Below are 72089 nucleotides of genomic sequence, written 5' to 3' on the forward strand. Positions count from 1 at the left end.
GGACGGAGAGAGGAGAGAAAAAATAATGTTTTTTTTTCTTACCTGATGAACAGTTGCTAGGTAAAAGTGCTGAAGCACTGTTCACAAATTCATTTTAGCTCTTTGTTTACCTAATCTAGTGTAGGACTACTTTTCCTCTTTTGATGAGTTAAAATGGCTATAAAATTTTAGCTTTGCTGGTAAAGTTGCTCTAAGGGGTCTCCAAATTAAATAGGAACTTTTAGAAAATGAATGTAATTTTAAACTCAAAAATTATGTGTTTACATAAATAATTTTTCTACCAATATGAATCTTGTTTGATAAATTTCATTGAAATATTTTAAACGGTGTAAAAAATTAAAAAATTATTTTTCATTTTTATTATATTTGAGTTTGAAATTAACTTCTTTTTGAAAAAGAAGGTTTAAAAAGAAAGCGGAATGGGGCCTAAAACCTAGCCGCCGCTCCACTTCTTTCCCTCTCCTCCCTCCCTTAGGGTTTCAACCCTAAGGGGGGCTTGGGGCTTTCCCTTCCTCTCCTCGTGGACTTTCTTTCCGTTGGTTTGATCGGAGATTTATCTCCTCCTTTTACTGTCCTCCACTCTCGTCCTACCCCTATGCCTCCAGCCACCTAGACCCTCTCGTCTTTTCTACCGTAGCACCTCTTCCGTCATCTCCGTTATGTAGTTGTCGGTGTTCCGTCGTTGAAGTGTGTCTCGGGTTTGTGAATTAGCTTGTGGATGTGGTTGCCGGAGTCCGTTCATGTGCGCGCTTGGTTCACCGAAGTAGGAGTGCTAGATTGGTTGGGTGTTGTTTGTGAAGTTTTATTTTTGCTGCTTTTCGATTTGTTTAATTTCTTGTGTTTTTTTGTTTTTCTCTCCAGTTTCTTGCCGTGAGTCTTTCTCAAGGCTGGATTTCCTCCAGCTCGGTGATTTTGTTGGAGTTTCATTTGTTGGTTTTGGGATACAGTTGTTAGAAGCTGGCTGATGATCGAGGGATTGTCGTATTGGTTTGTGAGATTCTGGAGTTATTGTCTCTGTTTGGGATAATTAACCCTCTTTGGTTGTATGTTTATCCTGTATATCAATGAAATCTCTTATCATTTTGGCAAAAAAAAAAAAAAACACGCACATAATGTAAAGTAATGATCATTTGACAGATCTAATGATAACAGTGACGGAACTAGGATTTTGACCCAAGGAGGGCCGGCTTAATAGATATATATATATATATATTTTTCTTGAATCATATATTTATTATATCATAAAGTTTTTATTTTTCAATACATTATATTTGTACATTGAAATGATTCCAACCTAACGTGGTTAAAAGTATACTAATTATTTATATTTTTTATTTAGGCTACAACATGCTAGCACGTGCCTTTTTTTTTTTTTTGAAGGCTTCTTGCTTGCCCAAGTAAAGGAAATTTCAAAAACAAAAGAATAAAACATACAATTGGAAAAAATACAACTTGTATTTTAAAATCCGTCCTCAAATAATACAGTGCTTATTTTCCCTCCTAAGCGGAGGGTGAACAAAACTTAACTCATTTTTTTAAAGGCTTCTAATGATAAGCGGAACTAGGATTTTGACCCGAGGAGAGCCGGCTTAATAGATATATATATATTTTTATTGAATCATATATTTATTATATCATAAAGATTTTATTTTTCAATACATTATATTTGTACATTGAAATGATTCCAACCTAACGTAGTTAAAATATACTAATTATTTATATTTTTTATTTAGTCTACTTCATGCTAATCACGTGCCTTTTTTTGTTTTTTGTTTTTGAAGGCTTCTTGCTTGCCCAAGTAAAGGAAATTTCAAAAACAAAAGAATAAAACATACAATTGGAAAAAATACTACTTGTACTTTAAAATCCATCCTCAAATAATACAGTGCTTATTTTTGCTCCTAAACAGAGGGTGAACAAAACTCAACTCATTTTTTTAAAGGCTTCTTGCTTATCCAAGTAAAGGAAATTTCAAAAACAAAAGAATAAAACATACAATTGAAAAAAATACTACTCCCAACACTTACAAATTCGTCCTCAAATAGACAAATAGTTATACAGAATCACTCGTTCTTTCTTTCGGGTGAGATCCATATATGTTCTATATAGTCACAACAACAACAACAAAACCCATATATGTTCTAGTAATACTGTAAAATGAATACGCTGGATTCTGAACTTTTTTCAAAATACATCACATTTTGATTTAAATTCCAAAAGAAGTAATCAACTTGGTTAAGCCAAAAGTGACCCCCATAGCTAACCACCCTCCAACCAAAACCCTAAGCGAAGGCTTCACCACCGGCGCCCTCCCCAACACCGCGCTCAACCCTCCAAAACCTAGCAACGCCAAGCTCACAGCCGCCACCACCACCCCCAACCTCACCTTATAATCACTGATAAATCCCGCTGCTAGCAGCGGCACAAATGCCCCAACGGAAAATGACAAGGCGGAGGCTGTTGCCGCCTGGAACGGGTTCGGCAACTTACCCTTCCTCTCCTCGATTTCGTTCTCCCGAATCACCTCTCTAACGACCTCAATACTACTCTCTCTTTCGATCTGAGCCATTCCTATATCGTATTGGGAATACACAGAGACGAACTCTCCGATGGCCATGCTACAAGCTCCGGCAACAAGTCCGGCAATCCCGGTTAGTACCATGGTCTTGACGTCTTTCCTGATAGCTCCGACTCCGACCATTAACGATGCAGTTGAGAGCAAGCCGTCGTTTGCGCCCAAAACAGCAGCTCTGAGCCACTGGGATCTAGTACTGCAGTAGTTGTCGATCACCTGATCAACTTTGAGCTCTTCGATGTGTTGTAGCTCGACGTCGACGTCAGCAGGAATGGAGGGTTTTGTTTGCTCAATAGATGCTTCCATGGAGGAAAATTAAGGAAGAAGGAGAATATTATTTTGAGGTGGAAATATGGAGTAGCTGATATAGGTATGCTTTGTGTTATTATATCATAGCTAGCAAAGGATTGTGGAGGACACAAGCTTCAATAAGGGGTATGTATAGGGAGGGAAACTTATTTCCGGAGCAGTTGCAAACAGTCTATTTACGGAGTCGTGCAATTTCAGTCATCCGTTTCGATAATTAATGGTCCGGATTTTAAAAAAACTATTCGCGCAAATAATTTTTTTAAAATCCGAAATTTTAGATGACCGAAATTGAGCTCCGTAAACATTTATTTACAATTGCTCTGTAAATAAGATTTTCTCTTGTATAAGAGAGCGGAAGTGCTATTGATGGATAAATTATCTTATGGTTCTGATAAGCAAGTTTTATAAATGCTATTTCCTCCGTCTCATTTTCTTTGTAATTTTTTTCTATATTCGTGCCAGTTTTCAATATCTTATATCTTCCAATATAAATTTCAAAAAATATGCAATATGGATCTTGTTTGATAGTTCTCAATTAGTGATATTATACGAAATTCTTAAAATTATGGAAAACATTATAGACCGGTAGTGAAAAAATTTATAAATTTTTATTTGTGGTTGAAAAGTTGTTAGGTATTTTCGGTAGTAAATAAGAGTGAATAAATTGTTGAGAAATGTTAAGTTATTTATGGTAGTGAATAAACTGTTGATGGGTATGTGAGTGAAAAAGTTATTGAGAAAAAATTGCTGATAAATTTTTTTTTTTAGTGGAAACGAGATGGTAAAATGATGAAACTTTTTTTGTTAGTGAAAATGAAATGATAAAATGCGTTAAGTTTTTAGTATTTTTTATTAGTAAAAACGAGGCTTGAGAGATTTAAGCATTTAAAGAATGACACGAAAAACGAAAAATAACAAACAAAATGAGACGGAGGGTATATTACAGTATTTTGCTTTCGTATATACAACTTGAAGATAAATAGGTATCCGTCATTTCATGCCTCGACCAATTTTATTTGGGGGAATTGCATTTCAGTGGAGAGTGGGGCAAAAAATGCCCAACTCATAGAGCATGTTTTTGGAATTGCTCAATCATGGGAAGAAAAACAATAATTCCCAAGACATGAAATTGAAGACAAAAATACCCCTCCCTTCTGTCATGAATCAGGGGCAACTTAGGTTCATACACGGGGCAATTTAAATTCATACACATGGCAACTTAGGTTTATACACGGGGTAACTTAGAGGGCAACTTAGGTTCATACATTGGGCAATTTAGATTCATACGCGGGGCAACTTAAAAGGCAACTTAGATTCATACATGGGGCAATTTAGATTCATACACGGGGCAACTTAGAGGACAATTTAGGTTCATACATAGGCAACTTAGGTTCATACATAGAGCAATTTAAATTCATACATGGAGCAACTTAAGCTTATACACGGGACAACTTAGATTCATACATAGGGCAATTTAGATTCATACACGAGGCAACTTAGAAGACAACTTAGGTTCATACACGAGGCAACTTAGAGGGCAATTTAAGTTCATACACGGAGCAACTTAGATTCATACATGGGGCAATTTAGATTCATACACAGGGCAACTTAGAGGACAACTTAGGTTCATATACGGGATAACTTAGATTCATACATGGGACAACTTAAATTAACACATCTTGATATCTTGATACAAGGTGCATCTTATTTTCATAACATCTTTGCACCAGCTCAAACGGATTGAAAATTGAAATACTTATTTTTTAACTATATTTTTTAATATGTATATAGGAAAAAAAGGAGAAAAAAAAACAGTCGGATTCATTAGAGGCAATACTTACATCTCATGCTTAGAGTGTTGATTCGTGTGCCAAAAATGTTATTTCTGGAGGCTATAAAAGGAGGACTTTGTGTTTCAACTATATTTTTTAACTAAAAAATTGAAATACATAATTTTTAAATATATTTTTAATATATAAATGGTATAAAAAAAATATTTCAAATTTCAATCCGTTTGAACTGGTACAAAGATATTATTTTTCTGACCATTTCATCCTAAATGGTCGTAGTAAATTTTTGACTTTAAGGCCTTTCAACGAACACCCTAAGATTCCTTATTTAATTGTAGAGTTCTTTTAGGGTGCACATTGAAAGGCCTTAGAGTGAAAATTTTATTACGACCATTTAGGATAAAATGATAAAAAAATAATATCTTTGCACCGGTTCAAACAGATTGAAAATTGAAATACTTATTTTTGTAACTATATTTTTTAATTTGTAAAGGACAAAAAAGGAAAAAAAAAATAGTCGGATAGAAAGAGAAAAAAGGAAATAAAGAGAAAAAAAACGAAAAAAAGAAGAATATTCAAATTGGAAAGAAAGAAAAGGAAATAAAGAGGAAAAAAAAAACAATCAAACTGAAAAGAGGAGGGAGGTTAAATGTGAAAATGGGGTTGTGGGGTCGGGGTGGGGCGTCAGGAAAAAAAACACAAAGTAAGAATAATACAACCACATGCTGGGTGTGGCTGCTGTGCCCTCCATGGCAGCAGAGCTTTGCGTCTGATTTGGAAGGGGGTATCTTAAGTCATTTAGCTTTCTGTTTTCATGTCTTAGAAATTATTTGTTCTCCTTTTCATTCCTAGAGTAATTACCCAAAAACGTGTCCATGAGTTGAGAAATAATTGCCCCACCGGCCTCTGAAATGTAATTCCCCCATTTTATTTCTATAATGTTTTTTTTTATCCTTTATTTCTAAAACTTCTCAATCAATAGAGTTACGTACCCCACTAGGGGTGTTTGGGAGCCAACTTTTTGACTTTTCATTTTCAACTTTTTGGCTTTTTGGCTTTTGGGATTATGATCAGAATATATTTTGTATTTGGAAGAGTGTTTGGATGATATGTGCAGAATGCATTTTGCAGTAAGAGTAGTGTTTGGAAGATATGGAATGAAAATGAATTATGGATTAATTTTTTACTATATATATTGCCCCCGATTATTAATAATAGTGTATAATGTATATAAATAATGTTTTAATCAATTTTTTAAATTTACTTCTGAAATTGGATGTACATGACCTAAAAGTGTCCCCCTTTTTTTAATTATATATTTTTTATTTCAATTATTGTTTGCTATTATGTGAAGAACTGGTGGGAGGTGAAGGAAAATCAGTTGAGAGATAACGTTCCAAAACGGACCTAGGGCTTTGCTGCCTCCATGGCACAACAACCCCTACCATGACTAAAAATGACAACGTTTTGGTTTTAAAAAAAATCCTTACCATCAATTTGCAATCCTATAGAGCAGAAATATGATTATGAGAGTTTTAGAGACAAAATTTGATTATGTCTCTTTAGAATAATATGATCAAAATAATAAGATCTTCACACCCGTTCAAACGGATTAAAAATTGGAGTATTTAATTTTTTAACCATATTTTTTAATATATAAACGGTCTAAAAAAATTAAGTGCTCAAATTTTCACTCCGTTTGAATCAGTGCAAAGATCTTGTTATTCTTATCATATTATTTTAAATGGTCATAATTAATTTTTATTTATAAGACTCTCATAATCACATTTTTCTCTACAGAGTCTTAAATAAAAAACATATACTTAATATGAGAGCCTAGAGATAAAAATGAATTACGACGCTTTAGAATAATACGATCAGAATAAACAAGATATTTTCACCGATTCAAACGGAGTGAAAATTTGAGCACTTAATTTTTTGAGACTGTTTATATATTAAAAAATATAATTAAAAAATTAAGTACTCCAATTTTTAATCCGTTTGAACGAGTGTGAAGATCTTATTATTCTAAAGAGACATAATCAAATTTTGTCTCTATGGCTCTCATAATCACGTTTCTGCTCCATAGGATTGCAAATTGATGGTAAAGTTTTTTTTTTTAACCAAAACGTTGCCCTTTTTAGTCCCCGGGTCCTTGAAAACCGAAGGCAAAGTGGAGATTATCCAAAAGGCAGAGGATATGGTTGTCTTTTTGGCATGGCTAGATTCCAAAATGGGAAAATGGGAATTGAAAAAGCTCCTATTATCAGATTCCGTCTTTTATTTTAGAAACAAGAAATCAAAAAATCTATTTTACCCAAAACCCATTTTCTCCTTTCCTGCCAAACACTCAAAACCCAAAAATGAGAATTTGAAAATGTAAAAAGTGGTCATCCAAACACCCCAAAGTCAAATTCGTGAGTCCGTCGCCGCCCGGCCCCACATGAATCTTTTACTACAGTATTATGGAGGTGATAACAGAGCACCATATCTTTCTTCCAGAGATGTGACCGTGGTGACCGTGTCATTTTTTTCTCATAAAAATGCTACATGCCCAAAAATAAAGAAACCCAGAGAGGTTGGCAATGCATTGGTTATGTATTTATATCATAAATGAAAATTGTTTGGTGAAAAAATATATACTCTATGACACAAACCACGTCGCCAAGGACATATTAGTCAGAATCTGAACGGACAAAATCAAAATAAATTAAAAATATACCCTCATTATTATTATTTTTTCGGTGCTTTGAAAATTCAGAACAACAAAGCCGAAATAGCTAACTAGACCACATCCATTATTTAGGGGTGTTTCCGGTAGTGAAAAATTTGTAGATTTTTATTTGTGGTTGAGAAGTTATTAAGTGTTTCCTGTAGTGAATAAGTTGTTGAGAAATGTCAAGTTGTTTCCGGTAGTGAATAAGTTGTTGATGAGTTTGTGAGTAGAATTACTATAACGAAAAGAGTTTTTGTTGACAATTTTTTTGTTAGTAGAAACGATATAGTAAAATGCTGAAAGTTTTTTGTTAGTGGAAACAAGATGGTAAAATGTGTTAAGTTTTTAGTGTTTTTTGTTAGTGAAAACACCCCTAAGTCAAGGAGACTCAAAACAGACGTAAACTACACATTAAAATTAATGACCAACACCTGACGCAATTTTTTTTGAATAAAGACGAAAAAAAGTGGCATTTGTTGTTGGCTAGTAAGAAAGAGTTGGCTTATTAGCTTATTTTTGTCTTTATTAAAAAAAAAGAGTTTCGATCATAATTTTTTGCTTTTTAGATTTTTTTTGTTATGACGAAGCAATAATTCACATAAAAATAAAAAAAACTAACAAATGCAAAAAATAAAAAATCAAATAAGGACAAAAAATAATTCAGAATAGATTATTTAGCCAAACAATGCCTTAGTCCAATCATGAGAAACTAGAGTACTTTCGTTCATGTGTTAAAAAAGAAACCTTACCAATCAAAATAACTTAATTGAGATCTTAAGATTGGTAAACTGATAAAAATTAGTACTACTAATATATATATAAAAGTGATCTAATTTCGTATAAGGTTGATGTCACTATTTTCAAAGGTGGACTGGTCAGTATGTGACATCGCTGGATTAATGAGTATATATATTTTATTTCAGCAGTTACATGACTCCCATCCAAATTATATAAACCCAAGAAATAAATTCAGATTTGAGTTTTTAATTTTCAAAATTCTACTAAACAAAACCCCAACCTTGAAACATATTCAAAGGTCAATCAGACCTGTCTTCCCAAATCTTTCCGAGATTTTATGTTGACCCTGAGCTCAAATCCGCTCTATGCGCTTTAAATCGTAGTATCGGTTTTCTCGTTCATTTTCAGCTATTGAATCATTAATTATATAGCCGAAAGTAAACATAAACATGACAAAATTAGATACAGAGGGTTCACCGCGAATCTAGATCACATCATCGATCGTTGGTAAATCGAACAGACAACTAATATTCGTCCCAATAGATTGACTAATTCGGAAAATCAATATCATTGTTCACTAGCGAGGCATCAATTAAAATCGGGGTAAAAGCCAACACAAGAAATGATAACACGCGGTTGAAAGGCTAACTTCAGACCAACACCATTTGAAGGTCCCTAGCTAATACCTTTCAAAGAATAGCGTAGAAAGAAAGCGAGAGAGGGAGAGAGAGTCTCTGGGTGAGGGCTACCTCTCCTCACCCCCAGCCGCCCCCCATTCCCCTTCTTCCCCACTTCTTTCTTCCCCTTTTTTTTTCTCTTCCTTCTTCCTCCCCCTCAATCCCTTTCTGCCCAGATTCCCTCTCTTCTCTCCTTGCCTCTGCTCTGCTCTCCTACCTCCATGGCTGTGAGATGGTTGAAACTCTCTTTTAAAGGACATGAGTCCTTCCACTCTCCCCATCATTTTTAAAGTCAAGGGCTTCTTGGAACCAGTTCAACAGAGACGGTGGCGGCATCTGCAGCGGCTTCAGTTTGCGGCGGGAATTAGCTCAAGATGGTACAGTGGGTCCATCTAGGAGAGTCTGCTCTGTGTCAATACCTGACTACTCCAGTCTTGGCCACTCCAACCCTCCTTCATGAGTGTGATTGACGAGTCCGATTCCGGCGTCTTGGCTCCAAGAGGCTTTTAGTTTGTTTTGTTTTGTTGTATTTCGCTTTTTGTTTTCTCTGTAATTTCGGACCTATAGTGTCCCCTTTAATTGTAATATTTTCTTATATATATTATCTGCATTTTTTGATTGGTAAAAAAAAGGGGGTCCCTAAGCTAATTGCTAAGTGTTACCATTGCGGCAACCCATCTGTTTATAGAATTCTTAACGTTAGGGAAACAAGAAAAGAATACAAGTATTGAGAAAGGGCATACCCTCCTAATAAAAAATATCCAAGGGAACTAAGGTTAAGTTTTGGCATAACTTAGTTATATCTTCTTATTTTAATCTTTACGAGCTTTTGCTGATTGTTCATAAAAAAAAGAATTTAAATTAAACATTCATCAAGAAAAAGGTTACTGTAAAAAGCATTTCAAATATTTCACCAGTGTTTTCAAATAAATTTTTTTTACCAATGATCCAGGAGATTTCTTGATGCCAAGAAAAAGAATTAGTTGAATTTATCAAGAGAGATGTGAAAAAACGAGAGTGATGAGCTAGGAAAATAGGGTTTCTTAACCCACTCTGATACATGTTGAATGAATTCGGATTGATTTTCTTCTATTGGAGGTTAATTTATGGGTGCTGATAATGCCAAAACCACTTTTGTTTATGTCAAAACTCATTCATTGCATGACATAATTATCCTCTACTACATCACTTGCTTTACAAAAATGCCCCTTGAAATCCATAGGATTATTTTATCATTCCTTTTTATTTTCTTGCACCCATAAGAAGCTTTAGAGCTTCTTCAACAGAGAGAAAAAGCGTACAAAGCTTGGCTTGGTTTGATACTCGATCTATTTCATCACTTTTCTTTTTAATTTTCAGATAGTGGTGAGGCCGAGGCACACGCGATGCGTGTGCAAGTCAAAATTTGGCGAAAATGGCAAAATGCTTCCCATTTATTATTTAATTAAATTTTGTTAAAATTTAACTTGCACACGCATCGCATGTGCCCAGACTCTAGCTAGTGTCGATAAATTTGCCCAATATTTGAGTTTTACTTTGGCAATTGACTTCAGTCTATAATTTTCCTGTCCTCTAACTACTTGTTTTTATTCTTTGGAACACTTGTAGCTATTTATTGTGTGGAGCAAAAAAGAAAAAGAAATAGTGTAATCATGTGTAATAAAAATATGAAACTGAACCGAACATACTACAAAAACTAAACCGAATCGGACTGAATTTTTTGGCCCTACTTTCTTGGTCAAAGGGAGGAGAACTCCATTCTCATACACGGCTATTTTCTTTTTAATTATCATTTGTTAATGGCTTTTCTAAAATTAGCTTGTGTTTGTTATGTGAGTTGCTCGTGAATTGATGAAAACGTGGAACTGGAAACAGTTATTGATGTATAATTTTTGTTTGCTCGTCTTCTAAATTAGCTCTTGTTTTGCTCATGAATTTGCATTTTTGCTTGAACTCGTGGAACTTGAAAACAATTGCCTTGCACTTATGGAATTTCAAGGGATATATATTTTTTCGTTAAGCAATTGGTGTGGTGAATGACAATTAAGTCATACAAACTACTTATCAAGTATCAACCAAGGAAACAAAATCTTGAAATAGGAAAATACACATAAATCAAATATACAGATTCATAAACTACCTACCTAAATATATTCCCTTCCTAATTTAAATATATATTGTATACAGCTAACAAAACTCAAACCCATGATACAAACCAATTGGGGCTAGTTCGAGGACTCTTGCATCTCATTAAGAGGTTAGGAGTTCGAGTTTTTCCATCTGCGTGTGAGTGTTGCTTCTTTTGTATTTGATGGGGTTATTTCTCCCCTTAATGGGGCTTGTAGTTGAGTTGGGCTTATGGTGGTTGTGGTCCTTTTGATAGGCTTATTTATCTCGTTGGTTCAGTTATTAGACTTGATTATCTCGTGGACTCTCACACAATGGATGTAGTGTTCCGTAATTTGTACTTTATACTTCATATATGATGTAATAATCTATCCTACCGATTGAAAAAAAAAATGATACATATCAGTAATCTAGTCACAGCCTCTGGTTGCCGTTTTAAGAACGAGACAACTGAAATCTCCTCGTGAAATAGGTGAGAAATGGGGTTTGTGAAGTGTGCACCACGTGAGTTAAAGGAAAAAAAAGGTGAGTGGGCAGTCCCTTTGGGGGTTGCCGGGTACACCGGCCGTGAAGTAAGAGGATAGTAGTAGATGTGAAGGAAAATAGAGATGTGAGGGTGAGTAAAAAATATTGTCTAGAGCCATGGTGTTCGGAGCTCGAGGATGATTTTTCATCTCACATTGTAATCTCATATTTGTCATATAGTGGAATCTCTCTCTTCTGTAAAGTAGTCATTAAGGCCGAACCAAATAAATATTGTGTGTTTTGTGCGTGTTTATTTTTGTTACGCTTCTATTGCGGGTGGGATGGAGCTAATCCCTGGTATTGTGGGGTGGCATTCAATCTCTGGATCTCTAGAGTCGGATATGGATTGCGGTCCTCCTTCCCAACCTAACTTTACAAGACAAAGCATCACGTTAGTATCTGACTAGCCAGAGACTCGTAAGGCACTCTGATTGGCTAAGTCCCAGTTCAGAAGGGAAGTACAGAGCTTGAATGAGTAAAAATGACCTTCTTAGGCCATCCACGATAGTATAATCAAAAGTCAATTATTTTTAAAGTTAATAATATTGATACAAAAAATGGTTCACAATAGTATAATCAAACTTAGCAACATCTTTAGAAATAATCAAATTTTGAGTTTTGGATAACCAAAACTAACAACCTTTTTCATTAATCAAAATTTGTGGACCTCACATCACATAAGTTAACTAGTTCCAAAATTTGTATACACGCGTGTTTCAACTGGTATTTTATTCTTCTTCTTCGTCTACTCTATATCTTCTTCACTTCACCCACAAACTATTTATCTTTTTTTCCCTCCAAAAGTGAAGCTCATATTTCTTGATTATCTACAATTGATCAACCCATCGTCGCCGGATTAAGGTATTTCACTCTTCTTTCCCGTTTCTATTCCCCCCCCCCCCCCAAAAAAAAAAAAAAACATAATAGGAGGGAATAAAGTTATCGATTTTTTTCTAAAATTAAAAGAGGGAATCGATATATTTTTGCCCAAAAAAATCGTAAATGGAGAAAAGTGAAATTGTAGTGGACTCCTTATTTTGGTTATGGACTAGAAGTGACCATTGTTAAGCTTTACAACTTCTTAAGTGAATAATCAAAAGTTGATGTGCCAACTTTTGGTTATCCATTTTTAATTATACCACTGTGGATGGCCTTAGAGTTGATTCCTCTACTTTATATAAGAGTTACCTGCTTTTGCCTCCAAGATAGCTCATGTCTCCAATGACGTCACGAATAATCGTTTCTTAGTTTGACGTCATGAGGATTGTCAAGTGCCACGTTTGGCGGTACATGAGCCATGTGGCCAAACCAATCTACTTGGCACTCTCATGTCTCCGCCTAAGAGCATCTCCAATCCAATACTCTATTTGAGAGTATCAAAATACTCTATTTTATTCATAAAGTGATTTTAGAGGAAATCACTATTCCTATTTACTCCAACCACAAACCCTCTATTTTTCCTTCTAAAATCACTTTACGAAAAAAAAACCTGTTTTTATACTCTCATAAGGATATGGTTGGTGTAAAAATTTAGTAAAAAAAGCTTATAAGGAAAAAATTGTCTTTTAAAGAGGTAAATAGTGTTATAGAGATGATCCTTTATATTTTCTCTTACCCTCTAAATATAGAGGATCAAAATCCAATACTCTCAAATGGAGGAGGGTTGAGAAGATGGGTTGGAATACTTTGATACTCTCAAATAGAGATATAGAGTATGGGTGGAAGATGCTCTAAGCTACAGCCTACACATGACCTTGTACGATCCAATCAGACACCTCAGCCCGCCCGTGAAGCTACAGGCCAAATGACCCGTATCGTCGTTTGGGGCATTGACTATTGGATCACCTGGGCCTTCAATGTTAGCACTTGTTTGAACTCGGAAGTTTCCAATGTGAGAATTCTGTATCCATTTCGCGTACAGTATTAGAATGAGTAGCTTGAAAGTATATCCATGTTTACTTCAGAAACTTTTAAGGCAGGCCTACCTAAAAAGCCTTAGATCCAGAATCCTTATCTATCAATTGAATTAAACTAGAGAGAGAAATACAGCAGAATAGATCCAAAACCAGTACAAAATCATTTCAACATATAAGCAAAAGAAAATGATACTGAAGGGTGCAAAGTTACACATTGAACGTCGGGAAAAGTAGGGACAAATGACAGAAACTCGGGCTTGGAATCGCAAAATCCTGGAATGGTAAATTCAATGAATGGAAAAGGACCAATCACCACACCAAATAATGAAACCTTGCTTGTGCAAGAGATCAAAACTATACACTAGACAGAACTGAGACGCTCCAATCCAAATATAACCAGGGATGCCGGAGAAGAATGAAACGTCTCATTGATTAGTTGCTACAACTGTTTTGCAGATAGGGCACATATTTTTCCGCACGAGCCACTGCTTTATGCATTGAATATGGTAGAAATGTCCACATTCAAGCTTCCCTGTCTCCTCGTTTGCTTGGTAGTCCTCCTACAAGGATAAAATAGAAAAAACATTCATACATAAACTCAAGGATCAAAATTTTATTTCCGTGTTGTTCCATTTCCGAAACAAAAGTGAGAAAAAAACACCAAGAAAATGTATTTCAAACTCAACACCGTTGAGCAGCATATAAACAGAAATAAATTTACAAACGCATGCGACTTGCACAAGGGATCTTCTATAATTCAAACAGTCAATGACGCCACAAACAACTTAGTGAAATCAAAAGTATAGATGCAACATTTCCCGTTTGGTTTCGTTCTGGTTTTGATGCAGTTTGAATATGTTCTCATGCCTTTTGGTGTGAGTCATGTGACATTGGAATCCAATTTTTCCGCTAATATTTTGATTTGGTCAATTAGGAAATGAAAATGTTCAATGCATGTCAATGAGAAAAATCAACTTTGTTTGCAGCATAAACAAAAGTTCTTCAGAAAGCATAAAGAAAAGATAGATCATGCTTCGACAAAGAAAGCTCAGAAAATAATGTAGCAATAAAAACTACTGATGAACCAACCTGGCAAATGCTGCACTTCTGTTCCATTTCTTTGGGTAAAGGAGAAAACAAATTGTCCATATGCTTGGCTTTCCTTAGGCAGTGGACTATCTCATCTTCTTTCAGTCCAGTATTCACATTCCCAATTCTCTCACTAAGCTCAAGCAATTCCTGTTTCCACCACAGAATCAAGAGATTTGAATGAGAGATACACTTAAAAGGTTTTTTGAGCTAAATTAAAAAAGAAGAAGAAGAAGTGTCGTTGAGAAAACTGACACACCTCATATGACATGCTATCGACATCAATTCTCCAGTCCCTGAATCGATCAAATCCATCAGATCTTCCTCCGAACATCATACTATTTTGAAGCATCAAGATCTGGTGGGAGCTAAAATTGTTAGGAGACATGTGTAAAATTCTTTATAAGACAATTAGCAGTCGCCAACCAAATATAGAGGCTTTCCCCAGTTACTGTCCTAATTTTTCCCCATGTACATCAAGAAATTCTAACAAGATCCTGAAAAAAAGGAAAAAATAAATTTCTCAGTCTTATGATTAAGTCCCATAAATACGAACTAGGTCCGCCCATTAGAGAAAAGTAAAAGAAGTGACACATTTTGAAAGTGGACCGTAGCTGAAATCAATGCATTTTGTAGGTGCCGGTTTCCAGAAGTCCTCCCCCACAAGATACTCCAGAGGAACTTCCATCTCCTACAACCCGAGGTTGCCCTGGTGCCTCGCGATGGATTTTGCTTGCTTATCTCTTGAAAAAGAGAGCTCACCGCCAAGGATCACTCTCAATTAGGTATTTCCAAACTCTTACCCTTTCATAGCTCCACAAGATCACAGTAAACTACATCAGCCTGACCAAATACAAGTCTAAAATGAAGTAAAGAAGAAAAGGACAATGTACAAATTGCCACTATTGTTTAACAATCCAATGGATACTTTTCTAACATAGAGGCATCTACACTTCCAAAGTGGTTCTACACCCTCACCAACAGCATTAGTTGTCCACTTGGCTAGGTTTCTGAAATGGACTTACAAGGCTCGTTGGGATTCAGTTCACATTTCATGCAAATCTTGAAATGGTTGAGTTTAAATACTTGATGAAGTCAGTTGCTTCCATCAGTTCATCTCAAAACGAGGTAACAATTCTCCTTCGGTTATGCAAAGCATGTCATAATGTGGTTAGTAGTATTGGAAGTGTACTTGACGTGGCCTTCCAAGAATATGGCCGATAATACAACAGCTCGAGACCACCAGATGAGCTCCTGGCTGCTTTAGAGAGAAGGAGATGGCAGGGGAGAGTGGTCAACCAGAGACTGGTGTAGTGTAGTTGAAATTTACTCTTTGTATATTTTGACCTCCTGTTGTCTACAAGGTTTGGAGGGGTCCAGCTCACCTGAGGACAGGTAGCCCCTCGTTGGCTCAGCAAGTCGGAGTTAATAGAACCTCCTCTGCAAGTCCTAGCATCAGACCTAATTTGTGTGGTGATGTATCAGGAAGCTGTCAGGCGTATCAGTTTTTCAAGATTTCAGACCCCTTGGTCGGCGCCCCCTCTCTATGGCCGGTCAACATAGAGTTCACAAAGGGCAGGCTCAACATCCTTGACAAACCCTTGGCTCTAGCCCCTAAACCCCATGCCTCTTTTGGTCCTGAGCAAACAACACAAGCCGTGTTCCTGACCTAGTGCTGTTGGAGTCACCTTTCATGATTTGTTGTGAGCTCGTGGAGCTCAGACAACACCATAGGAGGTGGCTCTCTAGGTGGTAGGCAGGGCCTATTACAGAATACATAGCAGAGGTGAGGAGCCCAGTCACTCATTAAGAGGTCTCTCCTTGAAAGATGAGGTTTATGATGGGCGACTGGTGATATGGTATGAATTCGCCTTGGGGACGTGCCACGTGGTGGCGACCTGCTGGATACCCACAAATACCATTTATAATGCAAACAGACTCCCCATTCATATCCCTTCAGTTGCAAGAACAACATCCAATCCCAACTATGTCACAATATCTCCATGAATACTTTACACATTTCTACAATCCCTTGCAATATGCTACAGAGAATGCCAAAACTGATGGAAATCCCATTATACATGCAACAACCTTCTAATACAGAGTTGTCCCAATGTCCCCCCCACCACATAAATAGCACTCTCTCAACAGGTGTTTCTTTCTGCTATTCTTTTACGTGAATTACAAACTGAAAGAAATAATCGTCACCTAAAATGTGTTAAGCATCTAGCCTCCAGTTAGTTACGAGTTATTCCATTCTCCACTTGACTCAGGAACACATTTGTTCAACTTTTTATGGCATATAGACATTGTATCACATGAACGATTCAGACGTAAAAACAAGCAAAAGATCCCTGATGGGGTAAGATTAAAAATGTTTATAATATGAGAGAAGCGGTATCTAACATTAGGCTCTTCAACTGTGATAATGAGACTTAACCCCAACAAACTAAATCAAATCAGGATGATTCCACCGAATCTACATTAACCTCAACACATGCTTGTCAACAGGAGCAATTCAATTTAATCTCCTTTCGTGCATGTTTTATTCAAGATGAATAAGCAACTGTTGAAATAGAAGCTCCTAAGCAATATCAAGTCGTAAGGCTACCTTTGACTTAGAAATTCCATAGATATCAAACAATTTGCTGAACTCAGAATTATTCATACAAATGCACCAAAAAAGGCACTTCAATGGAAATTGTTGAAATGGATGGCAGTCAATGTGATGAAGTATTGGTAAAATAATCCACATGAGCTAGTTCTTCATGCTGATCAAAACAAGTATTTCACTATTTGCTTAGCAAACTTACCTATACCTAAAGAAACATATCTTTGGCCTAAATCTCCTCTTTCCATTTAGCATAGAAATGACACAAGTTTTGATATATGAAATGGGATTGCAGCAAAACAAAAATTAAATAAATACACATACAACAAATGGTAAAGCTACTGACTCGAACTCTAGAGATTATACATTAAAACTGAAAATATCCCTCTTCCCAAAATAAATAAGCAATAGATTGATCCTCTAGAAGATTTATCACCTTGAAAGAGCTCTACTCTTTGTCATGTTTTGTTCAGTTCTGAAAGAATCAAAAACTGATTCTAACTCAACGCAAAACAAAAGGACAAATCAGAAGTGCTGAATTTACATGCTAAGAAATTTTAACAAGACATATTCAAGTTAGAAACATTCCAGGAACATTTAGCCTCTAATTTACCCCACAGATATTAGATGACCAGCACTATTGGATATCTAAACAAATTTAGGTAAAAGAAGCATCCTAAAGATACCATCATGAAAATAAATTAGATCAGTAATAGTTCTAAATTAGCTCGGGTGCGCGCACACACACACGAAAGATACGTATGGACAAACCTCCTCAAGGTTATCAGGAGAACGATGTCGAACATGATGATGATACGGATTCCTTGCTCCGAATACATCTAATCCCGAATGTCGCATACCAAAGGCATACTCAGAATCCAGAGACAGCATAGGTTCAGGTCTCACCATTCTCCTTGCAGGACATGAACTTCGCTGCAAAACACAATACAAGTAAAGCAGTTTAAGCCAATGCATATTCTTCTCTGCATACAAGCATAATGAACCAGGGTCTAGAGCTGCATTGCTGGTGAATACCAGATTTCATGTATCTACTGAAAATGAAAGAGCAATACAACAAGTGACAGGCAAATTTTCTGAACTAAACCCTAAAAATCCTAGATATTGATGTCCACAACAAACTTTTCAGCCTAGGATCCAAATTGGGAACAACACAAACCCTAGTTTGATCTCCAAATTTTGGGAAAAACCCTCACGTGGAAACTGGTCACTAAACAGCAAAATATGCACTCCACCCCTGACTCAAACCTATACCAAATTTAGTTTACTCAAATCAAGAGAGACTCAAATTTGGTATAGTTATTTTTCCCTCCCAACTTTGCAACCATGCCATTCATGAAGATTTCACTCAAATTTGTGCTTAGATTTGGGTTTGTCCATTGGAGTGCTTCATACCAAATGAAGCTTTTACTAAGAACTTCTGCTCAAATCTGAGTAAAAATACGAGTAAGGGCTGGAGATGCTCTAAATGAATAATTAGTGAAGGATTCTATATAAACTCAGTGACACCCAATTCCGAGGGAAAGATGACTATCAATTATCCACTAGAATTGTGAAGAGAGGCAAGCAATGATGAAAAAGAAGAATTTTTTACCTCCCTCTGATTCCCCTTGTTTTCAGTATCGACTTTGGTTCTTCCAGAGACAGGCATTCTCGTTCTTGAAACAACACAATCAACAGAGGCAGCGGCAGCATCAGCTGTCAACCCAATCCCAGGACCGCACCAAACATCAGGAACAACAACCGCGATCGAACTTGACGCGTTGTTATTACTACTACTCCCCATTGCCACATCTTGATTCCTAGTTTTCTTCCTCTTTTGTTTCTTCTTCTTCCTCCTCACCTAATCAGGAATGACGGACGCAGGATTTCAAGATTGGGTGGACGAAAATTTTAAAGAACAAAAACAAAATGGAAAAGGCAATATTAATTTTGCCAACACAAAATTGCAAAAATACCACCAGAAACATTGTTCTATAAAGTTGATCAACCTCTTTAATTACTAAGATACGATCATCTATAATTATTAACAGCATACAATTTTGTGCACCGCTATCAATTTCAAAACAAAAAATAGTACCAAAAAAAGTATTGCTAAAATTAACATTATTTTTCCAAAACTCCTATTGGGAGAGTGTTAAGACTGTCCAAAACGATGTTAGGCGGGCGAATCGATAGAACAGATACTAAAATTCTAACATAAATTTGAAAGGGTGCTTGGACTCATCCGCCCCTCGGTTCCGTCCTTGCTCACCTGGTTATCTTCCCAATTCGCCGAGCTCCGAATCACCGACGGCACCGACACCTGGGCCGACGCGGCGGCGCATCCGAGGCCCATGAAGGAAGACCCAGATGGGGTGGTCTTGTTCTTGGTGGTTGTGGTTGGGGTGGTGGTTGGGGTGAAAGTGGAGAGGAGAAGAGAGGAAATGGTGGACTTGCAGCGGGTGGATTGGACTAAAGAAGGCATTTGTTGGGGGTCTAGATCTGGGTCTGGGATTTGGTGGTTTCTTGTTGGTCTTCTGTATCCCAGGTGTTCTGCTATTGTTGAGCTTTGTGATGAAACAGGTATAGGCATGATGAGAGAGAGAGAGAGAGAGAGAGAGAGAGAGATATGAGCCTTTTGGAAGGAATAGAGGAACAGGGAAGAGAAGACGTCAACACACTGTGGATTCCTGTGGATTCAAATTAGCAAGGGGGCATAACTAGTGTCTCAATTCTGTCCAAGTAGAGCATCTCCAATCCATACTTCATTTTTTTAATTTGGAGGAAAAATATTATCCAATTCATCCTTTAAAACTCTCCTCTATTTGGGAGGATGAACTTTGATCCTCTAAATACAGAGGATGAAAGAAAAAATAGAAGATTTCCTCCAAATATGTGTTGAGTTGAGAAATTGAGTGTAATCCTCTAAATCTACTTTTCAAATAAAATAAATTAATTTGATTATCTCAAATAGAAATTTGGAAAGTGTTGAATTGGAGATGCTCTTAATACGTACTGAAATGCATGCTGTTTGGATCACAGGAAATTCTTGAAAAACCAACAATTCTTACGCAATCAAACGACTCAAAATATATGATTACACGGGTAGAGAGACTTTCGGTATAGAATCACTATGCTTTCCGGTGTCCAGTCTAATTTAGAGCAGAAACAATTTGAGTGTGTGACAATCAATTGATTCTAGATTATACAGTAATTGTGAAATACAGGTTTTTAAACTAGGATGAAAACCAATAAAAGTATTTGGAGAATATGAATATATATTTTTTGTAAAATGGATTTTACGAGTGAAACTGTGAAAGTACCATCAGCATTCAAAAAGTTTCAATAGAAGTGATATTTAGATTTTAGATTATATGGAAAGTCTAGTTATTTTTTTCCGAATGAATTTTGACATAGTGCATTGTGGAATTAGCTCACAAATATCTTAACGTACTATACCAAATAACTGAATAGGGGCCCTTAATTTTAACTATTGGGGCTGGTTCAAAAATGAAAATAATACTTCAAACATTTTATCTCGTAATGTTGAGAGAAAAGTTCAATCATAAAGAAACTAGCTTAATTGGACATCAATATTTTGTTGAATACATTTATGTAATGAAGGATGAATATGGTTTTAACCATTTAAAATAATGCCATCCATTATTTGTTTTTTGTTTTGTTTTTTTTTATAATTATCGACTAAATCAATGTTTATCAGAAAGATTATAGTACTGGCCAAGACTATTATGATAGATAATTTGAATCATTATTTTGGACCCTCATGATTGATGAACCCATAGTGGTCCAAATTGCGGAGAATTGTGACTTTTAATGGGAGCTCAATCCGGGGAACAATGGAATATGTGGTAATGGAGTAATAGAGAGAGAGGGTAGAGTAAAATCCGGTTCAGAGGATAGAGTAATTGACAGAGTGCGGCTGATCCGACCGTTCATTTTGGCACGGATGATTCGGATTTAATCTAATTTTCTATTGATTTGGACCGTTCATTGTTTAGAATAAAATTTGAACCATCTATTGTAGAAATGGACAATCGGATCAACAGCAGTACAAAAATCCTGTAGGGCAGCCCACCCTACAGGATTCTCGGATCCAGAAGGGAGAGCTCAGTCACATAATTGGTAATATTTCAAAACGTTCTACTCTTCCGCTTTTAATTCTCGGACTGTGCTCGCACTCAAGAACTTTAATAGTTTGAGGGAATGTTTTAAGGCTCATTTACGCTCATGTTCATATTTCCGCTCACACACGCACGCATGCAAATTTTGTGACTTAAAAAGGAGAGTAGATGGGACCCGAGTATGTTGCCTTGGTCCTACCGAGCGTATCTGGACCGTCTATCTCGACAATCAATGGACCGAATTAAAAATAAACTCGTCCAGGAAAGACTATATTTTTTAATCTGGATCACTGAAAACACTTTTAAATGGTCTAAATATGTCCTGCACCCGTTTGGAAAGGTGTTTGGCAGGAACGACAGTGTCCCCGAATCCTAGAAAATGCCGGTCTTTGTTCTAATGTGGAAAAGAGTTAAGACCACATCATTTTTCAGATCGACATTGATGACAAACTTTACTTTTGTTTGCTTGTAGGGTTGGGATGGGGTCTGTTTTGTCTCGTTGTTGGTTTTGTTTTTTTGGGTGGACTATCGACATTTCAACAAGTCGTCTGTTATTTAACTTAAGGGACGCGGTTCACTTTTTTTGCTTTTGGAAAGAAAGAAAGAAAACAGTATCTGATGCTGAAAAAAAGCGTTAGGTAGCTTTTACATATTACTTTATCGGTTTTGGTAAAACAGAAAACACGAAACTGGTGTCTTGTTCCTTTGTCTCTCTCTCTCTCTCTCTCTCTCTGCAAGAGAATCAAAATTTTGTAACGACAGTGCTTGGCAGCTTGGGTCATTTTGACTCATTGGCTTTGCAATTCGTGTATCTTTGAGGCTTTTTATGTTTAGACTTTAGAGATTAGATTATTTTACAGATGGAGATGGCTTTTTTTCGCCGTTGGGTTGTGGACTATGGACTCCACCCCTTGCAGTCTTAGCCAACTCCGACCCTGTTTCGTACTCATTGAAATAATCCAATTCGTTCACATTTTGCAGAGCTCATCGAGTACAACAATCACGTAAAAAATCTAGTCGATTGGACACTGAATAACACCCGATTGAAACACATTTATATACAAGTAAAATGGGTTTGGGCACAATGGATCCGATCAGATATTATTTAGTCTCTCGTTGACTTGCTTTTTTCTATGACTATAGTATCAACGAACTCAATAACGTGAACGATCGGATCATTGGAAGGTGTTAGTCGTCCCCACCCCAGCAGCAGAACAGCCGTTTCCTTTATAGATAGACTACATGTACCGTCAATTGCGGCCGTGTAATAACACTGTCTTTGGAGTGCAGCTTGATAGTCACGCAAATCTTTTGCAACTATGATTGTTGATGAATAGATTTAAGGAATTCTTTTCCCTTGCCAATAAACTATTCAGATGAGGCTAAAAGGATGAATTGCATGTTCAACTATTCACACAAGGCTAGAAGATGAATTAATGCATATTCAAATATCAATGTAGAATGAAAATAGGATTCGGGGATCGAGACGTACGGATCATTGAAATTCTAAAGGTTTAGGTGACGTTCCGCTTTCTTTTTAAATCTTCTTTTTCAAAAAGAAGATAATTTCAAGGTTAAATATAATGAAAATGAAAATTTTTTTTTAATTTTTTTTGTATCGTTTAAAAGATCTCAATGAGATCTATTAAATAAGATTTATATTGCTAGAAAAATTATTTGCGTAAACACATGATTTTTGAGTTTGAAATTATCTTTATTTTCTAAAACTTCTTTTATTACAAAACTGGAACGCCAAAACTATTTCCAAAACCCAAGCTTAACACACAAGTACGCGGAAAGCCAGGAGAGCACGTAGAGAGAATTGCACGAGGTGTGTTTTGGCATGGCAAATGGGCAGGGTGAGGCAGGTTTTGCCATATATATCCCAACCCTGACCCAAAAGGGGAGAGCGACTACGATAGCTCGATGGGTACTTTCTTTTTAAGTGTGAATGCAAGGGCTGTGACAGAAATTTCACCTTCGGGAGCTACTTTTTATATTATAAATGTCGTTCTCATAGCAAATAATGTCTACTAAATATCTCGTGTTCAATTGTAGCATCCTACTGAAAAATTTTGGGACCATTTTGTATTGTCCTCCTCAATAATATTTTCTTGATGATAATGACAAGCTATGTTCTTGCCTGTACAAAATAATGATATCTGTACCAAGATTTCAAGTACTACCATAACTTCTTGGTACGAATATCAAAAATGCTGGAGGCACATCAGTTGTGTCATACCTCAGCCACAACTTTCTCCTATACAGGTGGGGCCTACTGGAACGGGCTCCATCTGTATGTGAGAGGGGTGTGGTTAAAGTGTGACACAACTGATGTGCCCCTAGCAATATATAGTTCAATGTCTTCAAAGGGTAGGTCTAATGCCACATTGACTTTTATGGTGCCACGCACAATTGTTTGTTTTGACAATCTTACCCTTGTCTCTTTTGCTAGCACTTTGTGACTCACTACAAGGTGAATTGTTTGGGTAAAATTTAGGTAGGCGATAGAAGGCATTGGACACACGTTGCCCAAAGAAAATGTGTGTAAGTCGCTTGAGACACGTGGTCTCCTTTGAGACAATCATGTGGACCCCTTTTGGAAGGATCAGCTGAGCTGATATGGCACCGAGCGGATCAATTATAGATTTGGACCATCCAAAAGTTGGAACGCGATGGTCCGAGATTCCAATTATAGATAAGGCCCTCCGCATATCTTTCTTTGCAAGGAGGGCATGACAAGACACCCTCTAATGGTATTAGTTGGAGTCTGATGAATGCTGAGTCCATTTTACAGTACATACAATTTATCTTGGACGCTAAACTTTGCTCTGATCGACTAGCAAAACCAGAAGAGCCCTTTAAGGTTTGTGTTACCCAAATTATGCAACCTAGAGGGGGGGTGAATAGGATTGCTAGTAATAATTACCAATAAAAATTTATCTCTAACAATATATGCAAACAATAAGTATGCAATCAAAATAGAGAGATAGAGAGATAGAACCCGTTTATAGTGGTTCGGTCCGGATTTGTCCACGGTCCGGCCCTACTCCACTTCTCCTCAAGCAATTACTTGAAGGTTAGACTAATCTTTAAAAGATTACAACTTGTAAGTCTTGCGGGTGCTTACAAGAACCGAATGCCTCTAGCTTTCCCGAGGAGCTAGCACAACCGCAAGAATTTTCTCCGAAAACTTCTCAAAAACAATAACACCCAAATTCCAACCCGAATTTGGTCTTCTAAGCTTTCAAGTGTTTGACTCAAACACTCACTTAGGAAATACAAGTATGTGAAGAAGGTATGAAAATTATCGCTCACGACTTGTACAAATTTTCTCTCAAGAATAATATGAAAGTGGAAGAACAATGAGAATTTTTGGCTTTGATCTTTTGAGAATTTGCTCTTGCAATAATATGGAATGTTGTAGCTTGTGTATGTACTCATTAATGAGTTCTTGATGCCTTATATAGCCATCCATATTCTTCCTAGCCGTTGGAAACTAGCCGTTGGAAACTAGCCGTTTGAAACTAGCCGTTGGAAACTAGCCGTTTGAAACTAGCCGTTGGAAACTAGCCGTTGGAACTAGCCGTTGGAAACTAGCCGTTGGAAACTAGCCGTTTGAAACTAGCCGTTGGAAACTAGCCGTTTGAAACTAGCCGTTTGATAGAGTGGTCATCCGGGTGGTCGTCCGGTTGTCACAGCTTTCTGTTCAGACAGCCGGCTTGTCAGCCGGTTCGTCAACCTGTGGCTCACAATTTCATCTAAATAAACCGTTAAAGCATGTATTGAGCTCAATAAAGTCTTTGTAAATATAAATCATGAATCCAAGAGACTTTATGCTATATTTCAAGGTCACGAAAATATTTAATTCGGGAATCGACTTTTCGATAATTTTGTATTTGCCGAATAAAAATATCATTGAATTAATCATCAAAATAATTAATAGAGATGCATATAAATTTTCACAAATTATAATGCATACATTTTTCAACAATCTCCCCCTTTTTGATGATGACACAAAATGATAGTTTTTATTCAAGTAGGAGTTATGCCAATCTCCCCCTTAATACATGCACCAAAGCAGTTATCTATGATCAACGAGTAATAGCAATAATCATCAGATCATAGCAAGCAATTTTTTAAATTTGCCCAAAATGGCAAAATAGATCAATTAAAACTTGGCTTTTTCTCCCCCTGTGACATCATAAAAAAAAACTAAAAAGAGAAAAACAATAGGGCCATGGTTCCAGCACCATGCCGCTCTTGCCCTGTAGCACTCTATCTTCGTTCATTGAGAGCTTGGCGTCCTTGATTTTCGTATTCTCGAATAATGGCTGCTACAACGGCAGCTATAATGCCAATCCAATACCACAGAGTATCCACATTTACATTCCATCCGAACCATGGTGGTATTCTCATGGTAAGTAACGCACACAGCAGAATGAAGATAAAGAGTTGCATCCAAATGGTTTGGATAAACAACCTGAACTCTGCTCGTTCGGCATCTCTTTCGTAAAACTCAAACGGTAACGCTTGCGGTATGTTTGCCATTGCTTGATTTGGAAGGATAGAGATTTGGAGAGATTGATAGATGAGGAGATAGAGATTGTGTTGTTGAATTTATAGAGTATGAGATTGCCGAAATGTTTGAAATGCTGCGCCGAATTGTTTGAAATTTGAGATTGAGGATATCCGAATTGTTTGAAATTTGAGATTGAGGATAGGGGATGCGGTAGGCGCCGAAAGAGATAGGATAGGGGCGGTGGAGATGCGGCGCCGAAAGAGATAGAGATAGGGGTGGCGCCGAATAGAACAAGAATAGGGGAAGAAAATTGTGTTCGGGTGTTTATTGTTGTGTCCCCTTAATACATGCTCCCCCTAAAAGAGAGCTTTTTAAAGAATGCGAGGGGTATTACCGAGAATGATTATCCCTGCAAGCTTAGAGACAAGAAATTCATATCGGCGAAGTATATAAGAGACAATTTAAGCACTAAGCCATGAAGTTCATACAAACTAAGTGTAACAGACTTAATAAATCAGAGTTAGCAACGCAAAAAGCTTGAATAAGTCTCAACCTCACGGTTGTCCGGTTGGACATCCGCTTGGACATCCGACTGACTGTCACGACCCTGACCCGCCCCTTGAGGTCTTAATCATGACAAATGCCAGTGATTTCTAGCAGAGGGCTCCCAAAAGACAGATTTCCAAAAACCCACGAAATTATCAGCATATAACAGATTTGTTCAAGACTCAAAATAAATGATCAAACTTGATTCTTGTACATCTAACCAACACTTAAACATGTAAAGAATGTAGGAGATCCCTACCTCGAGGGTTAGAAGCAAGCCCGAACATGGAGGAAACCTCAAAGTGCTCCGATCATGATTCTTCTTCGATCAATAGGAAGATCTCGTCGCGTAGAACAACTTTAGTACTTGGGATTTTTCCGAAATCTCATTCTAAGGCGATGAAATCGAAGAGAGAAGTTTGGAGGAGAGGTGAGAAAGAGAGAGAGTCGGTCGAGGGAGTAGAGAGAGAGAAACGTGTGTGTGTCTGCCCGGAAAAGAAAAGAAATATATGTGGGGGAGAATTATCCCCTACACACACCTTCACTTATACACCCATGCATATTACACTTGCATCCCGAACTTCTAAATTCTAGCACATTCGACATCCGAACTCATTCTCCATTTTATATCACAACTCATGCCTTAATAAAACATAAAGAATTATGGAAATAAAATAAGGGTCTCTACACTGACAAATGCAGGTTAAGTCCAAAAAACGTTTAAGAGGAGTAGCATTAAAGACCATAAAACTGTTTTTCTGCATACCAAACACAGGAAAATGAATCATATGATAAAATGTTTGGAGGGTGATTTCTTTATCAAGATCATTTGTACTCTCCATCAAGTATGATATTTACGAATTCAATCAACTCAACATTGAATCCAAAAAAAACTTTTGACATCAAGAACACAACTTTTTCATAAATGATTAGACATGCCGAGTTCTCGTCGAATGAAACAAAATTGTTCTTCACCAAGGGGTTTTGTGAAAATGTCCGCCAATTGCTTGTCGGTACTAATAAAGTTAAGTTCAATATCCCCTTTTTGAACATGATCTCTTATAAAATGATGTCTAATCTCAATATGTTTTGTTCGAGAATGTTGAATTGGATTCTTGGTTAAGCTAATTGCACTAGTATTATCACATTTAATAGGAATATGATCATATTGCAAATTGAAATCCTCCATTTGTTGTTTGATCCACAATATTTGGGCACAACAACTTCCGGCCGCTACATATTCCGCCTCAGCGGTAGATAGAGCTACGGAATTTTGTTTCTTGCTATGCCAAGACACTAGAGAGTGCCCTAGAAATTGGCAAGTCCCACTTGTACTTTTACGATCAACTTTGAAACCTCCAAAATCCGCATCTGAATAACCAATTAAATCAAATGCAACTCCACGTGGATAAAACAATCCTAAGTCATGAGAACCGGCAACATATTTAAAAATACGTTTAATAGCTTTTAAATGCGATTCTTTAGGACATGATTGAAATCTAGCACACATGCAGACACTAAACATTATATCAGGTCTACTTGCCGTGAGATAAAGTAATGAGCCGATCATACCTCGATACATCTTTTCATTGACGGCCTTACCATTCTCATCTTTGTCTAGCTTAGTTGATGTGCTCATTGGTGTGCTCGTTGGCTTTGATCCTTCCATGCCAAACTTCTTAATAAGTTCTTTCGCATACTTGGCTTGGTTGATTAGGATCCCCTCATTAGTTTGCTTGATTTGAAGTCCGAGGAAGAAGTTAAGCTCCCCCATCATACTCATTTCAAATTCACCTTGCATACACTTAGCAAACTCTTTGCACATATTATCATTAGTGGCACCAAAGACAATATCATCAACATATATTTGAATAATGAGCATATCTTTACCTTTGGCTTTAATGAAAAGAGTAGTATCAATTTTTCCACGAGTAAAGCCATTGTCAAGCAAGAATGAGCTAAGTCTATCATACCATGCACGTGGTGCTTGCTTCAAACCATATAGAGCTTTTGAGAGTTTAAAAACATGATCGGGGTATACATGATCTTCAAAGCCGGGAGGTTGTTTGACATAAACTTCCTCATTTATGAACCCATTCAAAAATGCACTTTTCACATCCATTTGATAAAGCTTGAAATTTTTGAAAGATGCAAAGGCAAGCAATATGCGAATAGCCTCTAATCTAGCTACCGGTGCAAAAGTTTCTTCAAAATCAATACCTTCTTCTTGATTATAACCTTGAGCAACAAGTCTAGCTTTATTCCTAACAATATTTCCGGATTCATCTAGCTTGTTACGAAAAACCCATTTAGTACCTATAATAGTGTGATCAAGAGGCTTAGGTACTAATGCCCAAACTTTATTCCTTTCAAATTGATTTAACTCATCTTGCATGGCCAAAATCCAATTTTCATCATCTTGAGCTTCCGGAAAGTTTTTAGGCTCAATTTGAGAAACAAAAGCTTGATTTTCACAAAAATTTCTATGAGACGAGCGAGTGGTTACCCCTTTCGAAACTTCTCCAAGAATCAAGTCCTTTGGATGGTTTTGCACGAATCTCCAATCCTTGGAAAGATCTTGGTTGTCTCCCATGGCATCTTGAGGTTGATTAATAACTTCATCTTCTTTGATTTGAGAGCTTTCTACTTGAGTATCACCATCAACTTTTTCTTGAATTGTCAAGTCATGAATCTTATGTGTAATCTCTAAGTCATCATTATCAACAACATCCTTAGTAGCACAAGGATTAGATTCATCAAAGGAAACGTGAATAGATTCTTCAACAAGATTAGTGCGCTTATTATAAATTCTATATGCTTTGCTAGTAAGAGAGTAACCAATAAAGATGCCTTCATCCGATTTTGAATCAAATTTACCCAAGTTATCTTTTCCATTGTTTAATACATAACATTTACAACCGAAGGCATGAAAGTAATTAATGTTGGGTATTCTACCATTCCAAAGCTCATAAGGAGTTTTCTTGAGGATAGGCCTAATTAAAACTCGATTCAAAATATAGCATGAGGTATTAACGGCTTCCGCCCAAAAATATTTTGGCAAAGAGTTTTCACAAAGCATAGTGCGGGCCATTTCTTCCAGAGTACGATTTTTTCTCTCTACTACTCCATTTTGTTGAGGAGTACGAGGTACGGAAAAGTTATGACCAATACCATGTTCATCACAAAACTTTTCATATAAAGAATTGTCAAGTTCTTTTCCATGATCCGTACGAATGTTAGAAATAACAAAGCCTTTTTCATTTTGAACTCTTCTACAAAGTTTAGTGAAATTAGGATAAGCCTCATTCTTATGAGCTAGGAACATCACCCATGTATATCTAGAGAAATCATCAACAACAACAAGACAATAATAGTTTCCACAAAGACTTGGAGAGCGAGTTGGTCCAAACAAATCCATATGAAGTAATTGCAAAGGTCTAGTAGTTGAAACAACATTTTTGGACTTAAAAGAAACCTTGGTTTGTTTTCCTTGTTGGCAAGGACCACAAAGTCTATCTTTTTCAAATTTGATTTTAGGAAGACCTTTTACCAAATTTTTTCTAGAGAGTTTTGAAATAGCATCCATACTTGCATGTCCTAGGCGCCTATGCCAAAGCCAACTATTTTCACTCAAAGCGGAAAAACATTTTATATCACAATTACTTAAATCATTGAGATTAAAAACATATACATTTTCAAATCTTTGTCCAACGAAGAGTGTCTTGTTGCTTTTGTCATTTTCAATGATACATTTGGATTTTTCAAAGATAACACGATTTCCTCTATCACATAATTGACTTATGCTAAGAAGATTGTGTTTTAAACCATTAACAAGTAAAACATCTTCAATAATAGGAGAATTACCTATATTGCCGATTCCTATGATTTTTCCTTTGTTGTTGTCTCCAAATGTGACATGTCCACCATCTTTAGACGAAAGAGAATTGAAAGCCCTCTTGTCACCGGTCATGTGTCTTGAACATCCACTATCAAGGTACCAACTTCCTTCCTTGAGAGAACTTTTGAAGCATACCTACAATAGCACATCAATTCTTGACTTTTGGTACCCAAATCATCTTGGGTCCTTGAAGGTTAGCATTGATACGGTTCTTAGGAACCCAAACCTTTTTTGCATTAGAAGATGAGTATCCTTTCATAGGACATGTAGGAGAAATATGACCAATTTTACCACAATAATGACATGTCAATTTAGAATGGCTAGAAGGAGGAACATCTTTTTCAAAAAGATTTTTGTGTTGAGTGGGATTATAACCAATTCCGGCCTTGTGAAAAGAAACCATTTGTTTTCCAAGAAGAATGTCTAAACTTTCTTTTCCATTAGTGAGTTTTGAAAGAGAATTAGTTAAAACATCAATTTGTTTTTCTAAAGATTCGTTTTTGGAAGTATCCTTCAAATACTCTTTTTCTTTTTCCAAAGAGGTTCTTAAACTTTCATTTTCTTCCTCCAAAATATCTTTCTCTTCAATTAAATCATCTATTTCTAGTGAAAGATCTTTAGCAACCTTTTTAAGAAATTTGTTTTTAGAAACAACCTTTTCAAATTCTACTTTCAACTCTTTATAGGCAATAAATAATTCATCAAATGAATAGGATGAGTCGAGATCTACCTCGTTTTCTTCGATGGCCATGAAACACAAGTTAGCGACCTCTTGTTGCTCATCGTCCTCATCGGAGCTACTATCGTCACTATTGTCCCATGCGGCCATCATAGCTCTCTTTTTGTCCTTCTTTGAATATTTTTTTGCATATGGACATTCACTTTTGATGTGGCCGGGCTTCTTGCACTCGTAGCAAATGATTGGATCCTTTTTACTATTTTCTTCTTTGCCTCCATCTTTTCTTGAAAATCCTCTGCCTTTGTGAGATGCTCTATTTTTGAGGAGTTTCTTGAACGTTTTTGTGATGAGCGCCATTTCATCATCCTCACTTTCGTTGCTTGAATCCTCCTTGCTTTTTGATTTGCTTGTTGTACTTTTGAAGGCAAGATCCTTAACTTTCTTCTCTTTTTCACCCTTGAGGTTGTGATGCATTTCCTCCGTCATGAGAGATCCCATGAGCTTGTCCATCGTGTATGTTGAGAAATCTTTGGATTGTAGGATGATGGAGGTGGTAGTGTCCCAATTGGTTGGCATGGAACGGAGCACCTTCCTTGTCATTTCGGATTGACTGTAAATCTTTCCAAGAGCTTTTAAACCGTTAGTAATACTAGCAAATCTAGCAAACATTTGAGATATAGATTCATCCGGTTTCATTTTGAAGAGCTCATAGCTATGCACAAGAATATCAATTTTGGACTCCTTAACTTGACTATCTCCTTCATGTGACATTTCTAACTTATCCCATATTTCTTTAGCCGATTCACATGCGGAAACACAATCATATTCATTGGGAGTAATAGCACAAAAAAGAAGGTTCATAGCTCTATAGTTCTTTTCTATTGAAGCCTTTTCCAAATGACTCCACTCATAATCTGGTTTAGGCATAGTCTCTTCTCCAACTTTCTTAGTAGGAATAATGGGACCATTTTTGATAATTTTCCATAGATCATAATCCGTGGATTGAATAAAGATCATCATTCTATTTTTCCAATGAGAGTAATTTTCTCCGGTGAACAAGGGAGGTCTATTGGACGATTGACCTTCGATACAAGAAACATTACTAGTGGTTGCCATGGATCTTAACTCTTAGATGGTTAAATCTACAAACAAGAGCCGAGGCTCTGATACCAATTGTTACCCAAATTATGCAACCTAGAGGGGGGGTGAATAGGATTGCTAGTAATAATTACCAATAAAAATTTATCTCTAACAATATATGCAAACAATAAGTATGCAATCAAAATAGAGAGATAGAGAGATAGAACCCGTTTATAGTGGTTCGGTCCGGATTTGTCCACGGTCCGGCCCTACTCCACTTCTCCTCAAGCAATTACTTGAAGGTTAGACTAATCTTTAAAAGATTACAACTTGTAAGTCTTGCGGGTGCTTACAAGAACCGAATGCCTCTAGCTTTCCCGAGGAGCTAGCACAACCGCAAGAATTTTCTCCGAAAACTTCTCAAAAACAATAACACCCAAATTCCAACCCGAATTTGGTCTTCTAAGCTTTCAAGTGTTTGACTCAAACACTCACTTAGGAAATACAAGTATGTGAAGAAGGTATGAAAATTATCGCTCACGACTTGTACAAATTTTCTCTCAAGAATAATATGAAAGTGGAAGAACAATGAGAATTTTTGGCTTTGATCTTTTGAGAATTTGCTCTTGCAATAATATGGAATGTTGTAGCTTGTGTATGTACTCATTAATGAGTTCTTGATGCCTTATATAGCCATCCATATTCTTCCTAGCCGTTGGAAACTAGCCGTTGGAAACTAGCCGTTTGAAACTAGCCGTTGGAAACTAGCCGTTTGAAACTAGCCGTTGGAAACTAGCCGTTGGAACTAGCCGTTGGAAACTAGCCGTTGGAAACTAGCCGTTTGAAACTAGCCGTTGGAAACTAGCCGTTTGAAACTAGCCGTTTGATAGAGTGGTCATCCGGGTGGTCGTCCGGTTGTCACAGCTTTCTGTTCAGACAGCCGGCTTGTCAGCCGGTTCGTCAACCTGTGGCTCACAATTTCATCTAAATAAACCGTTAAAGCATGTATTGAGCTCAATAAAGTCTTTGTAAATATAAATCATGAATCCAAGAGACTTTATGCTATATTTCAAGGTCACGAAAATATTTAATTCGGGAATCGACTTTTCGATAATTTTGTATTTGCCGAATAAAAATATCATTGAATTAATCATCAAAATAATTAATAGAGATGCATATAAATTTTCACAAATTATAATGCATACATTTTTCAACAGTTTGGTTGTGGAGTAGGCAAGACCGAGGCAGCTCATTCCATTATCGCAAACGATGTAGATATAGGTTTGACCTTTTCCCTACTATTCACGAGATTGATGAAGAGTAAGTACTACGTGGTTTTATGACTAAAGTCTAAAGAACATGGGACTATATATCGATCGTAGAGTAGTGCCCGAGTAGTATTTGCGATGTCCGAAGTGTCACGGGTATCGCTACCTCACAGTCACGAAGGAAGATATGTGAGATTCTCTTACGTCAATTTTTGACTTTTCTTATATGGTACTGTCTTGACCGAAATCAGCCAGTTTGCCTATGAAAGAGATTCATTTCCTCATGATTTGGCAAGGCTCCTTCTCATGGTTCTTTCTAGTGGGAGAGCATTTTCTCGAAGAGAGAGATTGACCAAGGCTGTGTTCCAGAAACACAATAAGAACTTATTTTTTGTGTAATAAGAAGGCTTGTTCCGAAAAAATAAGAAAGCTGGTACTTATTTTGGAAGAATATACAGAAAGTCTACACACACAGCAGATCTGTGCACAGATTGTGCACAGATTTTGTTGTGGAGCCCCACCACGGGTCCCATACAAATCATCCGAGCCGTTCATTAAATGTAAAACATTTTTTCCAACGTCCCCGTAAAAAATAAGCTCAATCCAATACCTATAGATGCTCGATCCAACCATATAACTTTTCATTATCTGAAAATCTGAATGAAAAGTTAAATGGTTGGATAAAGCACCTATTGATATCGGATTGAGCTTATTTTTTACGGAGACTCTTGAAAAAATGTTTTACATTTAATGAACGGCTCAGATGATTTGTGTGAGACCCGTGGTGGGCCCCACAATGAAATCTGTGCACAATCTGTGCACAGATCTGCTGTGTATGTAGCAGGACTCATTTATATAGGTACCGACCAGCCAGGAAGGGAAATCGTACCGGCGGCCGCGCTGGGACGTCTCCGGTCACCGAACAGCCTATCCGAGCCGTCCAAAAATTCTATAAAAAAAACCCGAGGGGGCTTACGCGGGAATCAACGGCATCCGAGGCGTGTAGAGTGCTTGATCCGAGCACCCATTTTTCGTGTATATTCATCATCATATATACATGGAAAAGGGGTGCTCAGATCAAGCACCCTACGCACCTTGGATGCCGTTGATTCCCGCAATGGCCCCCTCAGTTTTTTTTTATAGAATTTTTGGACGGTTCGGATCAGCCGTCTGGTGGCCGGAGACGGCCTGGTGTGGCCGCCGGTATGGTTTCCCTCCGTCGGCGCCCATTATCATAGCAACAGTCTTATTTTTTGTATAAAGCAATTTCAAGCTCAAAAATCATGTGTTTACGCAAATAATTTTTCTATCACTATGGATTTTGTTGAAAAGATCTCATTGAGATCTTTAATACAGTGCAAAAAAAATTGATTTTTTTTTTCATTTACATTATTTTTGAGTTTGAAAATGTGAAAGGAACTTTTTATTTGGGTTTTGTGGAATGACCTTTTTTATTTTTGAATGAGAAGTGGCAAAATAAGTACTTATTTTTTAAGAAGGTTTCCGGAACGGAGCCCAAGTCTTCCAGTGAGAGAGCTCCATCGAGGCTAGGAAAGTAAGCCAAGTGCTTATAAATAAACCGAGTTGTTCGTGAGCAGTCAGAGAATCAACTTACTAAACAAGCCGAGTTTGAAGAGCATTTTAAATTTTTGGCTTGTTTGGTAAAAGAATCATGCTAGAGCTAGCTGTAGCTTGGCTTGTGTAGCAGAAAAGTTCGACTCGATCGCATGTATATGAGCTCCTCTTTTTTATATTCTTTGTAGAGACTCGTTTAGTACTTGAACCAAGTTAGAGTTCGTGAAAAAAACAAATTGAGCTCGATCTCACTAAAATTCAGATGAGCCAAATTTGAAAGCCCTAAAGCTCACTTCGGCTGACCCTGTTGGGACCCCTAACGATGTGCCTCGTTCTTTCATCTATTTTCTCCACATCCTACCTATCTCTAACCATAAACATCTCTTCACCTCTTTGGTGTATTCTCTCTGATTCTACAAAATAGGAGTCTTGTTTCACTTTTCACTGAATTTATGCCAGTCTGTACTTGTTTAGACACCTAATCCTTAGAATTCGACAGTCGTCTATGCTTTTTAAGCCACCTAATGCTTGGTAGTATTAGACTATTTTTTGACTGTGTGTATTAAACATTGATAAGGTGGAGGGGTTAGGGTTTGGTGGTTTGTGTAGTTAATTATTTGACTATGACTAGATTAATTTAGTTGGAGGAAGGGAAGGTCATGTTAATTTTAAGTGCAATTACTAAACTGTGATGCTTTAACTAATACTAATTTTCTATTTAGAAAATTAGAGGGCGGTCCTCCTTTATAGGTTCGGTTTGCTCCCAATCCTGAATATTATTACCGAGCCTATTTAGGTTCGGTTATGTTGCATTTTGACTTTTTTGCCAAATCGACAAGCTGTGATCATTTCCTCTACTCTTTTTTCTCTCTACAATAGATCTCGCGCTACCCCCGACGATTCAACTCCCTCTTCACCATCGCCGTCTTCGTGGACCTCTCTCTCGCCTCCTCGGACCAGCACAGCCTCGGGAACCCCTCCCGCCAATGCTGCCGGTGTCACCGCCGCCGAACACATTGTCGTCTTCGAAGTGGCCGCCAAACACCTCGTCGTCATCTTCGAAGTGATCCCCTGAGTTCCTGACCCATCTTCTCCCACTATTCCCCCCTCCACAAACTTCTAGCTTGGGTTTCGAAAATTCCGAAAAAGAAAACAGAGAAAATTGAGGAGGCTGGACAAGAGTACACGGCAGCTCAGATTTTTGTACAGTAGTGAGTTATCTTTAACCTAGGAAATGGGTAAGCTTTGTTCACTCATGTATTGGCTCTCTCAACATTCTTATAGTATTGTATTATATAGTATATCATTCCCATCGTCATGTCTTTTGATTTTAGAATTTTTGAGACTAGGCTTTGTTGTAGATTTCAGCTCTTTGTACAGATTTTCTCCTATTCAACAGAAAAACTGTACTCTATATTATAAGGATGTTGTGTGGTGAGACTATGAAAACTGTGTGGTTGGGCTATGTGAATTGTGTAGTGAGCCTATATGAACTGTCAAAACTTTATGTGAACTATGTGAATTATGTATTTTAGTGTGTGATGGGGCTATGAGAACTATGGGGTGGGGCTATGAGAACTGCGTGGTTGAACTATGTGAAGTGTGTAGTGAGTACTCTATGTGAACTTTCAAAGTCTTAGGTGAATTGTCTATGGAATTGTCTATGAGAACTATGTATTTTAGCGTACGGTGGGGCAATGATAACTGTGTGGTTGGACTATGCGAAGTGTGTAGTGAGTCTATGTAAACTGTTAAAGTCTTATGTGAACTGTCTATGAGAAATATGTATTTTAGCGTGTGGTGGGGTTATGATAACTATGTGATGGGGCTATGAGAATTGTGTGGTTGGACTATGTGAAGTGTGTAGTGAGTTTACGTGAAATTTCAAAGTCTATGAGAACTGTGCGGTGGGGTTATGAGAACTGTGCGGTGGGGCTATGAGAATTGTGTGGAGGGGCTATGAGAATTGAACAAAAATTGATCAATTTTTATTCGTGTGTGTATTTTTTATGAGAACTGTGTTTTTTCTTATGAGAATTGTATATTTTCTATGAGATTTGTGTATTTGTCCATGAGAACTATCTATAAGAACTATGTATTTTTCATGAGAATTGTGTATTTTTTATGAGAATTGTGTATTTTTCTGTAAGAACTGTCTATGAGAATTGTGTATTTTATATGAGAACTGTCTATGAGAACTGTGTATTTTTTATGAAAACAATGTATTTTTCTATGAGAACACTGTATTTTTCTATAAGAACTGTGTATTCTTTTATAAGAACTGTGCATTTTTCTAAGAGAACTGTGTATTTTTTATGAGAACTGTGTATTGTCCATGACAACTATTTATGAGAACTGTGTATTTTCTAAGAGAATTGAGTATTGTTCATAAGAACTGTGTATTTTTTTATGACAACGACGTATTTTCTTTGAGAATTGTGTATTTTAGTGTGTGCTGGGGCTATTTGAACTGTGTATTTTTCAGTTCACATAAACAATGATATTTTTGTCTGAAACAGTTCTCAGAATGAATGATAGTTCTTATAGGAACAGTTCTCATAGAAATAGTTATCATAGATAGTTCTCATAAGGACAATTCTCATAGAAACAGTTCTCATAGAGAGTTCTCATAGCAAATGATGATTTTTAATCTTACATAATTTCATATTCAATATGAATCTTGTTTAGTAGATATCGTCGAGTAGGTTCCAAAAATATAATTTATTTAAAAAATGAATATCTACAAGAAAAGATATGACTTTTTAAAATTTAAACAATGTTTAATGGTGCACCAATGTTCATGGAGCATTGGATAATTTTTCTATTCTAGATGCTATCTAGTTCCGTCGCTGATGCGCATGAAGGGGCATGGTTGGAATAAAAAATATAAATAATTGTGCAGGACTAAATTAAGTCCGAACCTAATTTTTAGGACCAACCTAAAAATTCCCCTTTTCTATTCTATTACCAACTTTCTATTACCCACCACCCCAATGAACAAAGATTCCATCTTGTTGGTTAGGATTGAACATAACCTTATGTCCAAACACCGCGTTGTCCAACCATATATACCATTTCATGCTTAGATTTTAAGTTGTCCATTGCAATGCTTCATATCAAGTAAAACGGTTTCTCAACTCTTGGTAAAAACCTTCGTAAAGGCGGCTCTTAGAGCATATCCAAACAACAAGATCCTTAGGCCGGATATCAGGAGAGAATATGCTTGATGATGGTTTGGGTGACCCTATATATTTCTGTGTCTAGGCCACCTTTATTCCCCTTGGTAGATAATAAAAGAAAGTTCAGAGTGCAAAGTCTTTCCAAGATAATTATATGCCACAAATGGTCCCAAAATCTATCAATTCATTCAATGGATGCTAATTATCAAGTCATAGAAAAGTTATCCCAACTCTGTGATGTATCAAAGTTTGCCTGCCCCAAACCTCCAATCCCCCCAAAACCTTTCTCATGGTCCGAGAAGCATCATTAGGAATTTCCATGGACCACAAGCACTGGCCATTAATAATACAAGGATGGATCCATTTTACTCCACAAGATGTCACCCTTTTAGCACAAAAGCCCAAAGATGTCTCATCATGGTGGCTTTGTTCGACTCCTAAACCAATATCTCTCCTTCCTCCTAATTAAAGACTGCACATCTGCTCCCACTTGACCCCTTAGCAGCAGAATACTTCATGTCAAAGCTAGACCGAATAAGGGTGCTTTCTAGTGTGTGTGTGTGTATATATATATATATCCTTAATGACCTTGCTTGGAATGATAAAAGATGGAGCTCCAACAAACTTGAATGCTAAACAATATCGAATAAATTGGGCCCTCCTCCCAAATGATAATAATGCAAAAGACACCATGAATCCTTCTCTAGATCTTCCCCTTAAAGAATTAGGCAATCCACATATTTAAGAATTAGGCAAACCCAAGTGTCTTGCAGGGAGATTGGCCACTCGGTTAAGCCATTCTCAATTTTTTTTTTAATTTTTTTATGTTTTCTATTTTGGTGATTTTTATTTGTCTTTTTTGAATTTTTTATATTCACATTCTATATTCTTGAATTAATTATCTGTCTTGACGGGGTAGTCTAAAAAATTATGACCAAAGCAAAAAAAACTGTTCACGAATGACGAAAATATATCAAACAACTGGTATTTTTGTCTTATAGAATTTTTTTTTTCAACTTCAGTCTACAATTCTATACTTTATTGTTTTTCCTTGTTGAGACTAATGATTAATACAAACAACCGTGACACGAACAAAAAGAAAAGAAGAGTTAAACAAAATGCAAATTTTTTGGGAGAATGGGTAACCCCCAAAGTCACCTTCAACTCCTCCTTCACACCAGAAGAAAAATGGAACAAAAATAACCGATACACATATGTTGATATCCAAATCGGCGCACATATTGTTCAGAACCGTTCAATACATGCAAAAGGGACTTCAAACGAGGAACAAGGCAGTTGGGTTTTGGAGGTTCTCTGGTGCAACAAATGACACCGCTTGGCCTCACTTCACCCCTATAATGTTGTAGAGACGACGGCACCCTAATCCGCTTTTTGAGTGAGATCCACATATATCCAACAATTCAAACACATCTATGTTAACACGTTAATGTCCGTAATACTACCCTATCAAAAAAAATCCAATCAGTCTAAGACCACCGCACAGCTAGCAGGACTTACTCCGGGTCCTACAAAAATACAAAAAATACTTATAAATTCTAATTTTTTTTATGTAGCTATGTAAAAAAATCAACTCCAACGGATATCAGTAAATATGTTTTTTGAATTCGTTGATCAGTTTTGTCCCTACAAAAATTTAGAAAACATAACTATCAATATCCGATGAAGCTGATTTTTTACGAGGCTCCATACAAAATTATTTTAAAATTTATGCGTATTCATCTGGGAAGCGTGGACTGTGTGTTATGCAGTGTGTTGTACATTATCTGGACCGTCCCACTTAGTAATCAATGGTCGGGATTAAAATAAAATTTTTTTTGCGAAGAGAAGAGTTGGACTCTTCCCCATAATTTAAAAAAAAAAATCTGGATCATCCAAAACACTTTTAAACAGTTGAGTTCGCACAACACTGTGGAGTGTGATAGATCTGCGCAGTGGTCATAGACTTTTTGAATTCCACGGATTTCTTTTCTTTCTAGTAGTAATAAGTAGGGGTGAACATGGTTCAGATTGGTTTGGTTTTATAGTAAACCGAGAACCAAACAATACCTATGAATTATAAAATTGGAGAATCAAACCAACCCATAAAAGGCACAGAACCAAACCAACCTACAAAAAGCATAGAACCAAAACAATCCAAATCATTAAAATGCACATTGGTTTCGGTTTTAAACCACGATTTGCTTTGAACTGAGTTATTATCTTCAAAAAGTAATAGGGTAATTAGTCTTGGTAGTGAATGAATTATAGGAATAGATATTGAAATTGGTTTTCATGAATAGAAACTTAGGAATTGGGGCGTGAATGTTGATTGATATGGTGATCCACTATGCTTTTTTGTGTATAATAAATTAATAATCATAGGAAATTAGGAAAGGGTTGTGAATCGTTTTATGTAGAAGTTTAGTCTAAATTATATTGACAGGAAAGAAAAAAACTAAATATTGCTGTGAATTTAATAGGATTAATAAATTGGAAAAATAGTTGACTAAAACTCTCATATTTATTTGATGAATTATAATTAAACTATATATATTATACGGTTCGGATTGGTTTGGAACCATAACGGTAAACGGGAATCCACAAACTAAACCATATAACACAGATTCTTATTATTTTTAAACCATGACCAAATCATACTACTAAAAAATCGAACAAAATCTTTCGGTTTGAATTGGTTTGGATTGGATTCGCGCTTTAGCGGATTTTTTCTCCCCCCTAGTAATAAGTATCGAAATCAAAATTGAGCAGAACGGACGGACTTTGGGTTGATGATGTGCAGTAAGATGCACAGTACCGTGCTGCACACTTTCAGACCGTCTGATCATGCATCCGACGGTTTGAATCTCATCTTGCAATCAACGATTGAGAACCGTTCATTGTCGAAATGAGATCTGAACCATCGGTTGCATGATCTGATGACTTGGAGTGCGCAGCATAGTACGACGCACACCATCGCAGAGCACCGTCCCCGGATCAGGACAGGCAGAAAAGCAGAATCACACCCGTCCTCCTAAAACCCTAACAAGAAACCATGAAACAAACTCTGTTCAAGAATCTCTCAATCTACTGTACTCGCAATTTTCTCTCCCCTCAAACCTTCAAACCACACCTTAATGGCAACAACATACGGCCTCTCACCTCTCTCTCTCCTTCGCCCCCCTTCAGACTCCGACTTCTCTCTTCGAAAGCCGATTCATTTGCTGCTAACTCTGATTCCGTTGCTGAAACCAACTCGGCCCAAACCCAGAAAGAAGAATCGTCCACTGACGTAGACGACGTTAGCAACGAAGGTAAATCGACTTGCTGCCCTCTGTTTTGTTTCTTTTCCATAACTTGATGTCCGGGTTTGCTTGCGCGCAGTTCGACTAATTCCGGAGTCCTGCGGAACTAGACAAACCTCCAGGGGCTCCAATGTTTGGCCTATGTGGGGATTGGAACATGTGAAGACAACACTTATTGTTTTTCTCATTCCCACTTGGCCAAACTATAAAGGAAGCTGAAGACTACAGGAAAGAGAATTGGCCAATAAACTTTCTAGGGTTTCAGGCCTCTCCTCTTTCCAGAGGATTTTTATTTTTATTTTAAAATTACATTTGGGTTCTTCGCATTGGACACGATTTTGACCTTAGGACAACCCGAGTGTACGAGGCTCCTGCTACTACAGGATGCCACTGGCTACAACAGAATCTGAGGACTGGTTAGATGCACGCAGCCTTACCCCGCCAGCAGATAGGCTCTTTTCGCTACTAGAACCCGTGCACGTCACATTGGGCCAAGGTTAACGTTGCGTTCGGGCCTGGCTTTTAATATTGGTTAATTTAAAATAAGCTTGTAATCTTTTGTGTGGAGAGAAGCTCTGCATTCGAACTCCTAAAAAAGTGGGGAATATTTACTTGTTTATCAGGGTTTTAGTTAGATTGGGGACTGGATATATTCATGAAAGATGTGTTTGGAGAATTGGAACTTCCACATGTAACATGTTTCAGGACATGGGGGGAGAGTGAATTTCATGAATTTTGCGCTTTTATTAGCAGCAACTTCATCTTCAGATGATTCAGAAAAGCTTCTAGGTGTTAGTTTTTCGTTTCTGGGTCTTACGTCTGATTTGTTGCAAATTAACCGGGGAATACAAGGAAAGTTTTAGAAGTCATGGGTCTCATCAGGATCTGGACTATGAGGTAATATTCAACGTGGACATTATTTTGTTGTAGAGCTCAAAAGACGGATAGAGAGGTACTTCGGAGGTGACGAAGAAGCAATTCCATCGATATTTGAAGCTATTTTGAAGCGGAAGTTGGCTGGGAAGCATGATGATTCAGATGATGAGTTGATGGAGGAATTTGGGCGTAAGCTAGCTAATGATGTCAGCGATGAAGAGTTTGATTCAGAGGAAGACTAATTGTAAGTGATTGCTGATGTCTATAAAAAGAATGTTTTTTCCCCGGTAAGTCTATATGAAATATTTTATGCTGAGTTGTAGTGAAGAACAAGTCACTGTTTTGAGTATATTATTCAGTGCTTTTAACTTATGTTCATAGTAATTTCCCGTGCTTATAATTCTGTATTGTTTGGCTGGTAATTTTGCATAGCCAAGATGGTCATGTGTGTTACCAAATGGGGTCGCATAACTAGGATGGAACATAGTGGTCCTGGCTGTGATGTATCTAAGCATTTGAAAGGCATCAAATGGACATATTCTGACCTCTCAACCTAGTGATGAAAAAGAAAGAATAGGTTCGATGTGTAAAGATAAAAGTCTGATAAAGAAAAAGTTTCAACATGGCAAAAGTCTAGTTGATAAGGTTCCCAAAATGAAAAGCAACAATCCTCATATTTTAAGAACAACATTGCAGTCAGTGCTGTGGAAACCAACCATCATTGGACCATAGCAGGTTACAGATCTGGTTATTGTTCTTTATAATAATGTGATACAATCGCTCAATTCGGAGACATGCTCAAAGTGAAGTTTACTTGTACATTAAGTTAGATAAAGATCAAAGTTTCTTCTTCAAAGGCACAGAATAAAGGTAAATATACATTGGTAGAAGGTAAGCAAGTAGGAATCATAACATGGAAGCGAAGCCTTCAATATCTTCTGATTCTTGTCCTTGCCTTTCTTCTTCTTCTTCTTCTTCTTCTTCTGGGAGTTCAAAATCCAAATATTGTCACAAAGCTACAGAATTCGTATGTAGTGCGTGCCTGCTGTGCATTTGTTGCCCATTAGCTATAGCTTGGTGTGTCATCAAGCTACCCTGCCAAGTCGGTTGGCAAACTGTGCAGTATGTGATGCACCGGAGTTGTTGTGGATCAGGGAAGAGGGTTTTTGCAGCATATTCTTCTTTTTCAGACATTGATTCTGAAATGGAGAAGGGTAAAGTGGAGATATGTTCTAAGAGTTTGGGAATTTCAAAGAGTAGGATGACAGACGGGTAGACTTCAGATGTAGCTTTAGTTGAATTTTACGGAAGACAAGTCTGGTGTAATTTTGTCATGTTCCTCCACAGTAGTTTCTTATTAATCTGTGGCTTCTTGCGCAGTGGTTTTTGACAGGGCATATACATTTTGTGTATCGTAGGAGCTACTAAAGGCCTTTTTCTCCAACATCAGTACTCTCAAGAAAAAACGGAGTATGGCTTCAGTTGATGTGTTATTGGGATACAGGTTCATTATAATTCTATGAGCAATGTGTTCAGCTTCTGGCCTCGAGTATATAATTGCTACCCTGCATATGCATTACTCGGCTCGCACTGTGTGCAAGTGATGTGCTAGTGTTTCATTTGCTCTATTGAAAACGCCGTCCATTAATTGGGACAAAAGGCTTATTTTGGTTTGGTTTGGTTTATTTACTAGAAATAGGTGTACTTGCATAGCTCCAAGCGCCAACTACGTTGGCAGATAAATTTTAGAAAAAATTCCTATAAACAGTCTAGTTTAGAAAATGGAAGTGTAGGGCTAAACCCAAAAATAGGGAGAGAAAAGTTGAACAATCAGTTATTGGGAGAAACTTATTCTGAATGAGCTTTTTTGTGTGTGTGTTTTCTAGAGTTTAACAGATGATCTAGTGTTCTTTAATTAGAAGAATAAGCACAGGATAGATTGCTTTTAGAAACCTCGTCTAATGAGGGGAATCTGGATTCGTAATCCTCCATAGCTTCTTTTTTTTTTCTTTTCTTTTTGATTACGTAACTTCTTGGTTTAGGTCCTAGTATAACATGTCTCTTGTACTTTGTGAGTATGTAGTTATTTTCTCCAAAAAGCTAGAAAACCCAAGAATAATACGAGCTAATCAATCCTTAAAACACTTGTAAAAACTATTGCAGAATGCTTACATTTGCAGTCTCCCTTAAACGCATCAAAGTTCCTTGGAACTTGTTTCTTCTACCCATTTGTAGCGAAAATGTTTCTCAAATATCTAAGATCATTGAAGAGTTGAAGTTGTTTTGGGAGAACTTGCTTTCAATTTTTAGCAATGGTGGAAAACGGGATCATTGGCCTCTCTTTTGAGGCTTCTTTTTAAGAGGATTGGTGATGGTAAAGTCATCCACCACATGCACCACCACACTCGGCGGCGCAACCACTGCCATAAACCTGACTTGAGTCTGCTGCAGAGGTTTTGTCCTTGGATGCACCTTCTGCACATGAGAATATTAGGACCCAAATGAGTGTGAAGGTAACCAGAACTGACCACAAGACAAGATAAGCTTCACTCACACCTCTACCATCCCAAGTAATCACCTCTTTCATCTCCCTCACCATCTCTGTGTGTGTGTGTTTTCTTTTGTGAATTGTTGCAGCCTACACCAACAGGCTTTTTATACTTGTTTCCATAGGTCCTAGGCCACTATTTTAGGTCTCTCTCTCTCTCTCTCTCTCTCTCTCTCTCTCTCTCTCTCTCTCTCTCTCTCATGCGAGCGCGGGCGCGCACACACAATTCCTGAATAGTGTCACCTGTTGAAGTTTACCATATTTGTCCACAAGCACAGATATCATCCCACTATTTCCTTGTCACTAAATTTTATTATGTGGGAAAGGTATGGTGATTAGTTACATACACCTTGAGCTCATGACAGCTGAATCATATTCATATTCCTTTGATTAAATGCTCAATCATTACTTGCAAAACATCAAATTAATCATGATTTCTTCACTAAGCATACATATCTGGTACTCCCTTTTTCGGAATATAGACTTGGGAAGGCTGCATCTTGGGAAATCTTTACCCTGAGATTGGTGCCATTCATCAATTAGTGGAGAACTATTAAACCCTGCATTATTAGCCGTAGTTGTTAGCGTATCCTACAATTTATTATTTGTGTTCTACGCTTCAATACGATCCATTAGGTTATCCGTATGAATAGGTTGCATGAATCGGTAGAAGTTGTGAATTGTTGGTGAATCGATGATTCGAATTGGTAAATCGGTTTAATCGAATCAGTGATTGTTGGAGTTAGTAAATTCGATTGTCAGCTCTCTTTTTTTTGTCTTGCATTTATTTTGTTGGAAAGGGCTCAAACTTACTTTTTAAGGTCTTTAGGATTACTATTCAAAGATGGGATGATATACAACAAAAGGCCTTCAAAGGGTGGTTTGAACTTTTAACTCTTTGTTTAAAAAGGGCAATATTAGGAGTTGTAGCACAAGCTCTTACCGATTAGATTACGTGATTGTCATTTCATCATTGAAAATAAGTTTTTTTTTTTTTTTTTTGATTCAAGCCTACAAGGGCAATATACTTTCCTATTTCTGTCATCCAAATCCAAAATTGTCCATTTTTTTTTTTCATGTAGTGGAAAACATGACCGAACGGGAGTGATTCAGTTAGATTCACCATTCGATAAAGGATCATTTCAATTCTGGATTTGATTCATAATTTGACAGCTATGTTATTGGCCAAAACGGCTTATTAAGTCATTAAGTTGGAAAACCAAAAGCTGATAATAAAAAAGAGTTGGAAAACCAAAAGATGCATTCAAAGTGGTGCACTTGCAGCCAGTTCCTGGAGATTGATTGAGTGCAGACTTGTCAAGGTTGCGACTTCACGCGATGGAAGGTGCTATCATTCGAAGATAGTGGGGACTTGAGTTAGAGGAATCCGTCTCGCCACGTCGTGATTATTTCAGGAAATCTTTCCTCCATCAAATTGATAAAGGTGCTATCATTCAAAGATGGTGGGGACTTGAGTTAGAGGAATTCGTCTCGCCACATCGTAATTATTTCAAGAAATCCTTGCTCCTCCATCAAATTGATAAGTGCCCGACGAGCACCGCCGCTTAATTCTCTCCGAGATTCCTTTCTACCGCATATTAGTGTGGGCTCTATAACAAAGTATGTGGTGGGAAGTGCCCGACAACAGCACTGTAGGCCATATGAGGTCACTCCGTGAATGCACCAAGTGGTAAAACACACCCTTAAGTACAAATTTTTTTTCTCAAAAGAGTCGAATGATGTTTTTCTTAGTGAGAGAATTAAACAAAAGGTTTCTGGAGTTGGAGTATCTCACTAATGACCTTAATAAATAGTAAAATGGTCAAAGTACTGTAATTTTCCTTTCTCATAAAGAAAGGGGCCGAATTTTATGAAAAAAAAGTTAAAAATATCCTGCTCCTAGTCCTAGTTGATTGACTGACAATAACAACAGATGCACGCGTTGGTGGATTAATGTTCAGTGGAAGTGAGTGGGTGCATTGCCAAATTACAACTCCAATTTCTGCTAGTGATCGACCCATCATTCAGTTGGTCAATGACCTACTCTATTCATTCCTGAAAAAATGACTTCGTTGCAGAGAGCCATTGAAAGAGGGTGCAGACTTCATAGAAACAAATAATTTGCTTCCATGATGTAACCCGTGACGATACTACTGATGTAGGCAGAACACAAGGGAGTTTGCAAACCGTAGAAGGACCTATGATGTCCAAGGGGGTTAACACAACTGGTTTTTTCTCTGGTAGATTCTTTTATCTAATACACGCGTCGTCGTAAATCGTAATTATGCTCGTGAAGTTGATTTGTATACAGTAACTGAGTACATTGTGAGTAAACCCTTAAATGAGTATTTCTTGACGACATGACGCGCGCAGTTGATTTCGCAAGGTAAGAGCTAAAGACATTGCGGGTGAAGCAGAGATACCCCTTTCGGGATCAAAAGTATAATGGTTAGTTCCGTTCAGAATTTCTTAGCAAGAGAAACCAAGTAGTTCCAAAATGCTATTTTTCTATCTTATGACATTTTCTTTAACCTATGACTCTGCGCCCTTGTGAGCGCTAGTTTAGTTGTTAAATCAACAGTTTAACTTCTACATCATAAACTTACGTCTAGATTTCATTTTGTCTAAACGTCTAGTATTCATCTGCCTAAACTTAAATCAACAGTTTAACTTCAACATCATAAATTACTAGCGGATGCTCGTGCTTTTAGGCGGACAGGAGATGCTGCCGAGCACCCTCCTGCAAAATGGGTGCCGAGCGGCTGATTCGGCCGTTCATCACGGCACAGACGGCTTGAACTGAATCTGATCGCATACAAATCTGCAACATTCATTGTTCGATTAAGATCTGAGCCATCAATTGCCAAGATGAATGGCCTGATCGGCCGCTTTGCACTTGCTTTGCAAGAGAGTGCTGCGAAGCACCCCCATTCTCTCTTTTAGGCATATCAAAACGTAATATAGTCTCAACAAACCGCATACTCTACCCAATTGGACTACTCAACAAATATAATTTGCGGAATGGTCAATTACAATTTTGAGACGTTTCCTCTTTGATCTTAAAAGACAACATTTAAATTGGTGTATATTGCCTAGAAAGTGAGGAGAGAGCTAGTATATTCATTTTAAGAGAATATTATATGTACTGCTATCTTTCAAAAAAGGAATGTTTAGACGGCTACAAACTTAACATGAAAATATGTTCAAATGGCCATATATGTTACTTTGTTTATACATCTGGACCTTTTTTATTTTTAAAACGCCCTGTTTTTATACAATATGAAATGATGGCGGGGAGCTGAAAATTGGTATAAATGTTAATGATCAAGTTGTTAAAATCAATGCTGCCACCTCATGTGATAGCTATATGGTTAAGTCATTCCCTCTAATTGGGCCTACCATCAATGTGTCAACCAAAACATATCAAGTTGATCAATTTTCTTCACATGCATGCCCGTGATCAAGGAAGCACGGCTAGTGTAATTAAATCTAGCGCATGGGCATAGTGCTAACATCAATTTGCGATGATCAGCATGGGCCGTGCGCTAATTTTCTTCAATAGTTCTTTAGTTGGTTGATGTTAGTGCTATTTACTATGACTTAACCATAGTGCTATTTACTATTCTAATCTAAGTTTCTTCACCATGCTTGATCAATTTTATCGATGGTGGTGAACCGGCGTAGGCCACGCCACTGGGGGCCGTAAGGGACCATTGCAAAAGAGACAACTTCCTTCTCCGGTCGCCTCGTGGAGGGAAACTGTGGTCGGTTTGCAAATATTATGTCTTTTTTTGTGAAGCTCTCTTCGACAGCGGAGGGAGTTGATATTACTAAAACGGGATGACACCCGAACCGGAGGGAAAAAAACAGGGCCGTATTTGAGGGAGAGAATGTGCAGGGCATGGTGGAAGGGCTTTTTCATTTAGGTGAAAATGGCCTAAAATGGGAATTCTAGTTGGGCTTAGTGCATAAATGTTGTCGGTTACAAAAGCATAAAAGTGATTTATTCCTATCATTATATATAATAATAAACGAGACTTAAATCTAATCCAATATATATATAGAGTTAGGTTCCGGTGAGGGATCCCTCATTTTATTAAAATGCGGGACTCCCCTTCTCGATTGAATTTCGATGATCCGAGCCGCTCAAAGTGATCCAAACGTGATTTTAAGAGTCCCTAAGAGAAATCAGCAAAAAAAGTGACCGGGAAGGGCTTCATCCGAGCAGTTTTCATTGAACGGTTCAAAAAAAATGCTCGGATGACACCCTTTCCGGTCATTTTTTTTGCTGATTTCTCGTGGAGACCTTTAAAATTACGTTCTGCACACATTGAACGGTTCGGATTTTCAAATTTTGATCGGAATATGAAAGTCCCTCATTTTAACAAAATGAGGAATCTCTCACTTGAAAATTCCTATATATATATATATATATATATATATATATATATATATATATTGAGAGAGAGAGAGAGAGAGAGAGAGAGAGAGAGAGAGAGAGAGAGAGAGAGAGAGAGAGAGAGAGAGAGATTGATTGATTGATTGAGAAAGGGACGGCATTAACTTAATAAGGTTAGGGTGCCCTTACTTGAAGTTTTGTGATGCATGAGAATTGGATTCTTCACTATAATAAAGCCTGAACAATGCCGACTTTGTGTTGATTACTAGTAGCATTCAGTGACCGTGACCTCCATACATCGATTTAAAGAGGATATACAAAAGAAGATTATTTCCTAGGTAACAATAAAATACAGCGCTAAAAGTATTACTACGAAGCATCCACGAAGTTAAAATATCACTGGAGAAATCAACATCCCAAAGCAAAGCTCAAATAAATAAAAAATGTACAGCTACAGACAGAAAATAACTAGTACAAGATAAAACAGGAACATAGCTGAAAAAACATTATACGGTGCAAAGCTAACTACTAATATTGCTAGTTCAAACAAATTTGCGTATCTGATGGACCTAATAATACCTTCAATCATTAGGAGACTTCTGTAATTTCTGTATTTTGTCACGTGAGGATCTGGATCCATTACATGTAAATTCTGCCATGGACACGAAGGTTTATGCGGTTATCCGTCAGGACAATGCTTCAAACCAGATAATTTAAAGAGGAGATAGAATTAATCGAGAGAAAATACAAGATCATAGGAGATAAATACACATGGTTGTACCCTTTCCCATGCAACATCCAAGAAAAAGAGTAGCAGACCTCAAGATACCCCTAGCACAATTAACAGGATTAACATAATTAAGTTCTTTTTTTTAAACAAACAACATAACTAAGTTCAAATAACCCTTAATCTAGAGAACCATATCCACAGCATCACTTTCTCTAAACTCCTTTTCATTGCTAAGCCAAATGGACAAAAGGCTCTGACCACCCTACTGCAAAAACATAAAATTAATACTATAAATAGAGTTACATAGAACAATGTCTAACAGCAATGAATAATAAAGAATGCATTGGAGAGCACATGTATTTGGAAGTCTACTTGGACAGTGTCAAGGGTGACTCTTAAGAATTGAGGGACAAACTCCCCCACGAGCAGAGTTTTTTTTTCAATCGGCCCACGAGTAGCATGAGAGAACCACATGTGACGGGTAATCAATTGTACATGAGCGAGTAAAAACTGATCACCATTAGTAGATCACATTCGGCTACCAAAACAACATAAACGGTCCCGCTTGACTGGACGTACAATAAACAGCCAGACGTGATTCCATCAAATTAATAATGGGAAAATTAATTCCCAATACAATGTCCCGAAATATATGGGTACAACTAAAGAGGTTAGCGAATACCATTTCAAAATTGTCAAACCGATAGTAAATATTTTGAAAAGATATAGGACACCGGCTACATTAAATTTTCTTTCTATACGGTATACCATACCTTCATTGAAACTCACCACCCATCTGAAAAGAAAAAAGAAACTTGATGTCATTCCTTTTTGGCCCAATTTTCAACCTGGTTATCTAAAAGATATGCTAGAATTAAATTAAAGCAATAGCCACCCCATGGGTTTCTTGTTCAATTCAGGAAGTGGAAAGATCTAAAAAGATTTAATGATGCCTTCTTCATTTCTGGTGAGAGAAACATAGAAGTCATGGGAGGGCCGGCGAGAGGTATGGGGAAGAAGAGTGTTCGGGTGTACCCGGTAAGTTGTTTATAACATAGTGTTTGGTCACATGATTCGGTTCTCCACATTGGAATAAAGTCATTTTCCACGTAATAAGACCCAATTGAGTGATTCACTGGACTAGGGGTTTAATCAGACAAACAATTTAAATTCAGTGAAATATTCCAAACAAAATACATAGAATGCACAATTAGATCCAACCATAACTTTGTCGGTCCTTATTAACAAAACCTGCTCCTGGTTATACAGTTCGACTGCGCTGCGAGCCGGCTTTAGAACAAATGGATCAGTTAATTTGGCCCACGGAACCATAGCACCAATGAAGAAATGCGCACGTACATAAGGGTGAAAAGCTGCAGACAACTGGTATTAAGGACACTAGAGGTCGGGACACACGCGACGCGTGTGCAAGTCAGATTTTCACTAATATTTTTGTAAAAATACTTTTCACTTATTGTTTGATCAAATTTTCACAACTGTTGCGAAAATCGGACTTGCACACACATCGTGTGTGCCCTGGCCTCTAGTACAGTTTAAAAAAAGAGAGACATCAAATAGTGCCCCAAACAGCCCAATCAAGCTGGGTATAAAAATCAATTCCAATTTGATGAGAGAGAGAGAGAGAGAGAGAGAGAGAGAGAGAGAGAGAGAGAGAGAGAGAGAGAGAGAGAGAGAGAGAGAATCTAACCATTTTTTGGTCGAAGCCTATGTATCCTTGCAAAAATCCATGAGAGAGAGTCAGTAGGTTTTTTTTTTTTGGTTTCCTCGGGTGCTGGCAATAGCAGAGATGGGAGGAGGAAACAATAACCATGTATAACAGTTATTTGCAGTTACATAGTGGAGCAGTTTGTGGGTGGACTTTTTACGCCTTTGTCCTTTCAGTTATTGAAGAAGAATGACATTTAACTTGTGAATAAAAGATTCTAGAAGGACAAATTTGGAAGATGAAAAGTTGTGACACAAAATAGGAGACACCAAACTATTGCTCTCTCTTTATATATTAGATTAGATAATAGTCAGTATAATGTAGAAAAAAATTAAGGCGCTGTTTGCGTAAAGTGGTTTACAAATTTGGCGATGGTGCCGATGCAATCTCCATGAAATTGTGACTCATGACTAGACCAAACCTATGAACGGCGGTCCACTTCCAGTTTGGAATCAAATTTTACTTCAAAAAGGTTAACCCGCTTAGACCATCTCTAGCACTTAGCTCAAACTATAAAATAGCAAAGAAAAAAACTTGACATAAAATAAAACCACCCTGAATATGGATAAAACCGCATAGTAGGTTTGTATCAAGGACTCGAGATACGTTTTGGCAATTTTGCACCCAGATTTAAATTTGGGTCAGGCTGTAGATGCTCCAAGGAATCCAAATCGATAAAATAGCATTAATAATCCATGAGACAGAACTTGATGACCCCTAAAAAATCCTTAAAATGGCTATATCCATGAAAAAAAATGAATAAACAGTTCCCAACGCCTCTTAAATTACACCATTAACAAGACAAAACAGAGAAACTGCACAGAAAAGGAATCAAGGATACCGAGAGATGATACAAAAATAACAGGAATGAGATCAAAATCGAACAAGATTACAACAGATCTGGCCATGTCCGGCTGAGAGAGAGAGAGAGAGAGAGAGAGAGAGAGAGAGAGAGAGAGAGAGAGAGAGAGAGAGAGAGAGAGAGAGAGAGAGAGGAATATCATCGGGGGAGTTTTTTATGAAACTAATCTCTTTTTAAAAACAATTGGTCGAAGTGCTTTGGTTTTGAAACTATTTTTAAAACTACTCGGTAGCGGCTTTTGAAACGGCGCTACTAGAGAAGCGTCAGGTCGACTAACGCTATTGATTGGCTTGCGTGGCAATAATGTCCACGCAAGAAATTAGCGCTTTCTCAGACAGCGCTAGGGCTTTATATATGCTCTTTCAAAAGACGCTTCGTTACTTCTCTCCTCTTTCCCTCTGCGCTAGGGCTTGGCGATCTCAGCTCTCCTCCCTGCGAACTCACCGTCGCCGAATCCAGCCTCTCTTAATCAACGTATGTCTCTCTCTCTCTATCTCTCTCGTTTTTGTGGGTTGTGTAATGTGTGATGCTTCTCAAAACTCAGACGATGGGACTATGTGTGGACCTGGTTGAGATGTAGGGTGCAGATCAGGCGATCCACATTGAAATTAAAATACTTCCATGTAGTGGGATTTGCTAAGGGCACGCTACGAGTTTACTGATAGGGCTGTAACTTCTGATTTATTTTGTTAATTGTATCAGGATCTTGGACTTGTTGAGGGATTAGTACAGCCACACACACACAAAAGCATAGGAAAAGAGTGAACATAATGAATTAGCTTCACCAAGTCCATTGTTTTTTTCTTTTCATTCACAAAGTACTTTTTCCTGGACTCCAAGAGCAAAGAACAGAGCAGCCCACCACGTAGCAGCGTTGGTATCTCTGAGAAATCTTCCCGAGGATTGGGTGTTTAATCCTCCTGCTAGTTTAGTTGCTCTTTTGATTTTTGATGTAAACCTTTCGTTGTAAGCCTTGTTTTGGCAGTTATTGAATGATAAAAAGGAAAAAAAGTACGTGTTTAACTCTAGGATCCAAACATAGATGCTGCGTTCGGATAGCAAATCGCAAATACAGTCCCAATTTTGTCATGTCATGTCATGCTTGTGATATTTGCTTTTCTGTTGCTTTGTTGTTCATTCTCTGGCTTGAGTTATGCCAAGTTCAATTTTTGTTATGTTAAAGAATCGACTCCTTGAGATGTCTGGTCATTAGTTTTTATCAGCAAGATAAACGCAACACTCTCTCATGCAAGCATTGTATGGTTGCTATCATACAGTCTTTTTACTTCAATCATGAGCTAGCATGATGAATAATACTAGTAACTAGAAGTTTAGGATGCAAATGAACTGATCAACTTAAAAATCCAGTCTGGGGCTCTCTTCTTGTTTCTTTTCTCATCAAGGCAAAATCAGAGTGTCATTATAATTGTCTCCCTTGAAAGACTAAAGATATAGTACATGTTTAACAACCGATGCTTTTCTCAAGCAAAAAAAAACCCACCACCAATGCACCTGTTTTTAAAGCGTCCTCTTGTGCGCTTGTCCGACACAAAACATCAGTGTCATAGAGGAACGATGACACTATTTGAATGTGGATTCTTGGGTGTTGAGGTTAGAATGTGGTTTCTTTTGAGTGTTCTACCTAGAGGAATGATGTTGCACTTAAGTATTTTTTGTTGTTGTTGTTGATGTCCTTTTGTTAATCAATTTATGGCTTTGCTAGCAGCCTGACTATGGGCTTGGACGTTGACTTGCTTCATAGTGCTGACCCAGGGCCCATAGATGGGTCGATACTTGTTTTACAACAGTAGCACCGCTCCCAGAAAGTTTGGGATGCTGACGTAAGTTAATACATTTACAATTCCAAAATGTAGAGCATAGTTGTACTTCATTTCATTATTTATAAATTCGTCGATGTAACCTTTAATTACTTGAATTCAGCGCACACGGCCGGATGATTGTGAAAGCATGAGAATTCGTCGGGTCGAGTCATGGATACATAAGAGAAAACAACCGTCACCCACTGTCATGGACTTGATACACCGTGCCTGCTTAGAGGGACTTTGTTCAGTGCCTTTCTTGTCCTTGCATTGGGCTCTGATTACGGCTCTTGTTGAGCGATGGCGTCCTGAGACGCACACTTTTCACATGCATCCAGGCGAGTTGACAATCACGCTACAGGATGTCGAGATTTTGTTGGGCATACCTGTCAACGGGCGACCAGTGACTGGCACTACATTGATTGATCCTGATGATTTGTGCCTTCGTCTTTTGGGTGAAGCTCCTGGGGAACGTGATAAGAAAGGGGGAAGGTGAAGTTGAAATGGTTATGTGATAGGTTTAACGGCATTGTAGAGGATGGGGCAGCTGCAGAGGTGGTTGCGCGCCAAGCACGGGGTTACTTGTTATTGTTGCTTGGGGGAACAATTTTTGCTGACTTCACGGGGGGTTTTGTGCACTTGTCTTACCTCCAATTATTGGAAAACTTTGATTTAGCTGGGGAGTATAGTTGGGGCAGTGGTGCATTATCCGTTTTGTACCGTAATTTATGTCATGGGGCTAAGATTAAATCGAAACAGATAACAGGATCGTTCGTACTTGTGCAGGTTTGGGCTTGGGAGCGGTTCCCGTATCTTCCCCCTGGACGTAGAGGGAAACTCACCCCTCAGCCCGGTGCTCCGCTTTTAGGACGGTATGTTCATTTCATTATTAATTGCTTTAAAGACAATGAAAAATGATACAAAATAGATGGGAACATTATGAGAGAAAATTATATTCCCTATGTCTGAATTGTTTGTCTAATTTAATAAATGAATCTAAATAAGGGAACACAATCAAAATGCAAAAAAAATGGGCAGCCAAAATGGCATGAAGCTTTCTTGTTACTTCCTTAAAATTGAACCTTAAATGCCTGCAAAGAACCTTGGCATTCACTTTAACTTTTTTCCAGTTGTCATGTACATTTACTAATAATGCATACAGTTACTTATGTTAAACTTGAATAATGTGCAGTTGGGATGACGACTGTCACTCCCTCGATCTGTCGAGGACGTCCACAAGTAAATGATTTAGAAATGAGATGGATATGATGGATGAATGGCTTAAGGGGCAACCATCACAGAAACAATCTTGTAGCTTGTGTGGTGGACATGGGCATAACAAGCGAAAATGTTCAAAGAGGGGAGAAGCGTCATCTTCAACAGCAAATATATAACTTGTAATGTTTAAAACTATGCATCTGCTTAACTTTTCAATTGCTAAAATGGATCTGTAGCTTGTAATTTTCAGTTTTTATTTTATTTCATGGAAGTTGTTAATGAAGTATTATTATTAGAACTATGTAATGCAAAGTTATGATGGTTATTAATTTTGTAGCGCTTGAGTGTTCGATTGTTAAATTGCCTATTAAAATAACAAAATTAGTATCACATAATTGAAGGGAAATTAACATTATAATGAGAATATATGAAATAAATTTGAGAAACTTAACTATATTTAACAAGTGATAATTAGAAATTTTATTTTGAATGCTGTACGAATTTATTAAGACTGAAAAATGCAATAGGAAATAAAGGCTGAAAAAAGTTACATGAAGATGGTTGAAAAAGCTGAATCATATGAGGCTCAAAAAGGCATTTCATGAATGCCAAACGGTTTGACTGATCGAAAGAGGTAGCGTTAGTTGAGATGACGCTACTTCATTAAGTAGCGCTTATTCAAATAGTGCTATCGATTGGCTAGCGCTATTTAAAATAGCGCTAGTCCAGTCCACCGTGGCACCGGGACAGCGCCACATGGCATATAGCGCCAATTGGAGTAGCGCTAGTTGGGTAGCGCCACTTCAAGTGGCGCTACCGACTAGTTATAAAAATAGTTTGAAAATCAGAGTACTTCGACCAATTGTTTAAAAAAAAGGATTACTTTCATAAAAAACTCTCATCGGGGATAGGGCCTTTAAGGAATTCCACCGTACCGCTTGGGTGGAGGTAAGAACGTAGCTCCAAAGGGATAAGGCAAAGGGGAGGGGCTGTGTGATCAATAGGACCTAGAGCGAAGTTCTCTGTTACGTTTGGATAGAGGAGAGAACGTGGGCCCCAAGTTTTTATGCCATGGATGGCGGCGTTGGCCGTGCGAGGGTTGTTTCCGAAACAAACCCCTAGTTTTGGTGGATTCGCTATCATCTTCCTCCCTAGTAAACAGAGGGCCATCGTCGAGAGTTGAGTTGGTATGTCAGAACACAACTGTTTGCGGCTAGGGTTTATGGAGTATATATTCAGGTCTGCAGAAGTGGGATTTTTTTTTTTGGGTCGTTAGATTAGCCGCTTAAAATCTCAACCATTAAAATAGGGCGCTGCTATTTGCAGCCCTTTATTTTTTCTCATAGCCCACTACATTTCAGTAAATGATTGTTGAAAATCATACATAACATTTCGGTAAATAGCTGTTGAAAAAAAGATTATATTTCGGTAACTACATGTCGAAATATGTTTAACTTTCGGTAAACAACTGCCGAACATACATTTTCGGTAAATAGCTGTTGAAAAAAATATTATATTTCGGTAATTGGATGCTGAAAATATATCTTAATTTCGATAACTAACAGTCGAGTATAATTGAAAATTTTTAACGGACTATGAAAGAAAATAAAGGGCTGCGAATAGCAGGGCCCTTGAAATATTTCAAGAATTGCAACACGGAGAATTATCACTTTGACCCCTTGTGCTTTTGAGAATGAATCACTTTATACACTCATACACTTCAAAAAACCAACACTTACCACCCTTGTACTTGGACTAAAATGAAAACACGGATATAACGTTAATAAATCTAGTGAAAAGTCAAAGTTACCCCCTTACAAATATTCAAATATAACAGCACCGCCTCTATCAGTTGATCATGTACAGGGTCGGCCTGAGACTGAGAAGACCGAGTTTGAGCACCTATAGGCTCGGCATCTGGTACCTTGAGATGTTTGGTCTCGGTCACCTTGTGCTTTACATCGAGCTTTTGTCAGGGATATCCCTTATAGTGGTCTTGGCCATGGTGTGTGAATGACCATGGTCATGGCCATCAAAAGCGGGCATGTCATGACCGTGGTGAGGTGAATGTGCACGGTCATAACCGTGCTTAGCGTTCTTGTCAGAGTAACGATGGTACCGATCGTTGCCCTTGTGGTGGTTACGGTCCACCAGTGCTTTGTGATTAGCTGTCTTTGAAAGGTCATGGTAAATTGAGTAGGAGCTTTCCACAAGCCTCTCGCCAAGCCCATCGTGGAAGGAAGGCTTGTGTTTTTCCGTCAAATCGACCCAACGAGAGTGTTGTGGGCTTTGGCTCCAGTGTTGGCGATGGTCATGCTTCTTGACCGCCACCTTGCCAATATTCTGGCCGTTGAGACTGATCGACCACCTTCGTGCCGGGGGGAGGGGGTTTGGTAACGCCCCATGTGAGAACCATCGGAGTGATTATGAAAGTCAACGCGAAGTTTGAGGACATCCTCAAGAGCTCATCCTTCAAGAGGATGTGGTCCTCCATCTTCTTGATGTAGGCACGAGCGTGAGCGTCTTTGGTCAGAGCTTTCGGGATGGCGTTAGAAGATTCAATTGGCAGCTTGAGGGCCATTCCCCTGGCCGACCCTGTGAATACCGGATTTTGCCCCACCTTTTATTTCCCTACTCCCACGAGTCAAGAACTTCAGCCCTCAGCATGCTGACGTAGGTAGTACTTAAGAGGAGTGAACAACTCTTGGTAAAGCACAAAAAAAGCCCGCGAATTCACACGATGGAAGGTGCTGCTATCATCCAAAGATAGTGAGGATTTGAGTTAGACGAATCCGTCTCTATTTATACCTGTTTTTGGCACCACGGATCGGGCTAGCCGTGATTGGTATTTTTTATTAACTCCTTAATTAATTTGGGCCGAGGCTGGGTATTTGAGCATGGAATAAGTATTGGGCCATGGGGATTTATCGTTTGGGCCCAGGGAACACGCAACCCATGGTCACGGTTTGGCCCACGAAGCAAGGCCCACGGTTTTTTGGTCCATGAGAAGGTGATGATTTGACTTAGGGAGCAAAGACCATGAATGTAGGGGAATTGGTTATGCTGGAGGCAGTTACTTCTAAAGATCAATTGGCCATGTGTCACGTAGGAGCACAAAAAGGGGGAAGTGGGGTGATATTTTACCAAGGCATGGGACACATGTCAACGTATGAGAGACCCACTACCCATGATCTAACTCAAGTTCTATTAACCTCTTAAAACTGCCCATGATCAAGCATGCATGAAAAGTGAAGCAATCATGAGACACATGTCAGCTAATGGTGCAATGCAGAATTTGGATTCAGGCCTGAATCAGCATGTTGCAGTGCCTATATATAGCAGAATCGAAGATGAAAAACGGGTCTAATATCAATCAAAGCTCAACGCTTACAACCAAATCGAAGCATACTTTCCTACTTTCAGCAAAGTAGTTTATCGAGTACCTCCTGCTCAAACCACATTAAAACTCACTTCTTCAAGTAGTTTGGATTTTTACTTTTCTTGTAACCAAACTTTATTATCCCGGAATAATAAAGTTCACGTTTCTACGTCCATTTCCTATACGACTAGGAAATTTTAAGTCCACGACCGTGTGGTAAACAATGAACCACATTGTGATCTTTAACCTTTGGGTCACACTCAATCGCTCTTACGTTAGAAGTCAAGATTCACAGGAATTTTCATCAAAAGTTAGGCGCTACAAGTCTTGGCATGCCCGCGCTCAACGCATTCACGCCTTTGCCAAAAACGAGAGTTTTCGGTCTCTCAAACCCCAGTACACATCCAGACCAATGAAACAGAAGATTTTAAAAGTTTCAATTTGATTTTGCAGTCCCAGATAATCACAGTTTCGTTAATTTCATTCAGATGTCCAATACTAGAAACTATCCCATTTTCTACAACAATTTCGCAAGCTTTATTTTGCATATAGAGTTTTGTACAATCCAAATTTACATGATGTGGCTGCTCCTACGTAAACCAGCAATGAAGCTCCCCACTTCTATTTCATCTCTGTTTCTTCACTTTCACAGGCCCTCTAGGAATTTTTCTGATATACTCCTTATCAAGCTTCTTGTATGTCTTCTTCATCATACGGAAAGTTCGGGCGAGAAGGTAATCAGCCTCTTCCTCGTACTGATCGTACAAATATGGCAGCGTTTCCAAACAGAGGCAGCCTTGACGCAGAGATTAAACAAGGTTGAGGAATTAGCCAATGCCTTTGTTAAAAATAAAAGTAACACGATTCGGTAGATACTAACCGAAGAACAGGAGGTTCAAGCTGCTGATGTAGTTCCCAACGGTTGATAGTATCCATAGGGTGACAACTACCTGAAAATTTTCCATTCAAATATTGGACAACTAGGTTGAGCTGGTGGCCTAAAGGTTTAAAACTTTGGTGCAATTGTATCATAAGTAGAAAATCAAGCAGAAGCCGAACGCATTGGCTTCTGCATTATTCAAATTTTTTTTTTTCCTGATTTACGTAAGTTGTTTCTGAAAAAAAATTGCTATGAAACCCTGCACCAAACAAGGAGAATGAACCTAATTCGATTCGGGTTTTACCAAAAGGAATTGTCCGAAATCACTTCCACGTGCAACATTAAAGAAGATTGATAAGAAAGCCTCTAATTTTGCGCGGCAAAAGGCAGCGATTTCTCTGACCATGGAGCTATCAGAGAGAGTCTGAGGGATCCTGGGAGGAGGCCTGAAAAAAAATTTACCCAGAGTATATCAAATTCGATTCGAACATTTGAGAGGAGAAAAATAACTTACTCTACTCGATTTTATAGTAGAGAATATTGTTACCATTTGAAAATGTCGGCAACCTTATCCCAAACGAAGATTATGACCATTGCAAAGATGATTGTGTGACAGAGCAATGTCAAGAAATTGTATCCGATAACCTCGAATAGATACCACAGTGCCCCTATCCCAATCAGAATCGCAGCAGATAATGCTTTGTCCTTCCACAAGAGCACATCAGCAACTGCAAAATTCAAAATCTGATTGTCATTACTCTTGTTCAATTGAAGTTTCTATTAGCACAATTGCTTCAACTATCGGGTCGCCTAGTCCATCGCTTAAGGTCCGCTAAAAATGTAGTCTTACCTAAGGCCCTGTCGGCAAACGTTCTGCAATTACGTACAATTTCGACGTTATTGTGGTGTTTTCAATAGCTTAAGGTCCGCTAAAAATGTAGTCTTACCTAAGGCCCTATCGGCAAACGTTCTGCAATTACGTACAATTTCGACGTTATTGTGGTGTTTTCAATAGCAGTGGGATGATATAACAGTTGCATCGATACGTAGTGGAAACAAGATGTAGCGCTCATGAGAATTTTAAAATCATTACCAGCAACACATGAAAAAAAAACTCAATGTTGACATTGTTTTCTTGGTTGGCTTGATTTTTCACATATATAAAGCCGCGGAATAGGAGTGATGAGAAGCCTAAACAAATTGCTGTGAAACGAGTAGATCACCTTTTCCTCCGCCAAGGATATCCCGCATCGGCCTTTGACGACCGAAGGGCTTGGCCTTCGCGATCCTATCATCATCTGAATCGGAAGAAGAAGAAGTAGTATGCGGCATGGTTACTTTACGAGGTATATACGAAATGTGTGCTGGTAATTTCCGAAGGAGAGCCGCGCTTTTTAGCCGTTTATACCACCGTACTGGTAGGGGGAGTGTTTATAAACCATGTCGAGATCCTAATCTTGGTGTCTAGGAAAGTCATCGAGAGAAAGAAAGGGATGGCTTTTCATTAGCATTTTCCAAGGTTGCTTTGTCCGTCTGCTAGCTGCTATGAGAATCTCAGTTTATTGAGATGAGAAAGTTTGCTAAGGTGATAGGAAATATTGCACAGGTTTTCTAGGGAGCTTGTTACGTACCAACAGATCCTGTCTCTGGCGCCTTTCTAGGCAAGAATCTACGTGCCATAGAGTGCCGGCCCCAAAGTTGTTCAATTGAGAATCTATCTCAAGAGTCTTTAACAAGTGTTTTCCTACTGGTACCGGTTTCCTACTGGTACGGGTACCAGAAAAATACCTGGTACCGTTTCGGATTTATCATTATTAGTGTTATTTTTCTACATAAAAGAATTTATTAGTATGATATACACATTTATTAAAAAGAATCGGGTTTTTGTCCGGTATCGTCCGGTATTTATCAGTATCGACCGGTATTGTCCGGTAACGGAAGCATAAAAGAAATTTAAAAGAGTAGTCCAGTATTGACCGATATGGCTGGTACTGGCTGGTATTTGAGGTGTAGTAGTGTAACGGATTTAGACAATACCAATACGGTACGGGATTCGATCATAACTTGGTTAGTGAGTGAAAATATCATTTATATTAGGTTGTTGCATATCAATTTTAGTTTTCTTTTGGTAAATATGTTGTTGCATTTTTGTGTAATGAGATTTTAGGCTCCCCGAAAAACATTGTATTTTGCGATGCATAAGCAACTTTAGTAGCGGCCAAAATAATTTGCGATTGGTGCTACTCACACTGTCACACAGATCACCTACATGCATATATCGTGCATAGATTTATTTTGTGGGGCCTATCTCAAATCTCACAAAGGTGATCTGAATCACTCATTTTTAAAAAAATAGTTTTTTAATGGTCCTGTAAAAATAAATTCAATTTGATAGCTGTAGGTGTTTTTTCATAATTCGTAAGGTGAATCAGTCAGTTTCATCCTACGAATTTTGAAAATGTACCTACCTAGAAATGTACTACCGACATTTTTGATTGAGTTCATTTTTACAAGGAGTCTTAACGAATTATTTTTAAAAAACCGAGTGGTTTTGATCATCTTTGCATGACCTGAAGTTGGCCCAACAAAAACCTTATGTGCAAGATCTGTGCAAACACATGTGTGAACATACTTTTTCATAATTTGCAAGTGTGTGATGGGAAAAAACAATGTTGTTAACCTCCAACCATAGACTTTAATAGCGGCCACGATGTAGCATATCGGTGGAAGGTAGCGTTTTTCGACCCTCCAACAGTTTTGCATCTCGATCGGTACATTGGTGTTACTAGAAATTCACATCCGTATCAACCTATTCCCGATATTTATTCATTTGTATCCAATTTTTGGCCCGCTTCACTGCAACTAAGGCCGAGGCCTTTACGGCCGCTTGAGCTGCTCTACCATTGAAATAAGGTTAAAATATTTGCGACTGCTACACTCAATTTCGATCCGTCAAGTATGTTACTTCTGCAACGGCTACACCACTAGAGTTACCGTTATGTGGTCCGCTAGCTAATGCTATTTAAAACCTTGCTTCAAGAGGTGGATGTACTTGTGGTGGATTCTAGATTTTTGTGAGTCTCTAGTTTTTATTAGGTGGTCAGCCAAAATAATTTGAATAACCCATTAAGACAGGCATCCATCCATAGCAAGGTCTGAGGGGTTCAATATCCTGGATTCAAAAAGTGTACTGCATGCTACATATTTTATTTATAGTTTGATTTTTTTTTAATATTGTCTGGACAAGATCAATCACACAAAGTCGGAGTAAATGAAAATTCTTAAATTTGTGAGTTAGATCATATAGCTCAACACAAAAAAAAAAAAAAAAAAAAAACTAGGCCAAGTTTTCAATCATAGTGCATACACAATTTTTTGAAAACATTTTTGTTCACTGGTGAGCTAACATTCTGCAGCCACCATTGCACAAAGAACTAAGTTTTATAAGCATAAAACAGAACAATAATTGAAATTTGAAATTTTTTGGCAATTAAGGTAGTCGCCTTTCCCAGTCCCTCCTCCGTTGAGAAACTAATTTATGAAACAATGATAACACGTGGCGTGCTGATGTGGTATTACCAGCCCGTTTATGTTTGGCTGCATGTGCCCAAGGTTCTGAGGCAGATCTGGGAACGATGACTGATAAGTGGTCGGTGACAATACTTTGGCTCGTCACGTGGTAATTATTTCAGGAAATCCTTCCTCCTCGTCAAGACAATACTTTGTCTTACAAGCACCGCTACTTGGTGCTCCGAGGTCCGTCCAAGAGCACTGTAGGGCACATGAGCTCACTCCGTGAATGCACCAAGTGGTAAAGCACACCCTTAAATATAATTTTTTTTCTTCTCAAAGAGTCAAATGAAGTTGCTCTTAGTGAGAGAGAAAAACAAAAGGTTTCTTGATTTGAAGTATATATATCTCACTAATGACCTTAATATAAATAGTAAAATTGACAAGTGTAATTTGCCTTTTCTCAAGAAAGTGGCCGCATTTTATGAAAAAAAGTTACAAATATTATACTACTAGTAGTTGATTGAGTACTGACAATAACAGATGCACGCGTTGGTACGTGGATTGTTTAGTGGAAGGGATCGAGTGGGTGGCCAAATTGATTACACAAATTACAAGCCTAATTTGTGAGCTAGTGATCAACTTATCACTCAGTTTGACAATGGGAGCCGAAGGTATTGCATAGATCCGCGTGTGAGAATTACTTTAAGATTCCACTTAAATAATCTGAATCGTTTTTTAATTTAAAATAAATTTTTGAGTTGCTCCAAAAAAAATAAGGTCAATTGGACAACGTGCGGTAAGCACTTAATGAATGTTTCAATGCTTCATAAAAAAGCAAGGATAAAAATTAATATCAAATTAGTGAGCAGCTTAGTTTATTTGTATGAAATCAGACTCCAATACGCTGATCTGTGCACCATTAATGGATTTCGTCACTACCCATAGAATTATGGCTTATCATTACACAATTTTTTTTCCCAAAAAAAAAAATCTTATCATTGCAACCTTAATGGGACTGAACTAGTACTTTTCTTCGTCTGTGTCATTGATCCTTGATAGTAGGGCTACAAATGAGCCGAACCGATTTTTACCATGCTTAAGTTTGTTTATTAAGTTTTTAATGAATTTGAGCTCGTGCTAGTGAAAACTTAACGAGTTAAGCTCGAGCTGAGCGAGTCTTGGCTTGATTCGAGATCAAGCTAGTTCACGAGTCTTAACAGGCCAACAACACACACACACACACACACACATATTTCCTTGCATAAGCCTAATACAACCAAAAATATTTTGATTGTGAAGGTATATATCTTTTATTTTCCTATACTCTATAAGAAAATAATCTCAATTTTAGAATAATAACAACATGCAATGTGTTTTTGTAAGAATCCTACATGAAGGTATCAAAATGCTAATGCTAATTGTGGTAATTAATGTAAAAAGTCTACTAAGTCTTGACTTGCGAGCCAACTCGAGTTGAGCCTCTATTGGCTTGTGCTCGACTTGATAACGAAACGAGCCTAGAATTTAAGTTTGAGCTTGTTTATTTATATCTCGAGTCGAGCTCGAACGAACTTTTACTGAGTCAAGTCTCGAGCGGCTCGTTTGCAGCTCTGTTCATTTGCAGCCCTAGTAATGAGAAATGATTTCCAAAGAAAGTTATGGAGACACCACATAAATGGTATATACCTTTTGACCTATGTTATGCATTTTTTTAACGATTAATGGTTTTATTTATATAAAATTTATTAAAGTTTTATATCTTTATCCGTCACCATTTTTTTTTGTAATATATTATTCTCTTTGACCAACTTTCTTGCATCATCGACTATTCAGATACTGATGTGTTGGTTCTCTGGCTCCACATAACGAATTTATATGAGAAAGTGGAAAAAAGTAAATATAAATAAAACGTAGGCAATAGTCAATTTTATGATTGTAGATGTTTAAGGTGTCAATTAGGCCATGACTAGTACAGGCACGCAGGTTTGAAAGTTGGCACGACACGATACAAATAATATGGTAAGAATTTTTCTTGCAATTTTCTGGTTTTGAAAGACTTGATTGGACAGGAGCATGACACGTGACAAATTGCAGCGTGTCTACAAACTCAGACGTCAAATTTTTCTAAATGACGTACACGATAATGGCATGACACAACTACAAATGAGCCGCGCTAAACAAATTACTCCAAAACAAGTTCAACACTAGCCTTCCGCGAAAGGGTGAATTTGATACCTTTATAGATCCTTGATCTCGTTCTAATAAACTTAGATCTTCATATATTCAGAGACTTTAGGGGGGGTAATACAGCCATGATTAATAATAACAACCAAACATTGTACTATAATTGGAAATACCACCAGAATTAACCTGACAGAGTCCACTTATTCATTACACTACAATTTACTCCCCACACAATTACCTGTATCAGGATCACCAGAACATAATATAAACTCTACTCATTCCTCCTCTCCATGAGAGAGAGAGAGAGAGAGAGAGAGAGAGAGAGAGAGAGAGAGAGAGAGAGTCATTCTCTCTGGATGAGAGATTTGTGGGGGCCGGGGATGAAATATTCTAACACTTGGGGATGGGAACCCCACAAGTGGAAGCGACTTTCTTGGCATTGGGAGAAGTAACGAACTTCTTGAGGTTGGGGTTCTTAATGTACTGGCAAAGGCAGGGCTTTTGCTGTTTGATCTTGGTGCAGCAGAGCTTCGAAGGGGGCTTCCCTGACGTGATCGCGGTCACGCATGGACTCAGCTCTGTTGGGGTGCATGTCACAGCCATTGACACCTCTGTTTCACACGCCAAAACCAGAAACACCACTAGTACTACTCCCATCACCGCCATATTGTATGATGCCTTCATTTTTTTTGACGAATGGATGCCCAAAATATGAGAGAGAGAGAGAGAGAGAGAGAGAGAGAGAGAGAGAGAGAGAGAGAGAGAGAGAGAGTGGATGCGTGGTGTATTTGACTTGGGTTTTGTCTCAATTTATAGACAACTCTTGAACCAACCGAGCTGGTCACGAGTAGCTTGCGGCTCCGCTCGATTCGTCTAGTAATCGAGATAAACTCGAGTTTAATTTTAAGCTCGAATAGTAAACGAGCCGAGCTCAATACACTGAAGGTCGGCTCTCTCAAAAATTAAGGACTCGGTTTGCTTACAAACGAATCGAGCTCGAATTTTATGCTCGTTTAGTAATGAGTCGAGTTCGAACACTACAAAGCTCGACTTGTTTGCACCCAAAGAAAAAGGGGCAAGTGACCCGGGTAAAGCGAAATGAATTTTCTAGTCATCGTGTTTGGGTTAGACTAAAATGTGAATTGTTGTTGTGGGTCCCTCTGGAAATATGCCGTCATGCCGATAGATGAAACCACCAGCAAAATCTTTCATATCCTCGCCCTTATTTCTGGAAAAAGTCTATACCGATCATTTCCTGTTCGAAACAAAATTTTTTAATCAAACCATTAATGTTTTGATAAGTCAAGTGTCCGGCCTAGCTCACGGGCAGCTCGACTAATTCTGAAAATCAATCCCACCTCCCACTAATTTTGGGACCCAAAATTAAAGCCTTAGCAAAACAACTCTGTATAGGTGGCTCCAAAAGAGTTGATAAGAGAGATTTCGAATCTGAGCCAAAGCAATCTTGACCACTAGGCGAACCCCTACGGTTCAAACTAGTATTAACTTATTCACGTAATTTCACTAATGACCACATTTGCGTAGTAGAATCTACTTCATTATTTCTTTAGCATTTTTCATTCTCATGGAGTTATAATGAATTGGCACAAATACTCCTAATAATCTTCCAATCAAAATGGACTGTTGATGAAAATTGTTTGAAAAAAAAGTTAAAGACATCCGCAGCAAATTTTATGAAAACTGAACTTTACAACACTCTTCTTACAAAAAGAATGAAAAAAAGAAGCAGCACTTCTCCTCTTTTTTTTTTTTTTTTTTCCTTGTGATTTTTTTAATTTAAGTCTGAAAAAATTCTTTGCTTTATGATTTTATCTCGTATCTAGTCAGTTGTGGGCTTTTTGCTGAACGGGGTCTTGGGCTTTTTGTAAGATTGATTCTACTCCATTTTATACCAAATACCCCTTTCATTTTTCCCCCCACCAAATATTGTATACATGATTAACGGAATATTAGTAGGTTGGTTCACGGAAGGTTTCAGAGACTATCCATTGCGCTAAATTCTAAATGCTCACGATAGAGTTCAAACGCTGACCTCTTACGCGGAGATGACAGGAGTTATCAACCGGAACATGAGCCTATTGGTATTACCCCTTTCCTTTTTACCCTGGGTCTAATGGAGTAAATCATTTTTTTTTAAAGTACATCTGTCCAAATGCATGTTGGCGTGCCTCGTGAGTCTATCATGATTCTCTCCAATTAGCAAAAGGAAATATCATTAGAACTACTAATTCTTAATGGGACCCAATTACCCACAATGATTATCAGTTAGTGGGCAGGCACGTGTACAATGATTATCAGTTAGAACCTGATCAAGACTACGCGCTAGAGCTGATCATGAGAATTTCGCCACTCTAATTTTTTTATTTTTGGTAAATCAGGTACTCATTATATGCCATATTGGCTAAAGCATCGGCGCATTTGTTTCCTTCCCGGTAGATGCATGTGATAAATTTTCTCCACTTATTTATCAAGAATTTGCAATCATGTATAAGATTTACTTGGAATTAATAAGTCGTGGTTGATCCAAACCCATGATTAATTGGACAACGGCTACGGCATCCATGCATTTTCCACTTTGCGTGGAACAAGTTGCACGTTGAGAGCTAGCCAGTTGCAAACCATCTCTAAGAGCTCACAATTCCGCCTCCTGCAGGCTTTGCAAGAAACCTCATGGTCCTGGTGTAACCAATTAATCCAGTTGCCCGACGTGCATGTCTGACCTCCTCCAGCTGCTAGATTTATTCCTTTTTCGGCTTTCGCAAGCATCATCAGTGTTTAACTTGAACCAATTCGGGGGAGGAGGGCGCCACTGGACCGGAATAGAGTTCCTGGCACAAGGAGTGGGACGTGCCTCAGGGATTGCAATGAAATACTACCATTCTGTGACAACCAATTTTTGTTCCTCTCTCTGGCATGGTCTTATTGCCCATGTTTCTCAGAAGGTGAGAGCTGTGTTTTAATTTGGAATTAAGAACCATTAGACAAGATAGCATACATATTATACACACTCAAATAAAAACACGAATTGTAGCAATTTCTATATATAGTTCTCACCCTCACCCTCACCCTCATCACCCTCGGAATTCCCAGGGATGAGGGACACTGCCAATTAAGCACTCCCGTGCAAAGCGGATGCAGAGCGGTCAATTCGGCTGCTCATCTTGGCAATCGACGGCTCGGATGTTAACCGACCAATGGACAATTCAGATTTATATGTGTTCAAATTCATTACGAGCCGTTTTTACTAAGATGAACGGCCGAATCGACTGCTCTGCACCACTTTGTGGGGATCTCGCTCGGCATCATAAATAGAATTCACCCGATGAAAAAAAGTAAGTACTTTTGTTTCATCGACTCCTCAATCCCCCTCCCACGTAGCCTCCTCACCCTCACTCTCACTCTCATTCCCACTCCCACTCCCACTCCTCAGTCCTCGCATATTACATTATGATGATCCCTAGTGGAGTTGAAGAAAACTCAGGAAGTCGATCGTGCCGACTGCCGACTCCCAAATGCACGAGGTACTCATTATTCTTATTATTGCAGCAATGGGTTTCACATACCTTCTAATTTCAATAGCATGGATGGCCCACAATTCCACCACCGCCACCACTCTTGTGTCTTTCGGTGGTGGGTGTTGCAATGAATCCGCGTTGGGTAATGATTTACAAGCGTTGGAAATATATTATTTTAATATTAAATTTTGTATATTTTTTGGTACTAGACTTTTATATGTCACGTGTATATCTGTGTGGGAGGCATATATCTTAGCATTTATTTGAATATCCACTTGCAAGATCATATCTAATCTTGAGATCACATCATTTAATCAAGTGTTTGGATATTTAAGAGCAAATCTAGAAGAATCAAGGAATATATCTAGCAAATTTAGATAAAATCAGGAGCATATCTATCCAAGTGGATTTAGTCATTAATGTAAGAAATATACCATGATTTCTTTCTTTTTTCCATTTGCTCTTGTATGTATGTTCTGATGCCTATATAAAGCTTGCTTGAGTGGTTTTGTATATAAGAAGCAATTCCAGCCAAAAAAGCCTAGAGTAATACCAAGACTTTTCCAAAATACTTAGCTTTTTCCATACTCAATTCTTCCTTCTATCTTTGTTCTCTCAAAATCAATGAGTTTTTAATATGTACGCGAGAGTCTTGGGCAAAGTGTAAGGGTGTTATTTTGTGGAGCTTTGAGTTCTCTTACTTGTGCATAGTAGGTATGAACCTTACGATAAATTATCGGGCTGTTTATATCCTGGAGGGGACAAATTAGAGATTTTCTATTGCACCGGTTTATTACCATAGAGGGCTTGAATCTCTTTAAAGAGAGCGAGAAATCGCAACTCAACCTATTAATTTGTCTATTATATATACTTTTATTCTTTGGTGTAAATTGTTGTAATTTCCACCAACAACAAGAAAAATTTTCCAAAAATATTTGAAAAGATAAATGAACAGTTTAGATTCATTTTGATGTATAGTTCTTACACATCAAAGCAAATCAATCATTAGTTTCACTTTCCTAGACATTTTTGGAGAAATTTTTCCTGGATCCTAACATTCTCCGCGTCGCAAACATGGATGTTGATATTTTGTATTGTACTACGTATAAATTGATATTTTAATTCTCAATGAAGCAATACAATGGTAATATATAATGTCTAATGTTGTGCAAATTATTATTGTGTTTGCAACATTAATTACTCATGCATGTACCAATTGATCCCATTTGTTTTTCATCATTAGGTTGGACTGAAGTTTAAAGATTCTGTAATCATCGTTTCCCACTCCAATATCATGCCCGTCATGATTAAATAGGCCAATAAGTCCTCCTAAATTCAGGGCTGACAAATTTAAAAGGATCATAAAATTGTGGAAATTTCTTGTATTTTGACTAGAACAAAATGTATTATTCACTGTACTTCGGCCCCCCTTTGCCCTAATTTTTTAGTGGCTACTCGGCGCGGTCTTTTTTACCCAAAACACCGACATTTGGAATTTTTTTCGTTGTCTGATATGAACTTTTTTTAAACTTTGGTCTATATTTGTACACTTAATCAATTTCTCTCATTAAGACAAATAATGTGATGTAAAATTTTGACTTTAAAATCTCTTAGTAAGAATTAAGAGAAAACAATCAAGAAGATCGAACACTCCTCGTGCCCCAAACCTTGTTTTCGTTGAGAAGAGAGCATTAGACTCGCGTTTGGATTTTGGTATGAGTCTGCCCTTTTCATGTTTCTTGTTCATCGATCCTTAGTGTTGCGGGTTTTGGCTTTATTTTTCTTCTCATTGTATTTGAATGGAAACGTTGTGTAAGTTCCTGAAGGGTTTCTTGAAATGCAATCATGTGTTGCGCATTATAAAAAAAAAAACCCATTTAAGAAGATCGAGCCAAGAAGCAGCCAAACAATTAGGCCAAATGGGGCTGGCTTCTCCTAGTCGTGATTCAAGGTGGTATGCAACTCTACAATTACTAGTAGTAATAAACTTCTCATATATTTCCCTCTCCCTAGTCAGCAATTGCCTAGGTGAGTTTGGTAGATGAAATTACCCTCTTGCCCTCCCTCAAAAAACTTCCCATATATTTATGGAAATAGCCATATAAAATTTTAAGTTATTAACCATTTTTTCCGATTGGCCCGCAAAGATATATGCATAATCTCGTCCATCTCCCTAAACCTAGCAAGCATCGATAAGAACCTACGAGATTTTTTTTGTTGACTTTTGACATACATGTACAAGGATATGAGAATTTCGCCATAAGTTCAAGAATTCACATAGTTCCAGCCTTCCCTAACTACAGAACTCTACCTCTATCACGCCCGACCTTCTATCGAAGAACAATTAAACTATAGCCCAAAGTTTAGGGGCAATCTTGTATCCGAACCCCGGCCCAAATAACTGAAGTCAAGATGGGGTTGGGCTAGGCCTGCGATGTCGGGGATTTGGACATGTCCGATCAGGATAGCACTTGGCACAAATTGAACTTGAACTAACTGGCCTGCACTCAGTCACACCCACTTCGCGTATTGGAAACTCGTATTAATTTCCATTGATGTTTTTCTTTACTTCACGATAGGGTGTTAGCACGCTGGAATAGTTAAATTACTATGGCTGGTCAATGTCGTTCTATTATTAACACACTGCATTTAAGTGCTCACTAACGACCGCTTGAATACTAGCTCGATTTGGGTCCAATATTAATCATGTTTACTGGCAAAAAATTTCCAGCCAACTACTAGGATAAGCTTGACCTAAACTAGTAGTATTTTCTACAGGCACTGACTTTCTTTTGGTACAAGAAATAGAAGTGCAAGTATGTTGAGGGGCCCTGACTTAATCGATGTTTAGTGATTTTTTTTGGTTATGGTTTTTCTTTTATTTTTTTGAATTAATCTTTCATGTAGAGTAAAGGGGAAAAAAAGCATAACAATATATATATACACACACACACAGGAGTCGGCATTGGAAAAAGTTCATAAAAAAAGATAGTGAATATATATATTTTTAATTCTAGCCAATACCGGTCGGCGGTCGGTAACGAACGGTTCCAGACTATTATATTTTTAGTTTTAATTTTCTTTTCAACAAATGTATGTTTTGTGCTAAATTTTCCACCGGAATCCAGGGTATAGTAGTATTAATTTGTAAGTC

General features: G+C 37.8%; 5 protein-coding genes and 1 long non-coding RNA gene across 12 annotated transcripts; 1 reads left to right on the forward strand and 5 right to left on the reverse strand.

Annotated features, from left to right (window-relative positions):
* Positions 1–2206: 2206 nt before the first annotated feature.
* On the reverse strand, positions 2207–2923 carry LOC131310605 (vacuolar iron transporter homolog 4-like). Its single transcript, XM_058337718.1, has one exon. The coding sequence runs from the start codon at positions 2879–2881 to the stop codon at positions 2207–2209; it is 675 nt and encodes a 224-aa protein (XP_058193701.1). The 5' UTR covers positions 2882–2923.
* Positions 2924–13459: 10536 nt separating this feature from the next.
* Positions 13460–19809, reverse strand: LOC131310606 (uncharacterized). Its single transcript, XM_058337719.1, has 6 exons — positions 19346–19809; positions 18686–18934; positions 17845–18006; positions 14722–14820; positions 14463–14612; positions 13460–13933 (listed from the first exon to the last, which is right to left on the reverse strand). The coding sequence occupies exons 1-6, from the start codon at positions 19664–19666 to the stop codon at positions 13799–13801; spliced, it is 1116 nt and encodes a 371-aa protein (XP_058193702.1). The 5' UTR covers positions 19667–19809; the 3' UTR covers positions 13460–13798.
* A 21120-nt stretch (positions 19810–40929) lies between these two features.
* Positions 40930–46639, forward strand: LOC131310607 (uncharacterized). 7 transcript variants are annotated; one of them, XM_058337727.1, is made up of 3 exons: positions 40962–41273; positions 42195–42384; positions 46622–46639. In XM_058337727.1, the coding sequence occupies exons 1-2, from the start codon at positions 41015–41017 to the stop codon at positions 42380–42382; spliced, it is 447 nt and encodes a 148-aa protein (XP_058193710.1). In that variant the 5' UTR covers positions 40962–41014; the 3' UTR covers positions 42383–42384; positions 46622–46639. The 7 variants fall into 7 exon arrangements, with proteins under 7 accessions (XP_058193704.1, XP_058193710.1, XP_058193706.1 ...); XM_058337723.1 differs by lacking the exon at positions 46622–46639 and adding an exon at positions 43521–44765 and having other exon boundaries at positions 42195–42427; XM_058337722.1 differs by lacking the exon at positions 46622–46639 and adding an exon at positions 43534–44765 and having other exon boundaries at positions 42195–42427.
* On the reverse strand, positions 44257–46545 carry LOC131310608 (uncharacterized). The gene is made up of 2 exons (XR_009195273.1): positions 44695–46545; positions 44257–44615 (listed from the first exon to the last, which is right to left on the reverse strand). It is a non-coding gene; the product is annotated as an uncharacterized LOC131310608 (long non-coding RNA).
* Positions 46640–59262: 12623 nt separating the features above from the next.
* LOC131310609 (reticulon-like protein B9) lies at positions 59263–61247 on the reverse strand. The gene is made up of 5 exons (XM_058337728.1): positions 60926–61247; positions 60250–60430; positions 60007–60148; positions 59703–59772; positions 59263–59618 (listed from the first exon to the last, which is right to left on the reverse strand). Exons 1-5 carry the CDS (start codon positions 61032–61034, stop codon positions 59449–59451), a joined length of 672 nt encoding a protein of 223 aa, XP_058193711.1. The 5' UTR covers positions 61035–61247; the 3' UTR covers positions 59263–59448.
* Positions 61248–65425: 4178 nt separating this feature from the next.
* LOC131310610 (non-specific lipid-transfer protein 2-like) lies at positions 65426–66179 on the reverse strand. Its single transcript, XM_058337729.1, has one exon. The coding sequence runs from the start codon at positions 66081–66083 to the stop codon at positions 65790–65792; it is 294 nt and encodes a 97-aa protein (XP_058193712.1). The 5' UTR covers positions 66084–66179; the 3' UTR covers positions 65426–65789.
* Positions 66180–72089: the final 5910 nt, after the last annotated feature.

The sequence above is a fragment of the Rhododendron vialii genome, chromosome 12a, assembly GCF_030253575.1.
Source record: "Rhododendron vialii isolate Sample 1 chromosome 12a, ASM3025357v1".
Taxonomy (NCBI): Eukaryota; Viridiplantae; Streptophyta; class Magnoliopsida; order Ericales; family Ericaceae; genus Rhododendron; species Rhododendron vialii.

Coding starts and splice junctions, on each gene's coding strand:
- LOC131310605 (XM_058337718.1), bottom strand. CDS start 2,881: ATGGAAGCATCTATTGAGCAAACAAAACCCTCCATTCCTGCTGACGTC.
- LOC131310606 (XM_058337719.1), bottom strand. CDS start 19,666: ATGCCTATACCTGTTTCATCACAAAGCTCAACAATAGCAGAACACCTG. Junction 18,935..19,345: donor CGAATTGGGAAGATAACCAG/GTGAGCAAGGAC, acceptor ATTCCTGATTAG/GTGAGGAGGAAGAAGAAGAA. Junction 18,007..18,685: donor ACAAGGGGAATCAGAGGGAG/GTAAAAAATTCT, acceptor TGTGTTTTGCAG/CGAAGTTCATGTCCTGCAAG.
- LOC131310607 (XM_058337721.1), top strand. CDS start 41,015: ATGAAACAAACTCTGTTCAAGAATCTCTCAATCTACTGTACTCGCAAT. Junction 41,274..42,194: donor AGACGACGTTAGCAACGAAG/GTAAATCGACTT, acceptor ATTTTGTTGTAG/AGCTCAAAAGACGGATAGAG.
- LOC131310609 (XM_058337728.1), bottom strand. CDS start 61,034: ATGCCGCATACTACTTCTTCTTCTTCCGATTCAGATGATGATAGGATC. Junction 60,149..60,249: donor GTTGCCGACATTTTCAAATG/GTAACAATATTC, acceptor ATTTTTTTTCAG/GCCTCCTCCCAGGATCCCTC. Junction 59,773..60,006: donor ATTTCGGACAATTCCTTTTG/GTAAAACCCGAA, acceptor GAAAATTTTCAG/GTAGTTGTCACCCTATGGAT.
- LOC131310610 (XM_058337729.1), bottom strand. CDS start 66,083: ATGAAGGCATCATACAATATGGCGGTGATGGGAGTAGTACTAGTGGTG.